The sequence below is a fragment of the Dipodomys spectabilis genome, unplaced genomic scaffold (genome assembly GCF_019054845.1).
Source record: "Dipodomys spectabilis isolate Male_0828 unplaced genomic scaffold, ASM1905484v1 ptg000173l, whole genome shotgun sequence".
Lineage (NCBI taxonomy): Eukaryota > Metazoa > Chordata > Mammalia > Rodentia > Heteromyidae > Dipodomys > Dipodomys spectabilis.
Genome location: NW_024870850.1, coordinates 7,051,396 through 7,123,484, shown reverse-complemented (window position 1 = coordinate 7,123,484; position 72,089 = coordinate 7,051,396). Strand labels below are relative to the sequence as shown.

Sequence of the window (72,089 nt, the reverse complement as noted above, 5' to 3'; positions counted from 1 at the left end):
GGTTTTCAATTCTATTCCATTGGCCCTGAGGTCTGTTCTTGTGCCAGTACCTAGCTGTTTTGATTACTATGGCATTGTAGTAGAGTTTGAGATTTGGTATTTATATTCCACCAGCGCTGTTCTTTCTTGTCTACCTAATCTTCTCAGATGAGCTGAAAAGCTCAAAATCTATGTACATATGAGCATTTAAAGTGATGCTCAACAAAATGAACCCCAAAATGTGGACACATGCGGTTTTTCTTTTCGTTGTTTTTAATGTACTATGTGATTTTTTTCTTATGTATGTTCTTCCTCCTAGGGTCTATCCCTGTTGTCAATGTATTTGATTTGGTACCTTGAATCTTCTATATATATTTATCTACTTTGAGGAGGGGAAGTGGGAATAAGAAAATTCTGAAAGAAGGACACAGGATGACCCATTGCAACAATATTATTCAGAAGACACTATGTTGGAAATGAACTTTACGTATTTGGGGGAGAGAGGAGTGAGGGAGATGGGAGAGGGAAGGGATGGTAGGAGAAAAACAAAGGATTGGTAACAATGTTGGACAAGAAATGTACTCATTACCTTACTAATCTCACTGTAACCCCTCTGTACAGCATCTTTACAATAAAATAAAAAGTTTTAAGAAGAACCTCCACCCAAGAATGGCTTGGATCCCTTTTATACTCAAATTTCTTCAGATCAACTTTTACCTAAATGGAAGTGACCCTGTTCAGTTCTTCTCAGTATTCCCACAGCTGTGAAATTGTCTGTTGTTACCTCTTGGATACACATTTCTAGAATAAAAATTTATATCTTTATCCCCAATCTCAGGTTTCAGATTCATGTCGACACGAGGTCTCACAGGACTTCTCTACCTGTAAACCTCTAAAAGACTTGATATTCCTCTTCAAGATTAATAAAAGGAGAGTTAACCATATTGCCTGAATGGTGTGATCAAGTTTCCAATTTTAAATTTCTGTTACGTCAATTATAAATAGCATTCTTTAGTCTCAGAACAATTGTTGAAGCTCCTTCATTAAGCTTAGGATGTATAAGAAGTCACCTTTTCTAATGACTATTTCCTGGGCTGAATTGGAAAGTAACCCATTTTGACAGTGGGCCCAATTTCATACAAGGGAGGTTATTTCTGGCTAACTTCCACTCTTGGGCAATTGAGCTCAAAGAATTCTCTCTTCTGGACACAGTACTGTCATTGTTATAGTCAATGGGATGGGAAAACATCTCCTGCAGAACAGGAAGACTTTAGCTATCATTCCTGCAGCTCAAGGAGAAACCTGCAGAACTGTAAAGGTTAAATGCTGTTTGTATATTTCAGACAACTCAAATATCTCCCCAGCCCCTTTGGATCTACACACTCTAATTGATACTAAGTCTGACTCTGCTCTTAATTTTAACAAATGCCTTGCTTCATGGTTCTCTGGAACGACTTGATGGGGAAATTTCTTATTTATCTTTATTGCATTAATAGGTGGGGGTGTATTTATCTGTTGCACCTTATATAGCTTCTGAGGATTATTATGCTCCAGAATTTTTTGTTTGACTTCCTTTCCAGTTTTTGCTTAAAGAATACTCCTAATGTTTTCCTAACCTGGCAATCCAACAACAGAACTTTCCATGTCACCCATTGAACTGTCACTGTCCCTGCTCAGCCTAATGCAGTGACAGAAACAGATCTTCACCAATCAATGTCCTTTAAGATGACCAAACTCATTTAAGGGGAAAGTGAGGCAGGATAACCTTGGAAAACTGTGGCAGGGTAAATAATTGACAGTAATTAAAAAAGCTAGTAGCTAATACAGAAGATTTTTATCCATCTACATCTTTTATGATTAAGGGAACAAAGTCATTTCAGAGGAAAATGAAAGATAATCCAGGAAAATGAGGCATGGGAAATGGTTACCAGACATGACCAAAAAACCCTCAAGCTTAAAGTTAATCCATCCACTTCCCTTAATATTAAGGTAAGACAGTCATTTTAGGGGAAAATGAGGCAGGAGAAATTGAGGAAACATGGTACATAGAAATGCAGAAGCAATATCTTTGCTTCAAAGAGAGGCAACAGGATGCATTCCTTCCTGTGAGGTGTATATCTTACCCCAAGAATTAACACTCGACTCGCAGGAAATATATCTTCCTGAGAAAATGCTCCCCCAAAACTTAACCAACATTCTACTCACATTGAAGACCGCATGATTGCTTTCTTTTTTTTTTCATTTTAATGGCTTCCTTTATTTTTTCTTTTCTTTTTTTCTTTTTCTTTTTTGGTGACAATATCATACAGAGGGGTTACAATTACTTGGGCAAGATAATGAGTACATTTCATATCAAGCATTGTAGCATCCTCCTTTGTTCCCCCTTCCCATCCCTTCCCATCTCCCTGCTCCTCCCCGGCCCCCATGTCTCCCCCGTCAAAGTTGTAAAGTTCAATTTTCTTTTTTTTTCATTGTAAAAATATTGAACAGATGTGTTATAATTACATGGGCAAGATAATGAGTACATTTCTTATCAAGCATTGTAGCCTCCTCCTTATTTTCCCCTTCCCATCCCTTCCTACCCTCCTCCCATCCCCCACCCAACCCTCCTCCGCCCCACCAAAGTTGTGAAGTTTGTTTTCCACATAATGACTTGTACATCTCATTGTTGCAATGGGTCCACTTGTATCCCTATTTAAACGATTGTTTTTTCCCCTCCCCTCCACAAATTATACCAACATCAAATACAGTGAAAGCAGGGGTTATACAGTGGGGGAGGGACATACAAAGCAACAAAAAATCATCTTATAAATATGTTAGAGGGGCTGGGAAGGTGGCTCAGTGGTAGAGCACATGCCTTGCATGCCAGAGGCCCTGGGTTCGATTCCTCAGCACCACATAAGCAAAAAGAAAAAAGCCAGAAGTGGCACTGTGGCTCAAGTGGTAGAGCGCTAGCCTTGAGCTGAAGAGCTGAGGGACAGCGCCCAGGCCCAGAGTTCAGGCCCCATGACTGGACCCCCCCAAATAAATAAATAAATATGTTAGAAACAATTGCATGAAAGCAAAAACATTTGAATACTTATCTTGGGGTTCATTTCACCTAACACCAACTTATCTGACCCTTTCTGCTTGACTCAGACATATACTAGTTATTGCACGTAAGGGAAACCATGGGACATACGTTTCTTTGGGCCTGGCTTACTTCACCTAATATAATTTTTCCAAGTCTTTCCATTTCCTAACAAATGGGCAATGTCATTCTTTCTTATGGAGGCATAGAATTCCATTGTGTATATATACCACATTTTCTTGATCCGTTCATCTACTGAGGGACATCTGGGTTGGTTCCATGTCTTAGCTATGGTAAATAATGCTGCAATAAACATAGTTGTGTTGGTAACTTTAGTATGGTCTTATTTGTGATCATTTGGGTAAATGCCCAAAAGTGGGATTGCTGGGTGATAGAGGAGCTCTATGTGGAATATTTTGAGAAGCCTCCATAGTACTTTTCAAAGTGGTTGAACAAGATTCACTCCCACCAACAATGAAGTAAGGTTCCCTTCTGTCCACATCCCCTCCAGCATCTGTTGTTATTAGAATTCTTGATTATAGCCATTCTAACTGGGGTGAGGTGGTATCTCAATGTTGTTTTGATTTGCATTTCTTTTATGGCTAGAGAGGTTGAGCATTTCTTCCTGTGTCTATTGGCCATCCTTCTTTCCTCTTCGGAGAAGTTTCTCTTTAAGTCTTTAGCCCACTTATTTATTTGGGCAGTTGTTTCTTTGAAGATCTGTTGTTGGGGGATTTAATTTTTTGAGTTCCAGGTATATTTTAGATATGAGACCCTTGTCCGTTGTGTGGCTAGTGAAGATCTTCTCCCAATCCATGGGTTTTCTATTTATCTTGCTAGCTATGTTCTTTGCCAGGCAGAAGCTCTGAAATTTCATGCAATCCCATTTGTCCAACCTTTCTTTGATTTGTTGTGTTTCTGGGTATGATTTAAGAAAATTTCGGTCTGTTTCAAGAGACCTAGGGTTTCTCCTGGTCCATCCTGTAATGTTTTCAGAGTGTCTGCTTTGACTCTGAGATCTTTGATCCATTTGGAGTTGATTCTGGTGCAGGGTGATATAGAATGTTTTAGCTTTAGTTTTCTTCAAGCAGTTTACCAATTTTGCCATCACCATTTACTGAAGAGCCTGTCTTTCTTCTGTTCTATTTTTTTTAACTCCCTTATTGAAGATTAGATGGCTATATGTCTTTAAGGGCTTGTCTGGGGTTTCAATTCTATTCCATTGGTCCTGAGGTCTGTTCTTGTGGCAGTACCAAGCTGTTTTGATTACTATGGCTTTGTAGTAGAGTTTGAAATTTGGTATTGATATTCCTCCAGCACTGTTTTTCTTTAAGGATCATTTTTGCTATTTGGGATCTTTTATTGTTTCATGTGAATTTTTGGACTGCCTCTTCTATTTCCTTGAACAATGAGGTTGGAAGATTTATAGGTATCACATTGAATTTGTAGATAGCCTTGGGAAGTATTGCCGAGTTTTTTTTTTTTTGGGGGGGAGGGAGGTCCGGTTTGGGGCCGGGCGCTGTTACTCAGCTCTTCAGCTCAAGGCTAGCACTCTACCACTTGAGTCACAGAGCCACTTCCAGCTTTTTTCTTTTTGCTTATGTGGTGCTGAGGAACAGAAACCAGGGCCTAATGCATGCAAGGCAAGCGCTCTACCACTGAGCCACCTTCCCAGCCCCAGTATTGCCGTTTTTATGATGTTGATCCTTCCAATCCAGGATCACGGGAGGTGTTTCCACTTTCTAAATTTTGTTTTGATTTCCTTTTTCAGGTTGTTAATGTTTCATCAAAGAGGTCCTTCACTTCTTTGGTGAATTGCTATTTATTTTATTTTTTGTGGGTCTATTACAAATGGAGTTGCTTTCCTAACTTTAGCTATGCTTTTCTGATTGTTAGTATACAGAAAAGCCATTGATTTTTGAGGGTTAATTTTATACCCTGCTACTTTGCCAATGTTCTAAGTCAGCTTGAGTAAATTGGTATTTGAGTCGTGGGATTCTTTTTTCATATTGTTAAAATACTGTACAGAAGGGTTACAATTACATGGGCAAGATAATGAGTACATTTCTTATCAAGCATTGTAGTCCCCTCCTTTGTTTCCACTTCCCATCCCCTTCTGTACCTAATTTCTTCCCCCATTGTGGGATTCTTTAAATACAAAGTAATGTCATCTCCAAAGAGGGAGAGTTTTACTTCATCTTTCCCTATTTGGATCCCTTGTATATTTGCATCTTTTCTTATTGCTGTAGCTAAGCATTCTAATGTTAAGAGCAGTGGAGAGTGGACACCCTTGTTTCATTTCTGAATTAAGAGGAAATGGCTTCAGTTTTTCACCATTAAGTATAATGCTGACTCTAGGTTTGTCATATATAGCCTTTATTGTAATGAGGAATGTTCCCTGGATTCCTAGTTTTTTCAGAGCTACATGGGTACTGGATCTTGTCAAATGCTTTTTCTGCTTCTATTGAAGAAACCATGTGGATCTTATCCGTGCTCTTGTTGAGATTCCCAATGTTTTTCCTCTATTTTTTCCCTATAGTATAGACTTTTGCTGTTTTTTGTTTTTGAGCTGGTTCTGGGGCTTGAACTGGGAGCTTGGGCTCTGTCCCTGAGCTATTCCACTCAATGCATTCTAACACTTGAGCCACAGCTCTATTTTCTTTCCTGTGTATATTGATTCTTCATATTCATTGGGACAAAGTGTTGGTGCAGCTGGGCACCGGTGGCTCACACCTCTAAATCTAGCTACTCAGGAGCCTGAGCTCTGAGGCTCACAGTTCAAAGTCAGCCAGGGAAGGAAAGTTTGTGAGACTTTTATCTCCAATAAACCACTAGAAAACCACATTTGGCTCTGTGGTTCAAGAGGTAGAGCACTCGCCTTGAGCTGAAGAGCACAATGACTGCGCCAAAGCCCAGAGTTTAAGGCTCACAACTGATTCCCCCTCCCCAACAAAAAATTGTTGGTGCTTCTAATCTTCCATCTTCTCCTGACTCCACCTTTAAAAGACAATATGTTGCGAATTCAGAGGAAGATGGCAGAGGGGAAGATAGAGGCTAAACAAGCTCTCACATAGAAAGCACTTTTAGTGTTCCAGTGAACAGTCCTAGGCTAGAGAATCACACCAAGTGTGCCATCAGAGTACAGAGTTTGGCCAGAGTGGGAAAATCCAGGCCAGGAGAGAGATCTGAGCACTTGCTTGTAGCTGCGGCTGCGGCTGCAGAGGTGGCAGTGGCAGCAGCAGCAGTAGCTACCATACTAACAGAGAGATTTTGGGACAAAGGCTCCAGATGCGGTGGGTGAGCGGATTCTACTCACCACCAGTAAGAAATGACAAGGAACAGATGTCTTCATCCTGCAGATCACAGACCAGAGACTGCCCAGAAATCAAAACTCTGGCATGAGTATAACCCTGATATCCTTACTCCTTCTCAGGGAACAGAGAAGGGAAGGCCACCCTTCCCCCACCACCAGAGATCTCCATCTTTGATACTGACAAAGGCCTGGCTGAAGCTAGCTAAAACATAGGCCTTGGAAGGAAACAATTAGAGCCATTACCAGGTCCCGGGACACTGACCTGACCTGCCAGACTCAGCTCCACTCAAGGGAAAGTCATGCTGCCCAAGCAGAGAGAGCTCTGCCCACGTAAGAGTGACTTTCTTCATGGGTAAACAGAGCAAGAGGCTGTCCCTCCCTACAGCAGCCTAGACAAACAATTGAAATTCAGTAAACATAAACCCTGAGAATGGCTCCAGGCTGGGCTCTGTGAGTGTCTCAGGAGCTAGCCCCTCAGGGAAAAGTGACTGTTTGCTGAAAGGCCTCAACCTTACCCAGAACCTAGCCTCATCACAGCATCTCCAAACTAGAGGAAACCACCATCTCCCTCTTTTGTGATACTCAAAGTATATCTCCATACCTCTGCACTAGACTGGGAGGAGGATCACAAAATCCTGGGTAAAGCAGAGCATATTTCTGCCTGCTCAAGCAAACTGAGTTAAGAAACCAATCAAGCCACAGAAAAACTAAACACCACAAACAGACCAGAGACTCCACCAAGATACTGGATATGGACTCAGGGGTGATACAGGATCCTCCCATTCCCCCCCCCCCCCAAAAAAAAATCAAAGAACTCTTTTTTCTACCTATTTTTAAAATTTTTAGTTTTATAAATTTTTTCTATTAATCTTTTTTCTCTCATAATTTTTATTGTAGGGGTGTGTGTGAGTGTGTGTGTGTGTGTGTGTGTGTGTGTGTGTGTGTGTGTGCTTTCTTAAAATATCTTTGGATCTTTTGGTCCTTTTTAAAATTCTTTTCATTTTTTAACTCTTTCTTGTATTTTTGTGTAACTTAATTGCTGTTCTGCTCATCCCCAGATATATACCTGTCGTCAATTATTAGAACTTATTCCCCATTGTATACATACTTAATCCAGAAATTTTTTACTCATTTCCCAACCTCTTAGGCTTAACTACTTCAATAGCACTATAATCTTTTTAACCTATATAATTTTCAAGTAACCAATTTTAAGAATTTTTATTTTTTATTTTTTCATGTATCCTTTCTATCCCTCCTTTCCTTTCATCCTAGCCTTTTCTTCTCAAATATCATTTCTTTAAACTTAAATAATTTTTAAGTGTTTCACTTTTTAAATTTAAATTTTTGTTTTTCTATTTTTTCTTTCTTTTTTTTTAATCTCTCTCCTATGATCTGTCCAATTCATTTCCCTCTCTGAGTTTAGGATTTGGTTAAATTCCCTCTCCTTTTACCTCTCTACATCTCTCTAATCCTATTTACCCCCACATTTCTCCCTAAACCTAATAATTTCTGGTTTGCTAAATACTTCTGTGCTGTTCTTAGCCCATTAACCTATAATTGTTTGATGCTGAATAGATTGTATCTCTTGTACTAGATTGTATCTGCAGCTTTTTGACTGTTCAACTACAGAACTCTGGTTGATGCTTGCCTTAAAATAGTGTTCTAGCACAAAATTGGTGTTAATTTCATACCAAATAGGCAGAACAAGCCAGAGAAACACAAGAAGAATGGCACATCTGGGTTTCTCAACTCCCACTCATGATAATCAGGTGACAGAATACTTAATAAATAATCCAGAAGAGATTTTCCAAAAAGCTCTACAAACACTACTGGTAAACATAGTGAATGAAAAGATTGAAAACCTGCAAAGGACTCAGTGTGAGCATGATTGGGAGCAAGAGGAGGCAAATCAAAGATTAACAGGAATCTCCTGAGCATGAGGAAGCTACTCAAAGATTAGTACAGGAATTGCATGAACAGGTTGAGAACAGGAATTGCATGAACAGGTAAAAGAGAAATACAGCAATTGTCTGAGCAAGTTGAGAACAGTCAAAGAGAAAAACAGGAATTGCATGAGCAGGCTAACAGTCAATGAGAAACACAGGAATTGTGTGAGCAAGCTGAGAATAGTCAGAAAATTAGAGGAATTGTGTGAACATGAGGAAGCTATTCAAAGAGTAACACAGAAAGATCTTCACTAGCCATACAATGAACAAGGGTCTCATATCTAAAATAAACCTGAACTTAAAACATTAAAGCCCCCAAAAACAAATCCTCAAAGAAACAATGGCCCAATAAATAAGTGGGCTAAAATCTTACAGAGAAACTTCTCTGAAGAGGAAAGAAGGATGGACAATAGACACAAGAAGAAACGCTCAACCTCCTTTGCCACAAAATGGAACTCAAAACAACATTGAGATTCCACCTCACCCTAGTTAGAATGTCAATAGTCAAGAACTCTAATAACAAGAGATGCTGGAGGGGATATGGACAGAAGGGGAACCTACTGCATTGTTGGTGAGAGTGTAAACTTGTTCAGCCACTATGGAAAGTAGTATGGAGGTTCCTCAAAAGACTCCACATAGAGCTCCCCTATGATCCAGCGATCCCACATTTGGGCATTTACCTGAATGATCACAAACAAGACCATACTAAAGCTACTAGCACAACAATGTTTATTGCAGCATTACTTACCATAGCTAAGATATGGAACCAACCCAGATGCTCCTCAGTAGATGAATGGATCAAGAATATATATATATATATATATATACACACATATACATATATATATATATATATATATATATATATATATATATATACACACACACACACACAATGGAATTCTATGCCTCCATCAGAAATAATGGCATTGCCCCATTTGTTAGGGAATGAAAATACTTGGAAAAATGATATTAATTGAAATAAGCCAGGCCCGAAGAAACATAGGTACATAGCTTCCCTTATTTGCAATAACTGAGAAAAGCAGAAACGGTCAGATAAGTTGATGTTAGGCGAAATGAACCCAATCCTCTGCTCCCCTAAGTCCCCTTCTAGACGTAAATCCCCTTAGTTTGGGACATTTCAAGAACCTCCCCCTATTCATCCCACAATGAACAAGTTCTTATTTACCTTAAAACTTCTCACATCCCTTTTTTAACCCCAAATGAATATCTCCTCTTTCCTGCTACCTGCTGAGGGCTGAAGCCCATTATCCTTCAGCTTCTTTTTGCCTCTCTCCAGATTCCCATTAACTCTCCCACAAACCACCATTTTAGGAATAAAAAATCCCCTAATGGCTCCTACAGCTTGTTTCAGGACTCTGAGAAATTAATCAGAGTCATCTCATCTGTTCTCTTTTATCCAACACTTGTGTCCCACATCTTCTCCAACTCCCCAGTACTTTCAGTTTTTGATTTAAATGACGCCTTCTTTATTATCCTCTTACACATCACCTCAAGGCCCATCTTTGCCTTCACCTAGGAAAGACTCAGATACTCTTCAGGCTCAGCAAATAAATCTGACAGTATTGCCTCAAGGTTTTAGAGACCGCCCCCATTATTTTGACCAAACCCTACAAAAGAATTTGACCAATCTCAGCCTATCCCCTAGTTTTCTTCTTCAATATTACCTCCTTCTTCTCTTCAGCTTTTCAGCTGAGCCAAATATCAAACAGCCTGCTTATTAGTTGTTCAAAGGGTCTATATCCTCGGAATCCTCCCCTAAGTGTATCATTTTTAGTCAATTATTTATATGTTTATAGTTTAGACTTAACTTCCCAAAACTAGCAAAATCTGCCATACTGTTACATATATAACACATATTCTTTGTAATAAATATGTAAAGATACAAAATATCTACTTCAATTTAATTATTCTTCAGTTTGTTTTCATTTCATTCTCCCCTCCAGCATTATAGTGTTAAATTAATCTTTCTAAAGCATTGCTTTGATTTTTGTTATTGCCTGATTTTAAAAAGGTAATGGTTTTCTACTACCTGAACTTTTCTTTCTTCAAATCTACAGCTTTTCCTTCAGCTTTGTCCTTGCTATGGTTTGAATGTCTCTTCTCCAATATGACAGTATTAAGAGGTGAGGCCATTCCAATTTGATTTGGAAATAGAAGGACAAATAGTGAACAAATGAAGCACTTGTGGAAAAAAAACTATACAACATGTGTGTGTGGGAAAAGAGGGACAAACTGGGAAAGAGCGAGGAAAGAGGTGACATTGTCCAAAAAGAAATGTATTATTTACCTGACTTATGTAACTGTAACCCCCCTGAATATCTCCTTTATAATAACAATAAACATTTTTAAGTTGACAAAAAGTAATAAATATCTTTTAAGAATTAGTAATAAAGTAAAAACAAAGCATTCCACTCACCTTCTTAACCCTCTTGCTTCTTGGGGCTACAGAGCCTTGAAAGACTCGGCTCAGTTGTGCCAGATATTAGTTACACCTAGGAGTCATTATTTCTCATCAGGGATGAGCTATACCTCCCTGCAAAATTCAGGGACTCCTCAATTAGCTCCTGTCTCTGTCCAACTAAGAGCATCTGGCCCTTCTTGGCCTTCTTTAACTTCTTTCACCTCTGGATTCCCATTTTTTCCCCTTATAGACTTTCCCTTGCACTCTGTCACTAAACGGGCCCTTTCCATTCAGCATGATTGCCAGTAGTGTTTCTAGAGCATTTTGAGAATTATCCTCTAGGTTTTTCATTGACTGCTCTGTTGCCAATTCCAAGTGGGATAGAACAAGCCATAAAAACACAAGATAAATGGCAAGTGAAGGAGCCTCAACTCCAAATAAGCAGGCAACAGATTCTGATTTCTTCAAGGAGCCTTCTGAATGGTTGAATTGTTCCTTCTCTTTTACTATTTAAAGAACATGGCCATATATTGAGTCTGACCATGATCTAATGTATTTTTCCCCTCTTTTGGGATCCTTTTCTCTTTATCTATTAATATTAAGATCCTTAGAGACTGAGGTGACTAGGCTCAGCTCAGACCATCATGCACTCTGTACCTTCAACTTCCAGTGAGGAATAATGACCAATAATCAAACTATTCATCCAGTGGTTCATCTTAAGTCACCTTGATGCCCTGGCCCTTTTTGCCAGAAAAAAGTGCTCATAGAGATTCCATGGGAAACTGGTGCTGCTGAATACCATGATCTAAAATTCTGAAGGGGGAGGAGGAGGAGAGAGAGATTGAGAGACAGAAAGCGAGCGAGAGAGAGAGAGAGAGAGAGAGAGAGAGAGAGAGAGAGAGAGAGAGAGAGAGAGAGAGAAGGGAGGGTACAGAGGGGGAGAGGGAGAGATATTTCCTAGGAAAATACACTCAGTAATATTGCAGAACAGCAAATATTTGAACAGAAATACACAACTAGCTCAGAAAATATACTCAAGTAACTGTAATCAAAGCATGGAAACTTTCACCAAAATGAATGTTCATATATCAGTGAACTAACTGAGCAATATAGTGATACTCAAGCAGTGTTATAGCCTGCATAAAGGGAAAGGAAGAATCACAGTAGATTTGTAATCAAAAGGATGATTGATAGCATAAAAGGCAGATTACATTTGAGGAAGCAAAAGATATCCAGGAGGAAATATAAATTTAGACAGTCTAGTTGGAATCTTGCTCTAACTCTAAAATAACCACCAAAATGAATGTGTTAAAATGGTTTTTGACTGCCCAAATTGTATAGATTTGTCTCAGAACCTTCAAGCATTCTATAGAAAATTTATGTTCATTCTAAGATTTATTTCTTTCAGGTGGTCTCTTCCTAAACCTGTGCAGGGAATTTCTCTCAGGTCTTATCAAGAGGATGTAACAGTTGGGGGCAAAGATGCAGCTCAGGAGGCCTCCACTGGAGGCCAAGATGGAGAAGACCTCCACAGCCACCATGATCTTCCCCTTGGTACTGTGGTAGACAAGCAGGAAGGTGAGCCACACACTGCAGAACACCAGCATGCTGAAGGTCAGGAACTTGGCCTCATTGAAGGTGTTAGGCAGGTTTCTGACCAGAAAAGCCACCATGAAGCTGGCCAGGGCCAGGGCAACCAGGTATCCCCGGACACAGTAGAAAGGAGTGAGGGAGCCCATGTTGCACAGAATGATGACATGGCCATGTTCAGAGTTTGCATCTGTGTCCACAAAGGGAGGAGAGATTCCAATCCAGAGGCCACAGAGGGTCACTTGGATAAGGGAGCAGATGGGGATGATGAGGTTAGGAGCCCCGGACACCAGCCACGGTCTCACACTTCTCCCTGGAGCAGTAAGTGTGAAGCCCAGAACCACAGTGATGGTCTTGGCCAGGACTGTGGAGACAGCCACAGTGAAGACCACTGCGAATGTGGTGTGCTGCAGGATGCAGGTGGCTGTGTAGGGACGGCCAAGGAAGAGCAAGGAGCAGAGGAAGCAGCAGGTGAGGGAGATGAGCAGGATGTAGCTGAGGGCTCGCTTATTGGCCTTGACAATAGGGGTGTCTTGGTGCTTGATAAACACCCCAAGAACAGCGGCTGTTAGTACAGAGCAGCAGAGAGCCGTGCAGACCAGAGCCATGCCCAAAGGGTCTTCATAAGCAAGGAAGCTCTCAGTTTTCATGAGGCAGCGGTTTCTCTGGGTGTTGGCAAACTGATGATCTGCACACCTGACACACTGCTTCATGTCTGGTGAGGAGTGAGAATCACTATTATTCTGGGTTCCGTATTTCTCTTTCCTCACATCCCCCTCTACTCAAGCAGCTCCTTTTCCCTGATTCACCTGTTAATCTGTATTGCTTTCAATACCAACTAATATAACCCTCTCTATCAAAATATGTTCAGGTGAATTCTCTTTCTTTCACACATTTCTTCTTCTTCCCTTCCTCCCTTTCTCTTTTTTCTGTTTATCTCCCTTCCTTCCTTCCTTCCTTCATTCATTCCCTCCCTTCCTCCCCCTCTCTTTCTCTTCCTTCTTTCCTTCCTTCCTTTCTTTTTCTTTCTTTCTTTCTTTCTTTCTTTCTTTCTTTCTTTCTTTCTTTCTTTCTTTCTTTCTTTCTTTCTTTCTTTCTTTCTTTCTTTCTTTCTTTCTTTCTTTCTTTCTTTCTTTCTTTCTTTCTTTCTTTCTTTCTTTCTTTTTCTGTGTGTCTGTCTCCCTCCTGCCTGCCTGTCCTTCTGTCTGTCTGTTGGCCTGCCTGCCTGCCTGTCTGTCTGTCTGTCTTTCCTCCAGTGCTTGAACTCGGGCCCTTGGAATTTTTCCAGAGTATTCATGCTCAAAACTACCACTCTACCACTTGAATCACCGCTTAAATTCCAGCTCTTTCGTTGCTTAACTGTAGAAAAGATTTTTATTGAGTTTCCTGCCCATCATTGCATCAAAGCTCCATCCTCAAATCTCAACTGCCTGTGTTGCTTGGATTTCAGGTGTAATATATAATTACCAAGCCCTCATGCTGCATTCTTGACAGGTCATACCACTCTGGCTCTCTGCTACTCATTTAAGAAATAATGGAAAACATAGAATCAGCCCAAGCGCTTCAATTTAAATAGGTTTAATCCAAAACTCAACCCTCTACTTACCCCAAACACAAACTTCCTGAGCATTTGATCTATGGGAGGAGGAGTTGGGGGTGATTGGAAGGAAGGGATGGTAGGGGAAAAGCAAAGGAGGAGGCAAAAATACTTAATAAGAAATGTACTCATTTCCTTACTGATGTAAATGTAATCCCTCTGTGCAGGATTTTAACAATAAAAAATGTATTAAAAAAGAACAGTGCTCCTCCATTGATATGAGAGGGTCTCAGAAAGATCAGCTTGAGGAGGGAGAATAGACACAAAATGGAGATGGTGAACTACTTCTGAATCAATAATATTTGAGTAATTGCTAATCAACCTAGTGCCAGTATCAGATATGGAGTTATCATAAAAAAAATAACCCAAAGCCCCTTGTATTATTAGGTATGCTAAATAGGAAATAACTTTTCTTCTTTTTTATTGTGAAAATACTGTACAGAGGGGTTACTATTACATGGGCAAGATAATGAGTACATTTCTTATCAAGCATTGTAGCCTCCTCCTTTGTTTCCCCTTCCGATCACATCCTCCCCCCCCACCAACCGTCCTCCCCCCCTCCAAAGTTGTAAAGATCGTTTTCGATATAATGACTTTTATGTCTCATTGTTGCTATGGGTCCACCTGTATTGCTATTTAAATGATTTGTTTTTTCCCTTCCCGTCCACAAATTATATAAACATCAAATACAGTGAAAGCAGGGGTTATACCGTGGGGGAGGGACCCACAAAACAACAAAGAAATAATCTTATAAATGTGTTAGAAACAATCACATGAAAGAAAAAAAAAACATTTGAGTACATATCTTAGGGTTAATTTCCCTAACATCAACTTATCTGACCTTTTTTGCTTGACTCAGACATATACTAGTTATTGCAAATAAGGGAAACCATGGGACCTATGTTTTGTTGGGCCTGGCTTACTTCATTTAATATAATTTTTCCAAGTCTTTTCATTTCCTAATAAATGGGGCAATGTCATTCTTTCTGATCGAGGCAGAGAATAATAGGAAATAACATCTAATTAGGCAAGAGTAGCAATGAGCATTCACAAATGAAAGTCTGATTTGCATGTCATTTCAAACATCAACAACTAATCCTTGATATTTTCTGTTTATATACTTTCTTTAAATTCAAAAACGTGTGACTGAGGAGAGGGGAACAGGGTATTGTAATGGAGAGGCAGTCGTTTGTTTCTTCTAAGGAGAAGTATGGTTAACGGTAGTCATAGAACTTTGGGTGAAGGTGCATGTGTGTTCCTGCCGTTTTACTATATATCACTCCACTGGTTTGGATGGACTGAAGATTAAGAAGGAGAGATGGGCAATTTCTCTATAAGTCACAGACTCACTTGTTGCATTAGAAATCTCATTCTCTGAGCAAAGAATGCAGTCAAAGCAACAGGTAGCATTTCCCTCCAGAGAGGCCTTCCTGAATCCAAGACCACAGCTCTCAGTGCAGACAGACTGAGGAGTCTGGGAACATTCAGATGAAGGGTAGTGACTATTGATCCTTTTACATGACATCCCAGACACTCCAGTACTTTAGGGGAAAAGATCATCAAAACACATCATCTTTATATACATACAGCCAATGAATTGATTGAGCCTTCTTACAGTTTCATGTAACATGACCTGAAGAATATATGGGGCCTCGACACCCAGCCACTCATGCTATCAGGAATTCATGGAGCCTTGAAGAAGTGGATGTTAATTCTAGGAAATTAGGAAATGGGAGTTAACGCTGCATCCCATTATTGTATTCAGGTGATGATGTGTTTTTTCTCATGAGAAGAAAATCACTCAGGGAAACTTCAAATCCACACTCTAAAGCATGGCTAAGTGCTTTGAAGGTGCTGCTCTATACAAGGTTATTCACATTTCTCTCTCTTGACTTCCCCACTCCCATTAGGTGGGTGAACTTCACTGGCAGATGCTCCTTTCATTACAACCTGTCTCAACACAGATCCAAAAGCAACAATCTACCCAACCATGGTCTGAAATATCCAGGCAGAAGCAAAGCAAGCCCTTCTGCCTTCTCATTTGATTCTCTCAGGTATTTGGTCACAGTTTTGGAAAGATGATTCACAGGTGGCATTTAGCCTTTATGATATTCAATATGCAAACATAGGACAACATATTGATAATGAAATGTTCCCCTATTCCCTCCATGAATCTGTTAATAAGAAACTTCCAGAAACAGGAAGTGGTGAAATGTACACAGCTGAGCCATAGTTTTATTGAACAAGCTTTAAAAAATTGTAAGCTTATTGCTTATTTATACATAGATCATGACATTATGCTTAGAAACAACCAACTCTGAGGGAGAAATAAGGATATGGTGACATTGTCTATAAGCATTGTACTCATAACCTGGTTTAGGGAATTGTAAGCTCTTTCTACAAGTACTTCCTAATAACAATACTTTAAAAAAAAAAAAAAAGGAGAGAGTAAAAAGTGTAGAAATGACCCAACTTGGTAATTCCTATGGGCCACTCTATCAGATTTTCAAACAAAATCAGTTGTTGACCATGTGGCCTAGATGGAGAAATCTTGCCAACTTTCATCCTTTGTCCCAGACCTTCTGGAAAATTCCAAAAGCTCTTAATGTCATACTGTGCTTCCAATTTCCTTTCCTCATTCAAAACCACTTGTTCTCCAACAGGATTGGTAAATTGGATCTTCTTCAAAAAGGGATGCAGTTAAAAGGGACACATTACAGTATGGTGAAGTGCTTCCAAGAGTTCTCCCAGAACCCAAGAACAATTGATACACACAGATTAGCCTTTATTTCCACCACATGATTCACACATAACACAGGATTCCAATCAACGGTATCAAATGCAGATTCACAGTAGACTAAAGAGTTACTAAGTTCTAATATCTGGGTATCCAGTATGGGATGCAAAAACTCAATTTCAGGGGAATGTAACTTCAGCCACATCCATCCAAATAATGAATTATAATATGACAGCCACAACCGTTTTTCTAAAGTGCATTCTAATCACTTATTTTATGATTGTGATCAGAGAGTCAGTCTGAAATAAGGTGAATAATAAACTAAGTAGAATAATAAAATATTTATGACAACTATGAAAGACTACTTTAAGCAAGACTTAGTTCATTGTGATGTGTGTATGTGTGTGTGTGTGTGTGTGTGTGTGTGTGTGTGTGTGTGTATCCCGTGACTCAAACTCAGGGCTTAGGTACTCAAATTGAGGTGGTTTTATTTTCTTTTCAAAGTAGGCATTCTATCCATTAAGCCACAGTGCCTCTTCTGGCTTTTTGGTAGTTAACTGTAGTAACGAGTGAGCCACAGGTGTGAGCCACATTTGTCCAGACAATATTAGGTTTTCAAGAATTAGTCACCTTGATCTGTTATTTTTAAAATATTACAAAAACAATTTGGATATATTGAAAAGGGGACCACTCTTTCCACACATAGTGAGGATGGGGACAGAAGACAAAGCACTTCCTTTTCGTGGATGCAGCATTCTTCAAGAACATTGTCTTCACAGCTCTACATTCAATCATGTAGAGCATGACAGGCCCAATGTTTCTTTTATTTTTCAAAATGGAGCCAGATGGCCTAGTTCCATCTGCTATGAAAGCTTCTATAGAAAGTCTGTATGCCTAGAGTAGGTCACCCAAAACCAAAGCCATTACCTGTGAAGAGAGAAATGCCCTTGGTTGACCATTGTGCACTGGTGGCTCTTCCATGTGATGAAGAAACATCTGGTGGAGGGCATGGGCCAAGGCATACACAGTGTTATAGATGTTGTAACTCTCTTCTGACATGGTCATGTCAAAAATGTGCCTCAGCAACCAATGGAGTGTGGCATTGTATGAACAGTTCCCCAAGTTTCTGCAGTAAGACTAAATCAGTAGGCTATAAACAGACTGAATCCATGACCTAGGAAAGGAATTATTTCCTAGGTTATTTGACAAGCTACCTTTCAGATTAAAATTGGTGAAGAGAGAAGTGTTTCTATGATGATGAGAGAAGGTGAGAGATGTATGGAAAGAGTGGATCAGAAAATATCTTTTACCAATCGTGACATCATCATAGGGTGGGTTCATGACCCAGACTTTCCTTGTAATTAAAATGTGCCCAAATTTAACAATGAAGCTTAATAGATATTTACTGTCCTCATAAATGATAATCACATTGGTTGATGAGTCCATTAGCTGGCGATACTTCCATAGATCATCTGAGTAATCTGTAAAGGCATTGTAAGTGATCATATTCTCAAAGGCAAAACAGACTCTACTCTTGCCCATCTCTTCTCTCAATTCTGAGAGGAACCACACACCATAGTTGTCTTCAGTGATGAACAGTCTCACCCAGGTCCAGCCGAAATGAAGCATCAAAGAGACCATGGCCAGGGCTAGATCTGAGTCTTTGGCTGCCATCTGATAGACAGTCCCAAACTTTCCATGGTCACTCAGGAGAGGATCAAACGTCCCAAAAGTGAACTACAGGGAAAAAATGAACACAACACCAGAAAGAGGATGGTAATAGGCAAGTCTCAGTCTTGATGTAAGCTAAACAACAACTGGCAAGGGTGGGAGCAAAAGTTTGCTTTTCCCATTTGCAAAGTCATCTCCCATGTTCCAAGCACTTTGCATACATGTATGGATAAGGCTCAGAGCTTTGGGTCATCCTTTCCTCTCTTAAAACCTCTCCTTTTATTTAGAGCAAAGAAAATGTGTATGTTCCATCCACTTATGGAGTCTTTTCCCTGTGAGATTATGCATTTGGAAGGGTTTGTGATAATACCTCTTCAGCCTGTCCAGGACAGAGTCCATGTGGACATAGCTTCACATCTGCCCACCTCTCCCAGCCTCACCTGTGGTAGTTTGTAGAGGTCCAGCAATGTCCCGATTAGAACAGATATGCTTGAGGTTCCTGTGAGTACTGCGAAAGCTTTGCTGTCTCTTCTGCAGGTGTAATTGGGGCTGTTTTTATTTTTCCCAGGCAGCCAGATGAGAGTATCCTCTAACAGATCAGTACCTGAGTAATGTGCACTATAGGTCTCAAACCCCAGAATCATGTTGGGTAGCAGATGGGGATTTTGTTGATCTCCTCCACAGCCAGCAGCAGGGTGAGAAGCAATTGGTATTTTTTTAAGTTGATCCTGCACAAAGGTCACAAATTTTGGGTAGGTATATGCTTATCACAAATGTTTAACTGCAAATCTCATGACTTTTTTGAATCAAATGTTTATCTCTACCCACAGTGGTATGTGTTGATCCTATCTTCCAACAGGATGGCATTCCAATTTGGTGTCTTAGAATTGAGATTGCTCCTAAACAGGACTTTATCAGCATACATGAGGTGACTGTTTTTCTGAGATTGTAGGGAGGAGGGGGGGATGAGCAAGGTGGCTTTTCCTCTCTTGTACATAGGGCTATGTGAATAACGCTGCTGTCTGTTGGAACACAGGGGCATGCCCAGCTCACATCCCAAGTCATTAAATACCTTGAATTAGCTGTACACATATGAAAAAACTCGTAAGAAATACAATTCAAATTGGGAGCTGATTGTCCACCTGAGTTCGACCAATATGAGCAGAGAGGCAGTGCCTGCTGTCTCAAGAGTAAATAGCCTTGTCTCTGTGCTCTCTTGCCAGACTTTGCCGATGGTGCACCCTTCTGCAAAGAAGTGAATCTTACCTTGTAATGAAATTAAAGAAAACAAAGAAGTACAATTCATGTCATGTAGTACAGGCACACTAAGCTGACTTAGAGAATGCCATCATTCAAGGGGATTCCCCATAAGCAGTGAAAGATGGCAACTGAGGAAGAAAACCTGAAGATTGCCTCACCCAACAAAGAAAAGATGAGAGTCATGGGGTGTGGACCGGAGGGTTCTTCTCTAGTGGAACAAAACAACAGAAAAAGATGTGTGAGAAAAGGAGGAAAAAAGCCTCCTCCATGTTCCTCCCAGTCAACAGCATTAGTAGCTCATTATGGACAGAATCTCTCTAACAGTGCCGGGAGGGAGAGAATTAAAATTAAATCTCAGCACCATCCCCGTATCCTGGGACCTCTTGTGTCCAGACATTTAGGTTGTGCCTCTGGAACTGGTTTATGACAGAGAAGGAAGACACTGCCACAACCTCCCTCCTCCAATCTTGTGAACGACAGAAGGTGTGGGGCATGACCTCCTAGTGAGCAGGGCATAAGAATGGGTCAGAATTTTTTCTTAGAACCCTGTGTGAAGGATGTCATGATTGGACTAATAATCCAGAATAAACTAGAGGCACTGTTTGATGCTAGCACCAAAGCATCCACTAGAATCTTTCAGGAGGTGTTGGAAGGTCCCTGAGGCAGAACCAAATGTCATTCCATCAGTTTCCACCATGGTTGAAATAGGCTGATGCCTGTCTTCCTGCATAGCCTTGTGAAGCAACTGTTGCTATATGACTCTGTTGATATCTGGCTCAGTCCCAGTCTTGTTGCACAGTGAAGAATCTCAAGGACCATTGCCCTAGAAGGACAATGCTCAAGATGGAATCAGGCAGAAACTTGGGTTGCTCTAGGAAACTAATGTGCACTGGTCTATAGCAGCACAAACTGGAGTGTGGGCCACTTGACCATTTGGGCTTTCTGCATGGGAGATTGAATCTGAGTGCATGGCAGTGTTCACCAAGATGGCCCTGTGGCTTCCATTGGTTTTTTGTTTTTTATTGTCAGTTTTAGCGCTTGAACTCTAGGCTAGGGATCTGTCCCTGAATTCTTCAGTTCAAGGCTAGTGCTCTACCACTTGAGCCACAGTACCACTTCTGGTTTTCTGATGTTTATTTGGAGATAAAAGTCTCACAGATTTTCCTTCATGGGCTGGCTTTGATTCCTGGTACTCAGATCTCAGCTTCCTATGTAGCTAGTATTACAGGCATCAGCAACCCGTGCCCAGCTTGTGTCTTCCTGTACAAAACTTAGCAAGCTGCTGTGACAGAGCATGGTTCTTCATCCCACTTCCCATGGGTTGGACAGAAAGTAAGATGGTGATAGTGTCCCATAGCTTAGTGTGGGTCATGTGATAGCACTTGAACTTTGCCATGACCCCATAGCCAGGGCAGCCTCTGGCAGAGCTGTATAATCATCTCAGTACCTGAGAAAGTCATCTACTACCAGAAAGTCTGAATTCTATTCTAGCTATTACTAATTGTGTATGTTTGTGGGCATCTTGGCACATGAAAGCACCTCTCCCACATTCAACCTGAATCGATCTTAGTGTCACCTAGCACTGTATTGGTCTTGATTGCAATGGAGTGAAGATGCTGTACTCAGGCAGGATAGACTAAGGAAAATGAGGCCTGTTTAATGCATGCCAGGAACTCAAAAACTCAAGCTTGTCCATTTACTTCCCTTAATATTAAGGGAACGAAGTCATTTAGGGGAAAATGGAGTAGAATAAATTAGTAAAAAATGAGGTATGGAAAGCTCACAGCAAATAGAGAGCCATTCATCCATATACATATCTTAAGATTAAGGGGCCAAAGTCATTGAGCACAAAAAGAAACTGGATAAATTATAGAAAAAATAAGAGTCCTAGAGAAGGCAACTCAGAAACATGTGATTTAGAAACACAGGTCTACTATTTTTACTTCAAAAAGAGGCAACAGGTTGCATTGCTTCCTGAGAGATGCATTTCTCATCATTTGAATTAGCAGTTGTCTTGTAGGGTATATGCCTTCCCTCCAAGATGCTCCCCCCAAACTTAAGCAACGTCCTACCCCAAATATAGACAACAGCACACCTTCCTTCCATCAAGGATAATCATCTGTAAAGAATGGCCCAAACATACAGAAACTCAGAAAGTGTGACAGCAGGAGTGATTAGAGCAAAGGTGAGACACCTGTGTTTGTGTAACTTTGAAGTCAGAATCCTGCCTTTACCATCTGAATACCCCCTGGCAGCTCAAGAGCTGTGTGTCTCTCCTCAGTTAGAGTGTATCTTTGCTTTTCTGGTTCCTGTTTGTTTACCTGATTGTTTGCTTCCTTACTCAGGCAAGCTCTGCCACATTTTCTTACTGTTCTGACTTGTCTAGAATTTCTTCTTCTGCGGTCAAAGTCAAGGATTACAAGTGAAGAGTCCCTACTTTTAGAGGAAAACGTCATTTACCTTCATCTGTTTTGGTGACCCTGCTGGTTGGTATTCTAGGTGCAATGAAGTTCTGATGGCCACAGCTGTGTCTAAGGCCTGTTCCAGCACACACATCTTGCCACTGCTAGGCAGAATCCACTCACAAGGCCATTCCCTGTGGATGAGGCACATGGGTCCCCTGTGCACCCAGGAGGAAGCATATTTGGATCCACAACTCACTAGGGTTCTCTTGAGGTTTTTAGAAACACAGAGTATTTGTCACGAAAATTGTGTTTGGTTTTCTCTGGTACTGAAGTGGTTTATCACCTTATAGCTGACTTCTCAGAAGGCCTGGCTCCCTCTAGTGGTGCCATTGCGGAAGTCACTACAGGCTCAGGAACACTGAAGCCTGCCTGGAAATTCTGGAAAGACAGGCACAAAGCCAGACCAGGCAGATTAGTATAATTCGGAGCCATTTCAAAGGACAGATGTTATAACATGTCAATATGAATCAAAACTGTTCCAGAACAATTAGTTCTCCTAGCATTCATTGTAATCATTTTGGGAAAATTCTTATAGAATCTCAACTCTCATGGATGTATGCTGATGTCCTTGTGTACAATATAACTCTGAGGCTTGACAACTAGAATGTCAGTAATATTAAATATGAATTGGGAACTGGTGGATAAGGCCTGTAATTATAACTACTAAGGAGGCTGAGATCGAAGAAGTATGTTTTGTAGTCACTTTGCCAGGAATGTCTGTGACAGTCTTATGTGGAAGCAACCCCACAGAAACTGGTAGCAGAGCTGTGGGTCAAGTGGTAGAGTGCCAGCCATGAGAGAAAAAGTGCTAAGGGAGACCCATCAGGACTTGAGATGATGCCTGAGTACCAGAGTATTGTGAACACACACACACACACACACACACACACACACACAAACCCACAGCTCAATTAGAGAATGGACAGAGAAGAGGAGAGCTCTGACATCTCTCACGTCCCATGGGGTACGTTTCTAATGCTGGGTTTACACATGAGCCCCTTCTTTCTCACTCACTTCCTCACCACATTAATTTGGCTTCACTATCTCTCACAAATTTCTCATGGAATAAAGTATTCCTCTCCTGAACAAACCCCATAAAGGGCGTTTCCACACAACTTGTCTGAGAAGATTCATCCATGACTTCCCTAATTTACAGAGAATTTTGAAGATCTGAAAGTAGTGAGCTCACCTGGGTTAAGTGCGTGAATGAAAGTGTGTATAAAATATATGAAAAAACCAGGCACCTTTGCTCACTCCTGTCATTCTAGTTACTCAGGAGGCTGAGATCTGAGGATCAGGGTTCAGAGCCAGCCAGGGCAGAAGAGTTCATGAGACTCTTATCTCCAATAAACCACCAGAAAATTGGAATTGACACTGTGGCACAAGCAGTAGAGCCTTGTCTTAAGCTGAATAGCACAGGGACAACATCCACACCCAGAGTTGAAGCCCCATTACTGACAATATATATGAAAAAACATTCAAATCTACTTTAGGCAGTTAAGCGCAGTGAAAAATAAATAAGCCTGGAAAGATGTTGGAGAACAAGGAATGGAAGCAGAGCTTCTGGGAATGACATAGGAAACAGGCCAAGACATGGACATCAGGGCAGACGTTTACATACATTAGTTAAGGGGAAAAAATGAAATGTGTCTAGGATATCTTATTACTGATCTGACCAGCAGCTCCCCATTCCCAGAGATTTGCTGACATGAAATAGCTCCAGAAGCAGAAACTGTATGTCTATCCTAAGAAATGTTACCATGAAGGAGGTCCAAACATTGGTCCTGTTTTGAAAAGTATAAAGAACAAAATGGATTGAAGATTCCCTGGCCTTTGCACTATGGATGGGGACATTGCTCTTTAGTGTCTTTGTATGGACTCTTGATCACCCCATTGACCCTGAATAACAGTGATGAGTGGAGGAGTCACAGTGATGGTGGGGTGGTCGGGACATCTCTAGAAGGGAGTGGAATGGAAGACTGGCAGAAAACTCTGTACCCTTGGATAAAAGAAAAATATTCATCAGGAAAATCTGAAATGAAGTAGAGCTGTTGTAGTGAGAGCAGTGTAGTAGATGCAGAGCACATCAGTGATTGTGTCCAAACTTCCCCCACCTCTGACTGTAACCAAAAGTGAAAATTCAAATTTAAGGAAACCCAGGAAATCACTTACTGAGTGTTCTGTTGCTGCAGGGCAAGGTCATTCAAGCTTTGAACAAACAATTCCCAAGAATAGAGGGGGTAAAATCCAGCAATGACCACATCTCCCCTGCTGTGTACCACAGATTTCTCTGTGCAAATGCGTCTGGCATGTTCAGAGGAACTGACCAGGTGTGGATGCTGGAGGAGAAGCAGTGTCAGAGCCACAGGGAACATTGCTGCTGCTTTGACCTGGAGCTGCGTTTCTGGATGCAGACTGTGATTTCTGTGTCAGGCAGGTGTCTAAATGGATCTTCAGTTTTTGTGGCTTCTTGTTACCTGGATATCCTCCACTTTCCTAGAGGAATACAGAGCCCATTCTTCCCTCTGGCTCTGCATCTGAGATCCAGCTTCAAGGTCAAAACAGAAGTTAGGAAACATGTGTATAGTCTTCCTCTCCACTGCCTCAGGACCGTGATTCCATCCAAGTGGTAGATAATGAAAATCCAGGGATGGATTCCTTTCTTGTTTAGTTGTTCACAAATTTGTGTGAAAGCAAAAAGTTGAACAGAAAAAAGCACAGAAAATCAAGGGTCACTATGGAGGATGGGAATGGATGACACCAAAAGATGCCATGTGAAGGTCAAATGGTCATAGAGAGCCATGGCCAGAAAAGGCCCAAACAGAGTTATTGGAGCGTAATCAAAGTTAAGGATGAGCAGCCTCACAATCCAGGGCCAAGTGGGCCACAGAAGTTTGCTTAAATGAACCATTCAGGTTTCCATACCAACTGCACATGCATAGGTATCCACAAGTGGTCAATGCATTTATTTACTGCTGCAGGTGTTACCAACAGTCACCCTGAATTCAATCATTACAGATCAATACTTCAAGGTCAATGCACATATTCAATTGGACATTTGCACTCTGAACCTTGAACTTCTTCAGTGCTTGCATGTAGTTGACCATCAGACTGCACCTATCAATATATTGTGGCAGTCCACTATTAGACAGAGATATTCTATGATCTATGACTTTCCCACGGAGTATGCTGGTAGCTGTTTGTGTATGGATGGGTCTTGCTCTGCTGTGTTCCCATCATGTCCTGAGTGCTCTGGGAATTCTTGTTTCCACTTGGACAGCCACATGGTGCCAGCTCTGTCCATGTTTCCCTACCTGTCTTCTCTATTAGTTCCTCATAATAGAAGTGAAACCATGGTCACAGCATAGGGTCCTGCTCTGCACAGAGTTCACTATGGTAGCTGCTTCTGTGATCTGGCTGCATATATTTATGAGGAAGGGCTTAGCAAATGTAAGTTGGAAAAGTAAGGATGCAAATGCTATTTGGTGTTGGTAGCCAGCAAGACCTTGCAAGAGTATCAGTGCTGGGGCCTAGCCTGACTTGGGTTCTGAGGTAGAAATCTTTGTTGCTTCTATACCCAGGATTATAGGTAAGAGCCACCTGTTCCTGGGTAAGTGGACAAACATTTATCCTGTTCTCCTCATCTATTATTCTATTTCTGTTAAGTCTGTCCAAGAGAACAGCCCCTCCTCCCCTCCTCTTCAGCTCCTGAAACCAGTAGTCACCTGTCAATCACCTGACTGTGAGTCAGCAAAGGACCACACACTCTGAGGTCACTTCCTCATCCACGGAGATCACTTCCTGAACCACCCTGTTCACACCTCCCTAGGACAGTGAGAAGTTCCCCAGACTCTGAGGTCATTTCCACATCCACTGTGGTCCTAACTCAGTACAAGTCCCCTTATTTCTCTTTCTCTTTTCTCTTTTTCCTTTTCCTCTGTCTTCTCCATGTGCTTCCATCTACTGCGGGAAGGCAGTGTGCCTTTTCTGCTTGAACCATGTGTCAGGTTTCCTTGCTGGTGAAGCTAACATTTTCTACCTCATTGTCATTGATATCTACTGTAGTACTCTCAGCCTTCTCCCTACATTTCAAAAATGAGATAAAACTTGGGAATCTATGTTGGGTGTTAATGTATCTCTCTATCTGTCTGTCTGTCTGTCTGTATTGTAAATGTGTTGTGCAGAGGAGTTACCATTATGTAAGTCAGGTAATGAGTACATTTCTGTTTTTAGGTTGTTACCCAGATTTTCCCTCCCTTCCCCAACCACATGTTGTATGCTTCATTTTTCACATGGTGTCCAGTATATCCCACTGCTGCATTTGTCAGGGTGATTTACTGAGCATGATGCTCTCCACTTCCTTCTGTATTCCTGACTCAAACATATAATTGCATGCTCAAGATTCCATTGTGTCTGTATGGCTCAATTCACTTTTTCCATTCACGTGTTGTTTGGAATGAAGCCTGGTTCTGCAATTCAGCTTCTAAGTAGTGTCATGATAAATACTCATCATATGTAAACATACACATAAAAACAACAATTTTAGTGTGTGTGTAATGTGCATGTAATATTATATCTTTTGTCATATTAGGTTACCAATGGTGCTATAACATTCCTTTTGGCCATATCCCCACTAGCATCTGTTATTATTATTTTTGTTTGTTTATATTTTATCTCATTATTAATTTTTTTATTTTAATACTTTTTATTTACTGTCAAAATGCCATAGAGAGGGGTTACAATTACATGGGCAAGATAGTGAGAACATTCCTTCCTTCCTTCCTTCTTTCCTTCCTTCCTTCTTTCCTTCCTTCCTTCCTTCCTTCCTTCCTTCCTTCCTTCCTTCCTTCCTTCCTTCCTTCCTTCCTTTCTTTCTTTCTTCCTTTCTTTCTTTCTTTTTATATTTATTATTGTGAAAATATCATACAGTAGGGTTACAGTTACATGGGCAAGATAGTTAGTCCATTTCTTATCAAGCATTGTTGCCTCCTCCTGTTTCCCCTTCCCATCCCTTCCCCTGTCCACCACCCCCCCTGCCAAAATTTTAAAGTTCATTTTTCAAAATAATGTCTTGTACATCTCATTGTTGCAATGGGTACACCTGTAACCCTATTTAAGCATTTTTTTCCCTTCCCCTCCACAAATTATAATACCAACAACAAATACAGTGAAAGCAAGTGTTATACCATGGGGGAGGTACATACAAAGCAACAAAGAAATCATCTCATTATTATGTTAGAAACAATCACATGAAAGAAAAAAAAAACATTTGAATACTTATCTTGGGCTTCACTTCCCTAGCATTAATTTATATGATCTTTTCTGCTTGACTCAATCATATACTAGTTATTGCAAATAAGGGAAACCATGGAACCTTGTTTCTTTGGGCCTGGCTTACTTCACTTACTATAATTTTTTCCAAGTCTTTCCATTTCCTAACAAATAGGGCATTGCCATTCTCTGATGGAGGCATAGAATTCCATTGTGTATATATACCACATTTTCTTGATCCAGTCATTTACTGAGGAGCATCTGGGTTGGTTTCATATCTTAGCTATGGTAAATAATTCTGCAATAAACATAGCTGTGCTGGTAGTTTCAGTATGGTCTTGTTTGTGATCATTTGATTAAATGCCCAAAAGTGGGATTGCTGGATCATAGGGGTGCTCTTTGTGGAGTCTTTTGAGGAACTTCCATACTGCTTTCCAAAGTGGTTGAACAAGTTTACACTCCCACCAACAATGCAGTAAGGTTCCCTTCTGTCCACAACCCCTCCAGAATCTGTTGTTATTAGAGTTCTTGATGATAGCCATTCTAACTGAGGTGAGGTGGTATCTCAATGTGGTTTTGATTTGCATTTGTTTTATGGCTAGAGAGGTTGTGCATTTCTTCATGTGTCTATTGGCTATCCTTCTTTCCTCTCCAGAGTAGTTTCTCTGTAAGTGTTTAGCCCACTTATTTATTGGGCAGTTGTTTCTTTGAAGATTTCTTGTTGGGGATTTACTTTTTTCAGTTCCAGGTATATTTTAGATATGAGAACCTTGTCATTTGTATAGCTAGTGAAGATCTTCTCTCAATCCATGGGCTTTCTATTGATCATGCTAGCTAGGTGATTTTTCCATGCAGAAGCTCTGCAAATTCATGCAATCCCATTTGTCCATCCTTTCTTTGATTGTTGTGTTTCTGGGTCTCTATTAAGAATATTTCAGCCTGTGCTATGTAGACCTACGGTTTCTCTTATTCCATCCTGTAATGGTTTTTTTTTGTTGTTTTTTTTTAAATTTAATTTAATTTTATTTGAGAACATACTGTACAGAGGGGTTACAATTACATGGGCAGGATAATTTATACATTTCTTACCAAGCATTGCAGCCTCCTCCTTTGTTTACCCTTGACCTCCCTTCCAAGCCTTCCCCCCTCCCCCCCACCCAATCATACCCCTCCTCACCCCCACACACCGACATTGTAAAACTGATTTTGACATATTTTGTACTTCTCATTGTTGCAACATGTCCACCTGAATCCTTAAACAACTTGTTTGTCCCCATCTCCTCCACATGTTATACTGACATCAAATATAGTGAAAGCGGGGGTTACACTGTGGGGGAGGGACATACTAAGCCACAAAGAAATAATCTTATAAATGCGTTAGAAACACGTGCATGAAAGAAACAAAAACATTAAAATACATATTTGAGGGTTCGTTTTCCTAACATCACATTATCTGACTTTTTCTGCTTGACTCATACCTATAATAGATATTGCAAATAAGGGAAACCATGGGACCTATGTTTCTTTGGGCCTGGCTTACTTCACTTAATATAATTTTTTCCAAGCCTTTCCATTTCCTAACAAATGGGGAAATGTCATTCTTTCTGATGGAGGCATAGAATTCCATTGTGTATATATACCACATTTTCTTGATCCATTCATCTACTGAGGGGCATCTGGGTTGGTTCCATATCTTAGCTATGGTAAATAATGCTACAATAAACATAGTTGTGCTGGTAGCTTTAGTGTGGTCTTTTTTGTAAACATTAGGGTAAATGCCCAAAAGTGGGATTGCTGGGTCATAGGGGAGCTCTATGTGAAGTCTTTTGAGGAACCTCCATACTGCTTTCCAAAGTGGTTGAACAAGTTTACATTCCCACCAACAATGAAGTAAGGTTCCTTTCTGTCCACATCCCCTCCAGCATCTGTTGTTGTTAGAGTTCTTGATTTTTGCTGTTCTAACTGGAGTGAGGTGATATCTCAATGTTGTTTTGATTTGCATTTCTTTTATGGCTAGGGATGTTGAACATTTCTTCATGTGTCTATTGGCCATCCTTCTTTCTTCTTCAGAGAAGCTTCTCTTTAAGTCTTTCACCCACTTACTTATTGGGCAGTTGTTTCTTTGAGGATTTGTTGTTGGGTGGTTTAATTTTTTGAGTTCCAAGTATATTTTAGATATGAGACCCTTGTCCATTGTATGGCTAGTAAAGATCTTCTCCCAATCCGTGGGCTTTCTATTGATCTTGCTAGCTATGTCATTTGCCCTGCAGAAGCTCTGCAACTTTATGCAATCCCATTTGTCCAACCTTTCTTTGATTTGTTGTGTTTCCAGGTCTCTATTCAGAAAATTTCGGAATGAGCCAAGGAGACCTAGGGTTTCTCCTATTCCATCCTGTAATGTTTTCAGAGTGTCTGCTTTGAGTTTAAGGTCTTTGATAAATTTGGAGTTGATTCTGGTGCAGGGTGATATATAAGGATCTAGCTTTAGTTTTCTACCTGTAGTTAACCAATTTTGCCAGCAGCATTTACTGAAGAGGCTGTCTGTCTTCCATTCTATTGTTTTAGCTCCCTTATCGAAGATTAGATGGCTATAAGTCTGTAGATTCATTTCTGGGTTTTCAATTCTATTCCATTGGTCCTGAGGTCTGTTCTTATGCCAATACCAAGCTGTTTTGATTACTATGGCTTTATAGTAGAGTTTGAAATTTGGTATTGATATTCCTCCAACAGTGTTCTTTCCGTTGAGGAGCGTTTTTGCTATTCGGGGTCTTTTATTGTTCCATATGAATTTTTGGATTGCCTCTTCTATTTCCTTGAAGAATGAGGGTGGAATTTTGATAGGTATTGCGTTGAATTTGTAGATAGCCTTGGGAAGTATTGCCATTTTCACGATGTTAATCTTTCCAATCCAGGAGCATGGGAGGTTTTGCCATTTTTTAAGTTCTGTGTTGATTTCCTTTTTCAAGATTTTAAAGTTTTCATCATAGAGGTCCTTCGCTTCTTTAGTTAAGTTAATTCCTAGGTATTTTATTTTTTGTGGGGCTATTACAAATGGAGTTGCTTTCCTAATTTCAGCCACACTTTTCTCATTGTTAGCATACAGAAAAGCCAATGATTTTGGGGGGTTAATTTTATAACCTGCTACTTTGCCAAAGTTTTGAATCAGCTTGAGTAATTTGGGAGTGGAGTCTATGGGATTCTTTAAATAGAAGATCATGTTATCTGCAAAGAGGGAGATTTTTATTTCTTCTTTCCCTATTTGGATCCCCTTTATGTCTGCATCTTGTCTTATTGCTGTAGCTAGGCATTCTAATACTAGATTGAAGAGAAGTGGAGAGAGTGGGCATCCTTGTCTTGTTCCTGAGTTAAGAGGAAATGGCTTTAGTTTTTCACCATTGAGTATAATGCTGGCTGTAGGTTTGTCATATACAGCCTTTATTGTATTGAGGAATGTTCCATGGATTCCTAATTTTTCCAAAATCTTCATCATAAAGGAGTGTTGGATCTTGTCGAATGCTTTTTCTGCGTTTATTGAGATAACCATGTGGTTCTTATTCTTGCTCCTGTTGATGTGATGAATAATATTAATTGATTTGCGTATATTGAACCAGCTTTGCATCCCTGAAATGAATCCTGTTTGATCGTGGTGTATGATTTTTTGGATGAATTGTTGAAGTCGGTTGGCCAAAATTTTGTTGAGAAGTTTTGCATCAATGTTCATCAAAGAAATGGGTCTATAGTTCTCTTTCTTTGATGAGTCCCTGCCTGGTTTGGGGATGAGGGTTATGATGGCTTCATAGAATGTGTTCGGTAGTGAGCTTTCTCTTTCAATTTCATTGAAGAGTTGGAGGAGAATTGGTGTGAGCTCTGCTTTGAAGGCCTTGTAAAATTCCGCTGTAAAACCATCTGGTACTGGACTTTTCTTAACTGGGAGGTCTCTTATTGCTGTTTCTATTTCAATGCTTGATATGGGCCTGTTAAGATAGTTTAACTCATCTTGGTTTAGTTTTGGCATGTCAATATTTGCTAGAGGTCCATTTCTGTCAAGTTCTCAAACTTATTAGCATAAAGTTTTGAGAAGTATTCCCTTATAAAGTTCTGAATCTTGGTTGTTTCCGTGGTGATGTTTCCATTCTCATCTCTGAGTTTATTAATTTGGGTGTGTTCTCTTCTTTTTCTGATAAGATTTGCTAAGGGTCTGTCAATTTTGTTAAGTTTTTCAAAGAACCAACTCTTTGTTTTGTTGATTCTTTCTATAGTTTTTTTGGATTCTAATTCATTTAATTCTGATTTAATTTTGATTATTTCTTTCCATCTACTGGATTGGGGTTTATCTTGCTGCTCTTTTTCAAGGAGGTTTAGATGTGTCATTAAATTGTTAGTTTCAGATCTCTCCAATTTGTTGATGTAGGAGCTCAGAGCTATAAACTTGCCTCTGTGTACTGCCTTTGCTGTGTCCCAGAGGAGCTGGTAATTTGTGTGTTCATTTTTGTTGAATAGCATGAACATTTGAATTTCCTTTCTAATCTCTTCCATGACCCACTCTTGATTCAGCAGTGTGTTGTTCAGCCTCCATGTGATACCGGAATTTCTTTGGTGGCTTTTGTTGTTGAGTTCTAATTTTATTCCCTTGTGGTCAGAGAGAATGCAAGGTATAACTTCAATGTTTCTGAATTTAGACAAGTTTGCTTTGTGGCCTAAAATGTGGTCTATTTTAGAAAACGTTCCATGTGCTGCTGAGAGAAACGTGTATTCTGATGCTGCTGGGTGAAATGTTCGGTAGTTGTCTGTTAAGTCTAGTTGATCTATGCAGCTGTTTAGATCTGCGGTTTCTCTGTTGAGTTTTTGCCGAGTTGATCTATCTAGTGGGAAGAGTGGTGTGTTAAAATCCCCAACAATTAATGTCTTTGGATCTATATGGGATTTGAGGGAAAGTAGTGTTTCTTGGATAAATTTGGTTGCTCCATTGTTTGGCGAATAGATATTTAGAATTGTCTGGTTGGAGTCTCTGGTCAGCTTGAGGTCCTGTGGCTTGATTGGTTTCTTAAGTCAGTTTGTTGGAACAGGCAGAAAAATGCTCTGCTTTACCCAAGATTTTGAGATCCCCCTCCCAGGTTAGTTTACTGGGAGGGTGATCTGCTTTGAGAATCACAAAAGAGGGGGATGCAGTGATGAGGCTAGGTTCTGGGTAGAGTTGAGGCCTTTCAACAAACAGTAGCTTTTCCCTGGGGCTATTTTGTGAAAAAAACTCAGAGCACCCAGCCTGGAGCCATTCTCAGGTTTCTGTTTTTCAATTGATTGTGGTGGCTGCTAGAGGGAGGGGCAGCCTCTGGCTCTGGTTACCTGGTGAGGAGAGCCACTCCAATGGCTGGCGCCTGAGCTGGGTGACTTTTCCCTGGATGGAACTGAGTCTGTGAGGTCACTTCGCCGTTAAGTTCTTGTGACCTGCTAAATGACTCATTTTATTCCAAGGCCTGAGCTGGAGCTAGCAGCTCCTCCGAGCTTTTTCGGTATCCAAGATGGAGATCACAGGTGCTGGGGGGGAGGGGTGGCCTTCCCTCCTCTGCTCCCTGAGAAGGAGTGAGGATGTGGGGCTTCTTCTCACGCCGAGTCTTGGATCCTGGGTCGTCTCTGGTCTGCATAGTGTAGGATGAGATGTCCGCTCCTTGTCGGTTCTTGCTGGTGTTGAGTAGAATCCGCTCGTCTGCTGCTTCTGGCTCCTTTGTCCCGGACTGTGTCTCAGGTATGACCCCGCGGCGGTGGTCGCCGCCGCAACCCTGCCGCCATAGCGGCAGCTGCTGGCAAGCGCTCAGATGTGTCTGCTTGGCTTCCCCTCTCTTGACTAACTCTCTGTCCTGTGATGGCACACTTGGTGTGATTCTCTGGCTTGGGACTGTTCACTGGAACTCTGAAACTGCTTTCTATGCAAGAGCTTGTTCAGATTCCAGCTTCTCCTCCGCCATCTTCCCTGTAATGTTTTCAGAGTGTCTGCTTTGACTCTGAGGTCTTTGGTCCATTTGGAGTTGATTCTGGTGCAGGGTGATATATAAGGATCTAGCTTTAGTTTTCTACAAGTGATTAACCAATTTTGCTAGCACCATATACTGAAGAAGCTCTTTCTTCCCTTCTATTTTTAGCTCTCTTATCAAAGATTAGATGGCTATATATCTGTAGGTTCATGTCTGGGCTTTCAATTCTATTCCATTGGTCCTGAGGTCTGTTCTTGTGCCGGTCCCAAACTTTTAATCACTGTGGCTTTGTAGTAGAGTTTGAAATTTGGTATTGATATTCCTATAGCACTGTTCTTTCTGTTAAGGATCGTTTTTGCTATTTGGGGTCTTTTATTGTTCCATATGAATTTTTGGATTGCCTCTTCTATTTCCTTGAAGAATGAGGTTGGAATTTTCATAGGTATCCCATTGAATTTGTAGATAGCCTTGGGAAGTATTGCCATTTTCACGATGTTGATCCTTCCAATCCAGGAACACGAGAGGTCTGCCACTTTCTTTTTATTTTTATTTTTTGAGTCCGGTCGTGGGGCCTGAACTCTGGGCCTGAGCACTGTCCCTCAGCTCTTCAGCTCTAGGCTAGTGCTCTACCGCTTGAGCCACAGTGCTGCTTCCGGCTTTTTTCTTTTTGCTTATGTGGTGCTGAAGAATCAAACCCAGGGCCTCAGGCATGCAAGGCCAGCACTCTTCCACTGAGCTACCTTCCCAGCCCAGGTCTACCACTTTCTAAGTACTGTTTTGATTTCTTTTTTCAGGTTTTTAAGTTTTCATCACAGTGGTCCTTCACTTCTTTGGTTAAGTTAATTCCTAGGTATTTTATTTTTTGTTGGGCTCTTACGAATGTAGTTGCTTTCCTGATTTCAGACACACTTTTCTCATTGTTTTCATACAGAACAACCATCGATTTTTTGAGGGCTAATTTTATACCCTTCTATTTTTCCAAAGTTATGAATCAGCTTGAGTAATTTGGGATTGTAGTCCGTGAGAATCTTCAAATACAAAATCATGTCATCTGCAAAGAGGGAGAGTTTTACTTCATCTTTCCCTATTTGGATCCCTTTTATGTTTGCATCTTGTCTTATTGCTGTAGCTAGGCATTCTAATACTAAATTGAAGATACGTGGAGACAGTGGACATCCTTGTCTTGTTCCTGAGTTAAGAGTGAATGGCTTTAGTTTTTCACCATTAAGTATGATACTGGCTGTAGGTTTGTCATTTACAGCTTTTATTGTTTTGAGGAATGTTCCCCTGTTTCCTAAAGAACCTTCATAATAAAGGGGTGTTGGAACTTATCAAACTCTTTTTTTGCATCTATTGAGATAATCATGTGGTTCTTATCCTTGCTCTTGTTGATTTGATGAATTATACTAATTGATTTGCATATGTTGACCCAACTTTGCATCCCTGAAATGAATGATGTTTAATTATGGAATATAATTATTTTGGATGAATTGTTGACGTCGATTAACCACAATTTTGTTGAGAAGTTTTGCATCAATGTTCTTCAAAGAAATGGGTCTATAGTTCTCTTTCTTTGATGAGTCCCTGCCTGATTTTTGGGTTAGCCTTATGAAGGTTTTATAGAATGAGTTCGGTAGTGAACTTTCCTTTTCAATTTCATTGAAGAGTTGAAGGAGTATTGGTGTCAGCTCTGCTTTGAAGGCCTTGTAGAATTCTGCTGTAAATCCATCTGGTCCTGGTTTTTTCTTAGATGGGAAGTTTCTTATTGCTGTTTCTATTTCAATGCTTGATATGGACGTGTTAAGATGGTTTAATTCATCTTGGTTTACTTTTGGCATGTCTATATTGACTAGGAAAAGGTCCATTTCTGCCAAGTTCTCACACATATTAGCATAAAGGTTTGAGAAGTATTGCCTGATAATGTTCTGAATCTTGGTTGTTTCCATGGTGATGTTTCCATTCTCGTCCTTGAGTTTATTTATTTGGGTGTATTCTCTTCTTTTTCTGATAAGATTTGCTTAGGGTCTGTCAATTTTTTTAATTTTTTCGAAGAACCAACTCTTTGTTTTGTTGATTCGTTCTATGGTTTTTTTGGATTCTAATTCGTTTATTAGGATTTAATTTTAGTTATTTCTCTCTGTCTACTGGATTGGGATTTATCTTGGTGCTCTTTTTCAGATGGTTCATTAGATTGTTGGTTTCAGATGTCTCCAATTTATTGATGTAGGAACTCAGAGCTATAAACTTGCCTCGGAATACAGCCTTTGCTGTGTCCCAGAGGAGCTGGTAATTTGTGTGTTCATTTTTGTTGAATATCATGAACATTTGAATTTCCTTTTTAATCTCTTCCATGACCCCCTGGTGATTCAACAGTGGGTTTTTCAGCCTCTATGTGTTACAGGACTTTCTTTGGTGTCTTTTGGTGTTGAGTTCTAATTTTATTCCCTTGTGGTCTGAGAGAATGCAAGGTATAACCTCAATGTTTCTGAATTTGGACAAGTTTGCTTTGGACCTAAAATGTGGTCTATGTTGGAAAATGTTCCATGTGCTGCTGAGAAAACGTGTATTCTGATGCTGCTGGGTGAAATATCCGGTAGATGTCTGTTAAATCTAGTTGATCAATGAAGTTGTTTATATCTGCGATTTCTCTGTTGAGTTTTTGCCAGGTTGATCTATCTAGTGGGGATAGTGGTGTGCTAAATTCCCTAACAATTAATGCCTTTGGATCTATGTGATATTTGAGAGAAAGTAGTGTTTCTTGGATAAATTTGGGTGCTCTGTTGTTTGGTGATAGATATTTAGAATTGTAATATCCTCCTGAATGGAGATGCCTTAATTAGTATGTAATGACCTTCTTTACCTCCTCTCACCAATTTTAATTTGATGTCTATTTTGCCTGATATTAGGATTACAACCTACGCCTGTTTATGGGGACCATTTGCTTGGGAGATTTTGTTCCTGCCTTTCACATTGAAAATGTGTGTGTGTGTGTTTGTGTGTTTGTGTGTGTATGTGCGTTTTGTGGGCAAGATGTGACTCCTGAAGGCAGCAGATAGGAGGATCTTGCTTTTTAATCCAACTAGACTGTCTATGTCACTTAATTGGAGAGTTAAGTTCGGTAATGTTGAGAAATTGGACTGAGAGGTATATGGGAGTTCCTGCCATTTTATCCACCTTCTTGGAAGCGGCGACAACTGGGTTCTTCTGATGGTTCTTGGATTCTCAGTTTGGGTGTGGTCTCTTGGCCTTCATTGTGGTCTTGTTGGTTTTCTATGTGTAGGACATCTTTAAGTATCTTTTGTAGGGCTGGTTTGGTAGAGATATATTGTTTCAATTTTTCCTTGCTATGGAAGGTTTTTATTTGACCTTCAGTTATGAAGGAGAGTTTAGCTGGGTACAGTATTCTTGGTTGATAGTTGTTTGTCTTTAGGGCACGGCATACTTCATTCCAGGCTCTTCTTGCTTTGATTGTCTCTTCTGAGAAATCTGAGGTGATTCTAATTGGTTTCCCTTTATAGGTGATTACCCTTTTCTCCTTGACAGCTTTAAGCATCTTTTCGTTGGTCTGAATTATCCTGTATGGATTATAATGTGACTGTAGAATATCCTGTTCTTGTATGGTCTATTTGGGGTTCTAAAAGCTTCTGTATCTGAATAAGCCTTTTTTGCATGTTTGGGAAGTTCTCTGGTAGGATCCTGTTAAACATTCCTTACACCATTAACTTCTTTTTTTTTTTAATTTAATTTTATTTTATTTGAAAACATACTGTACAGAGGGGTTACAATTACATGGGCAGGATAATGCATACATTTCTTACCAAGCATTGCAGCCTCCTCCTTTGTTTACCCTTCACCTCCCTTCCCAGCCTCCCACCATTAACTTCTTTGTCTACGTGTTACTCTACATCCATTATCCTCAGATTAGGCCTTCTGAAGGTGATTTCCAAATGTTTAATAGATTTGTCATATTTCTTGCATTTGTCTTGGATAGTTGTATGTGCTTTCTCTCTAATATCTAGGCTGTTTTCAATCCCAGAGATTCGATCTTCTGCATGGTCTAACCTACTATCCAGACTTTCTACTTTGTTTTTTATTTCTTTTCCTTCTAATTGGTCGGCTTTGATGGCTTTAAATTCTTTGTTGGAACTTTGTTTTAGATCTTGTATGAACTTCTTCCTTAACTTGGTGTCCAGTGTTTATTCTCAAATCACTTAGTTGATTGGTTATGGTTTCCTTGGATCCCCATTCCTTCTGTCGGGCTCCATTCAGCATTCCCTTTGTGGTCTCCCTGAATTCTTTCAGCTGGATTCCATGAATTTCTCTATTGCTTTGCCTATTCTCATCCCAATCTCTCAATTCCTGTATTACACTTTGATTAGTTTCCTCACGTTCAAACATTTCCTGCAGTTCTCTTTGACTATACTGAGCCTGCTCAAGCAATTCCTGTGTCTCTCTTTTTTCTCAACATGCTCATGCAATTCCTATATTTCTCTTTGACTGTTCTCAACCTGCTCACGCAATTCCTGTATCAATCTTTGAGTAGCTTTCTCACGCTCATGATTTCCTGTATTGATATTTGATTTTCCTCCTCTCTCTCCCTATCACACTCACACTGAGTCCTTTGCAGGTTTCAAATCTTTTCATTCACCATGGTTACCAGTAATATTTGTAGAGCTTTTGGGGAACTCTCCTCTATATTATTCATTAACTGTTCTGTCACCTGATTATCATGAGTGGGAGTTGAGATACCCAGACTTGTCATTTTTCTTGTGTTTTTCCAGCTTGTTCTACCCATTTGGTATGAAAGTGACACCAGTTTTGTGCTAGAACACTATTTTAAGGCAAACATCAACCAAAGTCCTGTAGTTGCACAGTCCAAAGGCTGCAGATACAATCTAGTTCAACAGATACAATCTACTCAACATCAAACAACTATGGATTCATGGGCTAAGAACAGCAAGGAAGAATTTGGCAAACCAGAAATTATTAGGTTTAGGGAGAAATGTGGGGAAAAGTAGGATTAGAGGGATGTGGAGAGGTAAAAGGAGAGTGAATTTAACCAAGTCCTAATCTCAGAAAGGGAAATAGATTGGACAGTATGGTAGGAGAGACATTACAAAAAAGTAAAATGGAAAAACAAAATTTATATTTAAAAAGTGAAACAAAAATTATCTACACTTAAAGATAATATTGAGAGAAGAAAAGGATAGGATTAGAGGAGGGAAGGGATAGAAGAGACATGAAAAACTAAAAAAATAAAAATTATTAAAAATTATATAAGTATAAAGAGATAATACTTCTATTAAAGAAGTTAAGCATAAGAGGTTGTGAACTGAGTAATAAATTTCTGGATTCAATGTGTCCACAATGGAGGATAAAGTCTAATAATCGACGATGGGTATATATCTGAGGATGAGCAGAACAGCAATTAAGTCACTAAAAAACGAAGAGACAAAAAGAAAAGAATGACGAAAGAAGAAAAAAGTGCTAAAAGGTCAATAGAGATAAAAAAGGAAACACACACATATACACCTAAAATAAAATTTATAAGAGGAAAAAAAGATAAATAGAAAACAATTTTTTTATTTTACTTTATTTTATTTTTTGTGAACACACTATAGAGAGGGGTTACAATTGCATGGGCAGGATAATGCGTACATTTTTTTATCAAGCATTGCAGCTTCTTCCTTTGTTTACCCTTCACATCCCTTCCCAGCCTCCCCCATCCAACCCCCACCCAATCCTCCCCGCCTCCCCCCCTTCAACAACACTGTAAAGCTCATAGAAAACAATTTTTTTAAAGTTAAAAATTAAAAAAGGTACAAAAACGAGTTCTTTGATTTTTTTGGGGGGGAGAGGGAGGATGGGAGGATCCTGTATCTCCCTTGTGTCTGTAATCAGTCTCTTGGTAGAGTATCTGGTTTGCTTGTGGTGTTTGGTTTTCCTGTGGCTTGATTGGTTTTTAAGTCAGTTTGTTTAAGCTTGCAGAAAAATGCTCTGCTTTACTCAGAATTTTATGATCCTTCTCTCAGTCTAGTTCAGTGGGAGGAAGATCTGCTTTGAGTATCACAAAAGAGGGAGATTGCTGTTTCTTCTAGTTTGGAGATGCTGTGATGAGGCTAGGTTCTGGGTAGAGTTGAGGCCTTTAGCAAACAGGAGATTTTCCCTGAAGGGCTAGCTCCAGAGATACTCACAGAGCCCAGCCTGAAGCCATTCTCAGGGTTTACGTTTATTGAATTTCAATTGATTGTCTAGGCTGCTGTAGGGAGGGGAAGCCTCTGGCTCTGTTTACCCAGTGAAGAAAGCCCCTCATTCAGGGGCAGGGCTTGCCCTGCCTGGGCTGGGTGAATTTCCTCTGAGTGGAGGTGAGTCTGGCAGGTCAGGTCATGTTCCTGTAACCTGCTAAATGAGTCTTTTGTTTTCTTCCAAGGTCTCAGTTGGAGCTAGCTTCTCAGCCTGGCCTTTGTCAGTATCAAAACAAAGATCTCTGTTGGGGATGAGGGGTAGCCTTCCCTCCTCTGCTCCCTGAGAAGGAGTGAGGATGTCAAGGTTCTACTCATGCTGGAATGTTGGATCCTGGGTCATCTCTGGTCTGCAATCTGCAGGATGAAGATATCTGCTCCTTGTCAGATCTTGCTGGTGTTGAGTAGAATCCACCCCTGCTGCATCTGACACCTTTGTCCTGGACTCTCTGTGTTGTAGGTATTGTGGCTACTGCTACCGCACCAGCCACCAAGGATGCTGCCACCACTGATACTGACAAGTGCTCAGATCTGTCTCCTTGCCTGGATTTTCCCTCTCGGGCCAAACTCTCTGTACTGTAATGGCACACTTGGTGTGATTTTTCTGACCTAGGACTGTTCACTGGAAGACAAAAACTGCTTTCTATGCAAGACCTTGTTTAGCCTCCTGCTTCTCTTCTGCCATCTTCTGTTATTATTAATTGTCTTGCTAATCAATCAACTTACTTATTGCCAATAATTTTATAAGAAGCTCTATTTTATGAAATCCAAGATGTACTCATATCATCTACTACTTACTTTAACATGTTGTGGGTATAATAATTGAAGACAATTTTTGCTTCTTAAATCATTTTTATCCAAATAAAACTAATCTGTTTCATCAATTACCTTTCTCAAGGCTTTCACTTACTAACTTCCCTTGGTCATGGGACTTGAACTCGGGCTTGGTTGCTGTCCCTCAGTCTTCAGCTCAAGGACAGTGCTCTACCACTTGAGTCACAGCACCACTTTCAGTTTTCTGGTGGTTAATTGGAGATAAGAGTCCTATGGAGTTTCCTGAATGGGCTGGCTTTAAACCCTGATCCTCAGATCTCAGCCTCCTGAGTAGCTAGGATTACAGGTGTGAATCACTGGCACCTGGATTCCTTAATGAGTTTTTAAAAATATTACATATTTAGCTAACTCTTTGAAAACATTTGATCTCAAAATGACATTTTTAAAGATGTAAAGTAGTTATCCTTAGACAAACTGGTTGTAAATGGATATTTCCCTTTGGTTTTAAAGCAGGGAGAACAGGAGAATCACATGTAGACTGACATTGCATGAAGAGTCCAAACTTAACAAACTTGAGGGATCTCAGACCATTTCTTTTGGTGTTTTCAAAATGCAGCTAATTTTATCACTTTACATATCACTCTTGTAACTTTCTTCAGGTAATATTTGAAGGAAAGCAACTTCTAGTTAGAAACACTCATACATTGGCCTTTTAGTGGCTTCCAGACATTTCTGTCTCTGTACAGATGCTTTTCTGTTTTCCAGCCATGGCCCAGCAGAATTAGAGACAGCACTGTGTGTATCTCTACATGCATGTGTGGGTGACATCACTCCACTGACCCCCAGCTACAGCATTGAATGACATCAGGATCTCTGGACTCAGAGACATGTGCTTGTTTGTCCATTGGACTCCTCCTGGCTGTACAATGCGGTGGTGGCCTGACAATATACCTACTTCAAGCTCCTCAACATTTCTGATTTCTTAGGGACCCTTCTGAATCATTCTTGTTCTCATAGAATTGTAAAGATCATTGAGAGTTTTGAAGTCTGAGCCTATCTGATGTTTTTGTCCTCTTTTGGGGAGCTTTTTCTCTTATAAATTATTCCGTTTCTCCATCCATTAATATTGAAGATTGTTAGGGACTGGGATGACAAGGCTCTGCTTGGCCAATTATGTACTCTGTATCTTTGGATTTCAATGAGAAATAATGACCAATAAGCAAACTATTGCTGCAGCTGCTCATTTGGACAACTGTAGTTATGTTGGTGCACTCACATTTCTTCCTTAAAAAAATACATTCATAGATTCCTGTAGGAAACTGCAACAGATTAACATCTTGCTCTAAAATTCTTAAAGAAAGAAGAGAGAGAATCAGAAAATTTCCAGTAAAATACACTCAGTAATATAGCAAAATAGAAAAGATGTGAACAGAAATATACAGCTAAGTCAGAGAATGGACTTGAGTTACCATAATGAGGCATGGAAATGTTCAACAGCATAACTTTCTATACCAGTAGCTTAGCAGTATAGTGATATTCAAGCAGTGATATAGCATAGGTAGGAAGAATAATTGAGGCAGGAAAGAGAAAGGAAAAAGCACAGTAGATAATGTACTCGTTAGGAAGTATGATAACATAAAGGACAGATTACACTGGAGGAAGCATAAAATATCCAAGTTAGAATGAAAATGTAGGAGGTATTGTTGGGAATGTGCTATGACTCTAACATAACCAGAAAAATAAATAAGAGTAACTGCTTTGTTCAAAGAATTCCTCACATTAAACTAAGATGTGACTGAAATTGGTATAGATTGTTCTCAGAGCCTCTGACCATTCTAGGCAACAGTTATGTTTATCTTAATGTTTATTTCTTCTAGAAAGTGATCTCTCCCTGAACCTGGAGAAAGAATTTCTCTCAGGTTTTATCAGGATGATGTAGCACTTGGGGGCAAAGATGCAGCCTAGGAGGCCTGCACTGGAGGCCAAAATGGAGAAGACCTCCACGGCCACCATGACCTTCCCCTTGGTGCTTTGGTAGACAGACAGGAAGGCGAGCCACACACTGCAGAACACCAGCATACTGAAGGTCAGGAATTTGGCTTCATTGAAGGTGTCAGGCAGGTTTCTGGCCAGAAAAGCCACAGTGAAGCTGGCCAGGGCCAGAGAGCCAAGATATCCCAGGACACAATAGAAGGCAGTGAGAGAGCCCATGTTGCACAGGATGATGATGTAACCATGTTCAGATTGTGCATCTGTGTCCACAAAGGGAGGAGAGAATCGCAGCCAGAGGCCACAGAGGGTCACCTGGATGAGAGTGCAGATGGCGATGAGGAAGTTAGGAACCCAGAACAGCAGCCACTGTCTCGTGTGTCTCCCTGGAGCAGTGAGAGTGAAGGCCAGAACCACAGTGATGGTCTTGGCCAAGACCGTGGAGACAGCCACGGTGAAGACCACTGCAAATATGGTATGCTGGAGGATGCAGGCAGCTGTGTGGGGACGGCCAAGGAAGAGCAAGGAGCAGAAGAAGCAGCAGATGAGGGAGATGAGCAGGATGTAGCTGAGGGTCCAGTTATTGGCCTTGACAATGGGGGTGTCTTGGTGCTTGATAAATACCCAAAGAACAGCAGCTGTGAGTGCAGTGCAGCAGAAAGCTGTGCAGGCTAGAGCCAGGCCCAAGGGGTCTTCATAAGCAAGGAAGTTCTCAGTTTTCATCAGGCAGAGGTTTCTCTGGGTGTTGGCAAACTGATGATCTGCACACCTGACACACTGCTCCATGTCTGCTGAGGAGTGAGAATCACTATTTGTGTGTGTTCAGTATTTGTGTTTCCTCTCAGGCCCTTCAATCAAGTAGCTTGCCCATTTTCCCTGATTCACCAATGACCTGTACTGAGTTCAATACCAATAGAGTAACTCTCTATATCAAAATGCTTTCACATGAAAACTTTCTCACATTTCTTCTTCCTCTCCTCCCTTTCTCTTTTTTATGTTCATCTCTCTCTTTCCTTCCTTCCTTCCTTCCTTCCTTCCTTCCTTCCTTCCTTCCTTCCTTCCTTCCTTCCTTCCTTCTCTCCCTCACTCCCTTCCTCCCTCTTTCTCTCCCTCCCTCCCTCCCTAGCTGTTCCTTCCTTCCTTCCATCTGTCTGTCTTTCCTCCAGTGCTTGAACTCTGGTCATGGGACGTATTCATTCTCAAAACTACCACTTTACCACTTGAGCCACAGCTCAAATTCCAGCTCTTTTGGTGCTTAATGTTGGGAAATATTCTTACTGAGTTTCCTGCCCACCATTATATCAAAGCTCCATCCTCAAATCTCAACTGCCTGAGTCGCTTGGATTACAGGTGTAATATATAATTACCAGTATTATGTGCGGCATTCTTGACAGGTCATACAACTCTGGTACTCTGCTACTCATTCAAGAAATAATGGGGAACAGAGAATCAGCCCAACCACTTCACTTTGTATAAGAGGGTCTAATCCAAACCTCAACCTACTCCTTACACCAAACACAGACTTCCTGATCATTTGATCTGTGCCAAGAACAATGTTCCTCCACTGATATGATAGAGTCTGGGAAAGATCAGCTGGAGGAGGAAGAAGAGAAATAAAATGGATATGGTAAACTACTTCTGAATCTTTTAAATTTGAAGAATTGCTAGTCAGGCTAGTGCCAGTGTCAGATATGGAGTAATCATAACAAAGCCCCTTGTATCATTAGTGTATGCATTACTCTCCCTCATTTGTTTTTTATGTTTTTTTATTGTAAAAATACTGTACAGAGTAGTTACAGTTACATGAGTAAGGTAATGAGTACATTTCCTATCCAGCATTGTTGCCTCCTCCTTTGTTTTTCCCCTACCATCACTTTTTTCTCCACCTCCCCAAGTACTCCCCCCCCCCCCCCCCGTGAAAGCTGTAAAGATATTTTTTAATATAGTGTCTTGTACATCTCATGGTTACAATGGGTCAACCTCAATTCCTATTTAAGCAGTTTGTTTTTACCTTCTCCTCCCCAAATTAGATAAATATATATACAAGATGCAGGGTACTGGAATCCAATACAGTGAAAACAGGTGTTATACCATAGGGAAGGAACATACCAAAGAAACAAAAAAATCTCATTGTACATTATAAATACATTAAAAAAAGGAAAAAACCACTTGTGTCCCTATCTTAGTGTTCATTTCCCTTAACATCAACTTATATGATCATTTATACATAGCTTTTGACCTTTTCTGCTTGTCCTAGATATATACTAGTTATTGCAATAAGGGAAACCATGGGTGTTTTATTCTTTAAATAAAAAAATGTGACTGAGGAGAGGGGAGCAGGTTTATTCTCAAGATGAAGCCTGTAATAGATTAGAAAATACAATCAGATATGTAATAGAGGGACAGTGGGTTGTTTCTTCTAAGGAGAAGTATGGTTAATGGTAACCGTGGAACTCTGCGTGAAGGTGCATGCGTGTTCCTTACATGTTACTGCAGATCACTCCACTGGCTTGCATGGACTGAAGTTTAGGAAAGAGAGATGGGGAATTTGTCTGTACAGACTCACCTGTCATATTAGAAATCTCATTCTTTGGGCAAGGAGTGCAATCAAAGCAACAGGTAGCATTTCCCTCCAGAGAGGCCTTCCTGAATCCAGGACCACAGCTATCAGTGCAGACAGACTGAGGAGTCTGAGAATATTCAGATGAAGGTTAGTGCCCATTTATCCTTTTACCTAACATCTGAGACACTCCAGTGATTTAGGGGAAAAGATAATCAAAACACATAATCTTTCTATACACAGCTAATAAATTGAGACTGAACCTTCCTACAGTTTCATCTGAAATGAGCTGAAGAACATGTGGGGCCTCGACACCCAGCCCCTCATGCTATCGGGAAGTCATGGAGCCTTGAATTGGTGGATGTTAATTCTAGGAAATTAGGAAATGGGAGTTAGTCCTGCATCTCATTCTTGAATTCAGGTGATGTGAACAGAGGAATAAGAGCATGAGAGGAAATCATTCAGGGAAACTTCAAACCCACACTCTAAAGCATAGCTAATTGCTTTGGAAGTGCTGCTGTACCCAGGGCCATTCACATCTCTCTTGGCTTTCTAGCTGTCAGGAAGTGGGTGGATTTTACTGGCAGATGCTCTTTTCATTACATCCTGTCTCACCACAGACTCAGAAGCAATAATCTTCTCAACCATGGTCTGACATCTACAGGCAGAAGCAAAGCAACCCTTTCTGCCTTCTAAATTGATTCCCTCAGATATTTGGTCACAATGCTGGAATGATGATTCCCAGGTGTCATTCACCTTTATGATATTCAATATGCAAACATAGCACAACATATTGGTAACGAAATTGTTCCCCTGCGTCCTCCATGAATCTGTTAGCAAGAATATTCGAGAAACAGAACATTTAAAATGTATACTAAGACAAAGTTTTATTGAACAAGCTTTAAAACAGGATAAGCTTATTGCTCATTTATACATAGATCATGGCATTATGGTTAGAAAAGACCAACCCTGGGGGAGAAATAAGGATGTGGTGACATTGTCTACAAGCATTATAATCGTAACCTGACTTAGGGAACTGTAAGCTCTTTCTACAACTACTTCCTACTAACAATATATTTTTTTTAAAAAAAGGAGAGAATGAAAAATGTAGAAATGACCCACCTTGGTAATTCCTATGGGCCACTCTATCAGATTTTCAAACAAAATCAGTTGTTGACCATGTGGCCTAGATGGAGAAAACTCGCCAACTTTCACCTTTTGTCCCAGACCTTCTGGAAAATTCCAAAAGCTCTTAATGTCATACTCTGCCTCCAATTTCCTTTCCTCATTCAAAACCACTTGGTCTCCAACAGGATTGGTAAATTGGATCTTCTTCAAAAAGGGATGCAGCTAAAAGGGACACATTATAGTATGGTGAAGCGCTACCCAGAGTTATCACAGAACCCCAGAACAATGGATTACTCTTCATTCCCATCCCCTGATTCACACACACCACAGGAATCCAACCAACTGTATCAAATGCAGGCCCACAGCAGACTAAAGTGTTACCAAGTTCTAAAACCTGGGTATCCAGGATGGGATGCAGGAACTCAATTTCAAGCGAATGTAACTCCAGCCACATCTGACCAAATAATGAATTATTATATAACAGACCTCAAAGAACTCTCTAAAGTGCATTCCAATCACTTATTTTGTGATTGAGATCAGAGAATCAATCTGAAATATAGGTAAATAACAAACTAAGTGGAATCATAGAATATTTTTGACAACCATGAAAGATTACCTTATGCAAGACTTAGTTCACTGTGTGTATGTGTGTGTGTGTGTGTGTGTGTGTGTGTGTGTGTGTGTGTGTGTGTGTGTGTTTATGCTTCCTTGTGGTTTGACCTCAGAGCCTAGGTACTAAACTTGAGGTGTTTTTTTTTTTTTGGTTCTTTTCAAAGTAATCATTCCATCCATTGAGTCACAGCTCCCCCTCTGGCTATTTGGTGGTTAATTGTAGTCAGTAGTGAGCCACAGGTGTGAGCCACTTGTGTCCAGACAATATTAGGTTTTCAGGAATTATTCACCCTTGATCTGTTATTTTAAAAAGGTACAGGGAGAATTTGAATATATCCTATTGAAAAGGGATGGCTTTTTCCACACATAGTGAGGATGGGGAAAGTAGACCCAGCACTTCCTTGTCATGGATGAAGGGTTCTTCAAGAACATTGTCTTCAGATATCGATAGTCACATCACGGAGAGCACAACAGGCCCAGAGTCTCTTGTGTTTTCCAAAATGGAGCCAGACGACCTGGTTCCATCTGCTATGAAAGCTTCTATAGAAAGTCTGCATGCCTAGAGTAGGTCACCCAAAAGCAAAGTCATTACCTGTGAAGAGAGAAATGCCCTGGGTTGCCCATTGTGAACTTGTGGCTCTTCCATGTAATGAAGAAACACCTGTTGGAGGGCATGGGCCACAGCATACACGGCGTTGTAGATATTGTAACTCTCTTCGGACATGGTCATGTCAAAAATGTGCCTCAGCAACCATTGCAGTGTGGCATTGTATGAACAGTTCTCCATGTCTCTGCAGTCAGACTTAATCAGGACACAATAAACAGACTGAATCCATGACATGGGAAGGGAGTTATTTCTTGAGTTCTTGGAGAAGGTCTCTTTGAGAATAAAATTGGTGAACCCAGAAGTGCTTCTATGATGGTGAGAGAAGATAAGAGGTGCATGGAAAGGGTCAATGAGAAAATGTTTCTTAGAAATAGTCACATCATCATAGGGTGAGTTCAGGACCCAGACTTTGCCTGTAATTAGAATGTGCCTAAATTTAAGAATAAAGCTTAGTAGAAATTTACTGTCCCCATATATGATAATCACCTTGGCTGATGAGTCCATTAGCTGGTGCTGCATCGATAGATCATTTGAGAAATCTGAAAGGACACTGTAAGTGATTATGTTCTCAAATGCAAAACAGACTCTACTCTTGTCCATCTCTTCTCTCAATTCTGAGAGGAACCACATACCATAGTTGTCTTCAGTGATGAACAGTCCCACCCAGGTCCAGCTGAAATGAACCATCAAAGAGACCATAGCCAAGGCTAGACCTGAGTGCTTGGCAGCCATCTGATAGACAGTACCAAACGTTCCATGGTCACTCAGAAGAGGATTAAAAGACCCAAAGGTGAACTACAGGAAACAAATGAGCACAACATCAGGAAGAAGGTAACCATAGGCAAATCTCAGTCCTGATGTGAATGACACAACAATTGGTAGTAGAGTGGTGGGAACAAAAGTTTGCTTATCCCATTTGCAAAGTCATCTCCCATGTTCTGAGCTCTTTGTAGATGTGTACAGATAAGGCTCAGAGCTTTGGGTCATCCTTTCCTCCCAACACCCCTCCTTTTATTTGCAGCAATGAAAATGTGTATGTCCCACCCACTTTTGGAGGCTTCTCCCTGTGAGAGTATGCATTTGGAAGGATTTGTGATACCACCTCCTGTTCAGCCTGTTGAGGATAGAGTCCATGTGGACATGGCTTCACATCTGCCCACGCCTCCCAGCCTCACCTGTGGAAGTTTGTAGAGGTCCAGCAGTGTCCCTATTGGGACAAATGTGCTTGGGGTTCCTGTGAGTGCTGCTATAGCTTTGCTGTCTCTTCTGCAGGTGTAATTAGGGCTGTTTTTATTCTTCCCAGACAACCAGGTGAAAGGATCCTCTAACATATCAGTCCCTGAGTAATGTGCACTATAGATCTCAAACCCCAGAGTCATGTTGGATAGCAGATGGGGATTCTTGTTGATGTCCTCCACAGCCAGCAGCAGGGTGAGAAGCAATTGGTATTTCTTTAAGTTGATCCTGCACAGAAATCACAAAATTTGGGTAGGTATATGAGTATTACAAATGATTAACTGTGAATCTCAGGACTTTGTTGAATCAAATGCTGATTTCTACACACAGTAGTATGTGTAGATCCTACGGGATGGCATTCTAACTTGGAGTCTAAGAAAAGTTCTTAGGAGTTCCTGAACAGGCCTTGATCAGGATACACGAGATGACTAGTCTTCTGAGATTTCAGAGAGAGAGAGAGAGTGGGGGGAATGAGCAAGGTGGCTTTTCCTCGCTGTCCTGTATGGATTTGTGAAAAACATTGCTGACTGTTGGGACATAGGAGCAGGCCCAGCTCACATCCCAAATCATTAAGTACTTTGAATTAGCTGTGCATATGAAAAAAACTCTTAAGAAATAGATTCCAATTGGCAACAGATTGTCCACCTGAGTTCACCCAGTATGAGCAGAGAGGCAGTGCCTGCTGTGTTAGGAGTAAATAAGCACACACTGCTGCCCTGTGTCTGTTCTTGCTCGCCAATGGTATGTCCTTCTGAAAAGAAGTGAATCTTGCCTTGTGATGAAATTAAAGAAAACACAGATGTACAAAATTCATTTGATGTGGTAAAGGCACACTACGCTGACTCGGAGAATGTCATCATTCAAGGGGATTCCCCAGAAGCAGAGAAAAATGGCAGCCCAGGAAGCTAGAACATGAAGATTGCCTCACCCAACAAAGAACAGAAGAGAGTCAGGGAGTATGGACTGGAGGATACTTCACTAGTAGAACAAACAACAGAAAAAGATGTGTGAGAAAAGGGGGAAGAAGCCATCTCCATGTTCCTCCCCATCACCAGCATTATAGCTCATTATGTACAGAAACCCTCTGACATTGCAGGAAGTGAGAGAATTAAAGTTAAATCTCAGCACTATCCCCATACACTGAGACCAGTGCTGGGGAAGTGCTTATAGTCTCTAATCTTGGGTTCAGACATTTAGATTTTGCCTCTGGAACTGGTTCAGGACAGAGAAGGAAGACACTGCCACAACCTCCCTCTTCCAATCTTGTGAACGACAGTAGGTATGGGAAACAGTCTCCTAGTGAGCATGGCATAAGAGTGGGTCAGGGTTTTTCTTCGAACCCTTTGTCAGGCATGTCATGGTTGGGCCAAAAATCCAGAATAAACTAGAGGCACTGTTAGGTGCTGGCACCCCAGCTTCCATTAGAATCTTTCAGAAGGTGTTGGAAGGTCCCTGAGGCAGAACCAAATGCCATTTCCATTAGTTTCCACCATGAGTAGAGTAGGATGAAACCTGTCTTCCTGCTTAACCTTGTGAAGGCACTGTTCCTGTGTGACTCTGTTGTCATCTGGTCAGTCCCAGTCTTGTTGCTCAGTGAATCATCTGAGGGACCATTGCCCTAGAAGGACAGTGCTCAAGATGGCATCAGGCAGAAACATAAGTTGCTCTAGGAATGCAGTGTTCATTGGTCTATAGCAGCATAAGCTAGAGTGTGGCTTCAGTGTATCCACATGTCAGTTTGGGCTTTCTGGATGCTAGATAGCCTGAGTGGATGGTAGTATTCACCAAGTTGTCCCTGTGGCTTCCTTTTTTTTTGCCAGTGTGGGTCTTGAACTCTGGGCCTGGGTTATGACCCTAAAGTCTTCAGCTCAAAACTAGCTCTCTAACTCTTGAGGCACAGTGCCACTTCAGGCTTTCTTATGTTTTATTGGAGATAAAAGTGTCATAGACTTTCCTGCCTGGGCTGGCTTTTGGATTTGAACCCTGTTCCTCAGATCTCAGCCTCCTAAGTAGCTAGGATTATAGGCGTCAGCCACCTGTGCCAGATTGTGGCTTCCTTTACACACCTTACCGAGGTGCTATGGCACAGCATGTTTCTCCATCCCACTTGTCATGGGTAGGACAGGGAAGTAAGATGGTGATATTGGCCCACAGGTAGTGTGTGCCAGGTGTTAGTACTAGAACTTTGCCATGACTCCATAACTAGGACAAACTATGGCAGAGCTCTATAATCACCTTAGAACCTGGGAAACTCATCTACTACCAGACAGTCTGAATTCTATTCTAGCTATCACTAATTGTGTATGGTGTGGCCATCTTGGCCCACGAGCCCACTTCTACCACGTACTACCTGGGTGGATGTTAGTGCTCACTTAGCACTAATTTGGTCTTGATTGCAATGGAGTGAGGATGCTGTACTCAGGCAGGACAGACTAAGGAAAATGAGGCCTGGTTAATGCATGCCAGGAATTCAAAAACTCAAGCTTAAAGCTTGTCCATCTACTTCCCTTAATATTAAGGGAATGAAGTTATTTAGGGGAAAATGGAGTAGAAAAGGTTAGTAAAAATGAGGTATGGGAAGCTTACAGCAAATAGAGAGCTACTCATCCATCTACATATCTTAATAGTAAGGGACCAAAGCCATTGAGCACAAAAAGATGCTGGATAAATGAAGGAAAAAACAATGAGTCCTAGAGAAAGCAAGACGGAACCATGTGATTTAGAAACACAGGGCTACTATCTTTACTTCAAAGAGAGACGACAGGTTGCATTGCTTCCTGAGAGATGCATTTCTCATATGAATTAGCAGTTGTCTTGTAGGGTATATGCCTTCCTTCCAAGATGCTCCCCCATACTTAAGCAATGTTCTACCCCAAATATTGACAACAGCACACCTTCCTTCCCTCAAGGATAAACATCTGTAAAGAATGGCCAAAGCATACAGAAACTCAGAAAGTGTAACACTAGGAGTGATTAGAGCAAAGGTGAGACACCTATGTTTGTGTAACTTTGAAATCAAACCTCCTGCCTTTACCATATGAATACCCCTGACAACCCAAGAGCTGTGTGTCTCTCTTCAGTTAGAGTGTGTCTTTGCCTTTCTGTTTCCTGTTTGTCTACTTGCTTTCTTGTTTGCTTCCTTACTCTGTAAAGCTCTGCTACATTTTCTTACTGTTGAGATTTGTCTAGAATTTCTTCTTCTGTGATCAAAGTCAAGGATTCCAAGTGAAGAGTCCCTACTTTTAGAGGAAAACTTCATTAACCTTCATCTGTTTTGGTTACCCTTTGGTTGGTATTCCAGGTGTAATAGAGTTCTGGTGGCCAGAGCTGTGACCAAGGCCTGTTCCAGCACACAGATCTTGCCACTGCTAGGCATATTTGGATCCACAACTCATTAGGGTTCTCTTGAGGGTTTTAGAACCACAGAGTACTTGTCATCAAAATTGCCTTTGGTTTTCTCTGGTACTGAAGTGGTTTATCACCTCACAGCTCACTTCCCTCAAGGCCTGCACTCCCTCTAGTGCCGCCATTGTGGAAGTCACTACAGACTCAGGAACACTGAAGCCTGCCTGGAATTTCTGGAAAGACAGGCACAAAGCCAGACCAGGCAGACTGGGCTAATTCTGAGACATTTCGAAGGCCAGATGGTATCATGTGCCACTATGAATCAAGAATGTTGCAGAAAGATGAGTTCTCCTAGCATTCAATAGAATCATTTTGGGGAAATTCTCATAGAGACAATCTCAACTCTCATGGATGTTTGCTGATTTCCTTGTGTACAATGTAACTGAGGCTTGACAGCTTGCATGTCAGTAATACTAAATATGAATTAGTAACTGGTGGCTCAGGTCTGTAATTATAACTACTAAGCAGGCTGAGATTGGAGAATTATGTTTTTTGCTCACTTTGGGCAGGAATGTCTGTGACACACTTATGTGCAAGCAATCCCACAGAAACTGGTAGTAGAAAATCCTTGTATATCATCCTACACCAGAATCAATTCCAAATGGATCAAAGATCTCGGAGTCAAAGCAGACACTCTGAAAACATTACAGGACAGAATAGGAGAAACCCTAGGTCTTGTTGAGACCCAGAAACACAACAAATCATAGAAAGGTTGGACAAATTGGATTGCATGAAATTGCAGAGCTTCTGAATGGCAAAGGACATAGCTAGCAAGATCAATAGAAAGCCCACAGATTGGGAGTAGATCTTCACTAGTCATACAACAGACAAGGGTCTCACATCTAAATTATACTTGGAACTCAAAAATTAAATCCCGCAATAACAAATTCTCAAACAAACAACTTCCCAATAAATAAGTGGGCTAAAGACTTAAAGAGAAACTTCTCTGAAGAGGAAAGAAGGATGGCAAAAAAGACACATGAGGAAATGCTCAACCTCCCTAGCCATAAAAGAAATTCAAATCAAAACAACATTGAGATACCACCTCACACCAGTTAGAATGGCTATAATCAAGACCTCTAATAACAACAGATGCTGGAGGGGATGTGTACAGAAGGTGGGAGTGTAAACTTGTTCAATCACTTTGGAAAGTAGTAAGGAGGTTCCTCAAAATACTCCACATAAAGCTCCCCTATGTCCCAGCAATCCCACTTTTGGGCATTTACCTGAATGATCACAAACAAGACCATATTAAGCACAACTATGCACAATAAGTAAAACTATGTTTATTGCAGCATTATTTACCATAGCTAAGATATGGAACCATCCCAGATGCCCCTCAGTAGATGAATGGATCAAGAAAATGTGGTATAGATACGCAATGGAATTCTATGGCTCCATCAAAAAGAATGGCATTGCCCTATTTGTTAGGAAATGGAAAGACTTAGAAAAAATTATATTAAGTGAAGTAAGCCAGGCCCAAAGAAACACAGGTCCCATGGTTTCCCTTATTTGCAAAAACTAGTAAAGGTCTGAGAGAAGCAGAAAAGATCAGATAAATTGATGTTAGGTGAAATGAACCCCAAGATACATATTCAAATGTTTTTTCTTTGATTCGATTGTTTCAAACATATTTATAAGATGATTTCTTTGTTGCTTTATATGTCCCTCCCCCACGGTATAACCCCTGCTTTCACTGTATTTTTTGTTGGTATTATTTGTGGAGGGGAAGGGAAAAAAATGTTTAAATAGGGATACAGGTGGACCCATTGCAACAATGAGATGCACAAGTCATTATGTCAAAAAACTAACTTTATATCTTTGTTTGGGTGGGGGTAGGGTGGGGCGGTTGGCAGGGTGGGAGATGGGTAGGGATGGGAAGGGATAACAAAGGAGGAGGCAACAATGCTTGATAAGAAATGTACTCATTATCTTGCCCATGTAATTGTAACCCTTCTATACAGTATTTTCACAATAAGAAAAGAAACTGGTAGCAGAGCTTTGGGTCAAGTGCCAGCCATGAGAGAAAAAATGCTAGGGGACACCCATCAGGAGTTAAGATGACACTTCAGTACCAGAGTGTGTGTGAACATGCACACACAGGCACACACACACACACACACACACACACACACACACACACCCTCAATTAGAGAATGGACAGAGAAGAGAAGAAGATAGCTCTGGCATCTCCCAACTCCCATAGGGGTATGTTTCTAATCCTGGGTTTGTACATGAGCCCCATCTTTCTCACTCACTTCCTCACCATGTTCAGTTGCTTCAATAACCCTCACAAATCTCTCATGGCACAAACCCCTCTCCTGAACAAACCCCATACAGGGTGTTTTCACACAACTTGTCTGAGAAGATTTATTCATGACTTCCATAGTTTACAGAGAATTCTGTAGATCTGAAAATATTGAGCTCACCTGGGTCAAAAGCATGAATGAAAGTGTGTATAAAACATATGAAAAAAACAGGCACCTTTGCTCATGCCTGTTATCCTAGCTACTGAGGATCAGGGATCAAAGCCAGCCAGGGCAGAAGAGTCCACGAGACTTATCTACAATAAACCAGTAGAAAATTGAAAGCGGCACTGCGGCCCAAGCAGTAGAGCACTTGACTTAAGCTGAATAGCACAGGGACAGCATCCAAGCCCAGAGTTCAAGCCCCATTATTGACTACATATATATATATATATATATATATATATATATATATATATATATATAAAGAAATCATTCAAATCTAGTTTAGGAAGTTATGAGCATGGAAAAATAAATAAGCCTAGAAAGATGTTGGAGAACAAGGAATGGAAGCAGAGCTTCAGGGAATGACATAGGAGACAGGCCAAGACATGGACATCAGGGCAGATGCTTACTTGCATTAGTTAAGGGCAAAAAATCAAACGTTTCTTGGATCTCTTATCCTTGATCTGTCCAGCAGCTTCCCATTCCCAGAGCTTTGCTGACATGCAATAACCCCAGAAGCAGAAACTGCATGTCTACCCTAAGAAATATTGCCCTGAAGGAGGTCCAAACATTGGTCCTGTTTTGAAAAGTATAAAGAAGAGAATAGATTGAAGATTACCTGACCTTTGCCCTATGAATGGGGACATTGTGCTTTAGTGTCTTCGTATGGACTCTTGGTCACCCCATTGACCCTGAGTAACAGTGATGGTGGGGTGGTCAGGACAGCAACCTGGGACAGGGGAGTGGAATGGAAGACAGACAGAAAACTCTGTACCCTTGGATGAAAGAAAAATATTCATCAGGAAAATCTGAAATGAAGTAGAACTGTTGTAGTGAGGGCAGTGTAGAAGATGCAGAGCACATCAGTGATTGTGTCCAAACTTCCCCCACCTCTGACTGTAACCCAAAGAGAAAATTCAAAATTTAAAAAAACCCAAGAAATCACTTACTGAATGTTCTGTTGCTGCAGGGTAGGGTCATTCAAGTTTTGAATGAACAATTCCCAAGAATAGAGGTGGTAAAATCCAGCAATGACCATATCTCCCCTGCTGTGTGTCACAGATTTCTCTGTGCAAATCCGTCTGCCATCTTCAGAGGAACTGACCAGGTGTGGATGCTGGAGGAGAAGCAGTGTCAGAGCCACAGGGAACATTGTTGCTGCTTTGACCTGGAGCTGTGATTCTGGATGCAGACTCTGATTTCTGTGTCAGGCAGGTGTCTAAATGGATCTTCAGTTTTTGTGGCTTCTTGTTACGTGGAAGGCCTCCACTGTCCTAGAGGAACACAGAGCCCGTTCTGCCCTCTGGCTCTGCATCTGGGGTCTGGCTTAAAGGTCAAAACTCAAGTGAGAAAACATGTGTACCATCTTCCTCTTCACACCCTCAGGAGCATGATTTCATCAAAGACTGTAGATAATGAAACTCCAGGGATGGATTCCTTTCTTGCTGAGTTGTTCACAAACTTTTGTGAAAGCAAACAGTTGAAAAGAAAAAAAGCACACAAAATCAAGGATCACTAGGGATGATGGGAATGGATGACACCAGAAGATGCCATGTGAAGGTCAAATTGTCATAGAGTGCCATGGCCAACAAATGCCCAGTCAGAGTTATCGGAGCACCATCAAAGATGAGGATAGGCAGGCTCACAACCTAGGGCCAAGGGAGACACAGAAGTTTGGTGAAATGACCCATTCAGGTTTTCATACCAACTGCACATGCACAAGCATCCAGAAGAGATCAATGCATTTATTTACTGCTGCAGGTGTTGCCAACAGTCTCCCTGAATTCAATCATTACAGATCAATAATTCAAGGTCAATGCACATATCCAATTGAACATTTTCACTCTGAACCTTGAACATCTTCAGTGCTTGCATATCGTTGACCATCAGACTGCACCTATCAACATATTGTGATGGTCCACTGTTAGACAGAGATGTTCTATGATGGATGACTTTCTGGGAACACAGCAGGCCTGCACACTGAGGATCCTGGTCACTGTGGATGTATGGATGAGTCTTGCTCTGCTGTGTCCCTATCATGTCCTAAGTGCTCCAGGAATTTTTGTTCCTACTTGGACAACTGTGTGGTTCCAGCTCTGTCCATTTCTCCCTACCTGTCTTCTCTATAAGTTCCTCATAATAGAAGTGAAACCAAGGTCACAGCATAGGGTCCTGCTCTGCACAGAGTTCATCATGGTGGCTGGTTCTGTGATCTGGCTGTATATATTTATGAGGAAGGGCTTAGCAAATGTAAGTTGGAAAAGTAAGGATGCAAATGCTACTTGGTGTTGGTAGCCAGCAGGACCTTGCAAAAGGGTCAGTGCTGGGACCAAGCCTGACTTAGGTACTGAGATAGAAATCTTTGTTGTTTCTAATTTTTTTGTCTGTCATGGGGCTTGAACTCTGGGTCTGGGCGCTGTCCCTCAGCTCTTCAGTTCAAGGCCAGTGCTCTACCGCTTGAGCCACAGTGAAACTTCCATTTTTCTAATAGTTTATTGGAGATAAGAGTCTCACAGACTTTTCTGCCTGGGCTGGCTTTGAACCGAGATCCTCAGATCTCAGCCTTCTGAGTAGCTAGGATTACAGGCATGAGCCACCGGCGCCCAGCTCTTTGTTGCTTCTATACTCAGGATTACTGGTATTAGCCACCTGTGGCTGGCTCACAGGACAAACTTTTTTTCTGTTCTCCTCATTTATTACTCTATTTCTGTTTAGTCTGCCCAAGGGAACAGTCCCTCCCCACTTCCTCTTCACCTGCCTGAATCCAGTTGTCACCCTTCAATCACCTGACTGTGAGTCAGCAAAGGTCCCCACACTCTGAGGTCACTTCCTCATCCGAGGAGGTTACTCCCTGAACCACCTTGGTCACACCTACCTAGGTCAGTGAGAAGTTCCCCAAACTCTGTGGTCATTTCCACATCCACTCTGGTCCTGGCTCAGTACAAGTCCCCTTCTCTCTCTTTCTCTTTTCCTCTTTTTCCTTTTCCTCTGTCTTCTCCATGCGCTTCCATGTACTGTGGGAAGGCAGTTTACCTTTTCTGCCTGAACCATGTATCAGCTTTCCTTGCTAGTGAAGCTAACAATTTCTACTTCATTGTCATTGATATCTACTCTAGTACTCTAAGTCTTCTTCTGCCTACATTTCAAAAATGAAAGAAAACTTGGGGATCTGTGTTGGGTGTTAATGCATCCGTCTGTCTGTCTGTCTGTCTGTGTGTATTGTAAATGTGTTGTACAGAGGAGTTACCATTATGTAAGTCAGGTAATAAGTACATTTCTGTTTTGACCATGTTACCCAGTTTTTCCCTCCCTTCCCTGCCCACAGATTGTATGCTTGATTTTTCACATGGTGTCCAGTATCTACCACTACTGCATTTGTCAGGGTGATTTACTGAATACGATGATCTCCACTTCCTCCTATATTCCTGACTCAAACATATAATTGCATACTCAAGACTCCATTGTGTCTGTGTGACTCCATTTACTTTTTCCATTCATGTGTTGATTAGAATGGAGCATGGCTCTGAAACTCAGCTTCTAAGTAGTGTCATGATAAACACTCATCATATGTAAACATAGACATAACCAACACCCATACTAGTGTGTGTGTAATGTGCATGTAATATTATATCTTTTGTCATATTTTGTTACCAATGGTGTTATAACATTACTTTTGGCCATATCCCCATTAGTGTCTGTTATTATTAATTTTCTTGGTAATCAATCAACTTATTCATTGCCAATTATTTTATAATAAGCTCTATTTTATGAAACTCAAGATGTACTCATACCACTTGCTACTTACTTGTACATTTTGTGTGTATAAAAATTGAAGACAGGAAGTGTTGCTGTGACTCAAGTGGTAGAGAGCTAGCTTGAGCTGAAGAGCTGAGGGACAGTGCCCAAGCCCAGAGTTCAAGTCCCACAAAGAACCAAAAGAAAAAAATTGAAGACCATTTTTGCTTCTTAAATCATTTTTTATACAAATGAAACCAGTTTGTTTTATCAATTCCCTTTCTCAAGGCTTTCACTTACTAACTTCCCTCGGTCATGGGACTTGAACTCTGGGTCTGGGTGCTGTCCCTCAATCTTCAGCTCAAGGAGAGTGCTCTACCACTTGAGCCACAGAGCCACTTTTGGTTTTCTGGTGGTTAATTGGAAATAAAAGACCTATGGAGTTTTGTGCCTAGGCTGGGTTAGAACCGTTATCCTCAGATTTCAGCCTCCTGAGTAGCTAGGATTACAGATTTTTAAAAGATGTAAAGTAGTAATCCTTAGACAAACCGGTTGTAAACTGATATTTCCCATTTGGTTTTATAGAAGGTGAACAGAAGAATCACATGTAGACTGACATTGCAAGAAGAGTCCAAACTTGACAAACTTGAGGTATCTTAGACCATTTCTCTTGGGTATTTTCAAAATGCAGCTAATTGCATCACTTTACATATCACTCTTGTAACTTTCATCGGGTAATATTGAAGGAAAGCAACTTTTAGTTAGAAACACTCATACATTGGCCTTTTAGTGTGCAAGGAATTGAGCAACTATAATAAAAAAAAGAATTGAGCAATAGCTGGGAGCCGGTGGCTCAAACCCATAATCCTAGTTACAAGGCTGAGATTTGAGGATCATGGTTCAATGCCAGCCCAGGGAAAAAACTCCGTGAGACTCTTATCTCCAATAAACCACTAAGAAAACTGGAAATGGTGCTGTGGCTCAAGAAGTAGAGTGCTTGCCTTGAGCTGAAGAACTGAGGGACAGAGCATAAGCTCAAAGATCAAGCCCTATGATCGACAAAAAAAATTGAATAAGATAAATTAGGTTTTACATTGAGGTAAATAGCTAACCAAAGCCAGAAAAATTTAAACATAAGTACTACTCTTTTTCTTTGTCCTAAAGGAAACCACAATGGGAAAAATAGAGCAAAAAAAGTTGAACAAATTGCATATTGTCTATCTGAACCATATCTATAAGAAAGTAGAAAATCTTTACACTCACTCCACGATTGTTTTATCAAAGGAATCCGGGGGCAGGTATGAGTTTGGATGGGTTAGTATTGGCAAGAAGTGGCATAATAAGAGAAGAAAAATAAGAAAACCATGAAACTCAAGGCAATATTCTTAGTTTTGGATGTTCTCAAATCCAGTTAGAGAATTTCTACCTCCTATCCCTTTGGCTGGTGGAAACTACCAGTATATTGCCAGATCCTCCTGGGAACGTACACAGAGACTTCCGGATCATAGTACCCTGTCTCATTGGTCCATGAGCCGTTCACCACCTGTTAGTGCAGGCATGCAGCTTCTGGCTCTTGGAGCTTCCAGATCGACCGCTCCCAGGCCAACCAACCTAGATGGTAGGCCTCACCACGTGCATCAACCCATCCCCAGATAGGACAAGCAGGGTGTCCAAGCTGCCGAGCTCCTGAGCATGGTTTGGCGCCTCTGGGGAAAGATGGGGCTCAGGGTCTTGCTCTGGAAGGGGAAGGATACTCCCAGCATGCCCTGGGGCATGGGGCAGTGAGCATCATAGGAAGCAGACCTGGGCCTTGAGCATGAGGGACTGCATGTGGTTCTGGAATACCGCAGGGCCTTGCCCGTATCTGGGCGCAGGTTCAGCAACACCAACACTGGGCAGATCCTGAGCAGCAGGCCCAGGGAGCACGGGTGGGATCCATAGCCTATTCCTGCTATTCTGGTCCTTCTTCTGTTGAGGTGTCTCACCTGCCACAGTGGACATCTCTTTACTTTTTTTTTTTTTTGTCCTGCTCAGGTAGATTTGGTTGGTTTTCTTTTTTTTAATTAATAAGCTTTTCATCGTGAAATTACCATACAGAGCAGTTACAATTACATGAGAAAGGTAATGAGTACATTTCTTATCAAGTTTTTTGCCTTCTTCTTTGTTTCCCCTCACTATCCCTGCCCTCCCATCTTCCCACCCTCCACCTCCCCCCTTTGTAAGTCTTCCTTTAATATATTGGATATTTTTTTCTCTCCCCATTTTTTATTTCCTGGTATCTGCTGAGCCTTTGGCATCATTGGTACTGCCCATAGTTTCATCCACAGATGATCATTAGAAAAGACATCACTTGCTTAAAAAAAAAATAAAGACAGGATTGATGGTTTTCAGAGTTGTGTGGTGGGAAGAAAAGGAAATAAGAGTTAATTTATGGAAAAAAGTGTGTGTGTGTGTGTGTGTGTGTGTGTGTGTGTGTGTGTGCCAGCCCTGGAAGTCAGGACCCAAATTCCCTTTCTTGGCTTTGTAATTCACAAGTAGCATTTTACCATTTGAGAAATACCTCCGGTCCCATATTTTTACTTGTAATTTAAAAATGGAGTCCCATAGAGTTTTCTGTCCAGGCTAATTTTGAACTGTGATCCTCAGATCCAAGCCTTCTAAAGTAGCCATTGGTATCTGACTTGAAAAAAATTACGTGTATAATATTGAAATTAATAATGAATTTAATAGTAGACATCCAAAAGACTGTGAAAAGTTAATACATATGATGCAAGGTTTTATTCAGTATTCTAAAACAGTAACACTTTTTCTTTATTGAGAGTAATTACATAAATTTCACAGTATTGTGGCATAGTGACACTTAGCTAAAGTCACTAACACAATTTAACCTTCACAATGCATCTTGTCATTGTCTTCATCTACAAAGCTTATGAACTCTGCAGACTTTAACAATAAAACTGTTTCTCCCAAATCGGATGATATGCACATTTCTTTCCTTTTGCTCAGTGTCTGCGGTTTTCTCTTTCTTTCTCTTTACTTCCCTCCCATCACCAGCCTTGAGTTGCTCAGTTCACTTTCATCAATGACCAGTGCAGCTGATGGGCCCCGCTGTTGTATTTTTTCACCCATTTTCCTATAGTTCTTTGCCCTCTTCTTAGCTGCCCTTAGATGTGCACGCTTATACACCATATATGCGGTCCAGTATATAGAGTCATCTAGAAACTATATAACAAATTAAGAAGCCAATCTTTGTTTCTTGTGTCTTGCTTACTTTGTCATATCTCATTGTAAAACAGTAACACTTTTATGATGTGTTAGTCCAATCAAGAGGCGACCGAACACCACTGGATCTGAAAAATGTAAGCAGAAAATAAAGCAGTGGAAGAAAGGACACACTATCTTTTGCCAGGATGTCTGAAAAGATCCCCCCAAAATCTAGGGTGTCTGTTTTTCTCTTTTCTGTTCTTCTTCCATTTCTATTTGGGTGTCTTTAGAGATTTGGTCCGATATGATGCACAAACTGACTAATTGTGAGCTCTGGGCATTGATTTTCCCAAGGGCATAGGAAGTTAATGATGATCCCATCCTTTCCTTCCTTAACTTGAGTGGCTCCTGGACAGGTGTAGGTTCCAACCTTGTATCCTCAGGGACAGAGGCTTGCACTGGTCAGCTCCTGGTTTGTCAGTCCTGAGAATGGAGCCTGAGCTTTCCTTAGACTCCAAGATTGAAAAGATCTTCGGTTCTTTACCCCTTGGTTGTGTCTAAAGGCAGAAGCAGCTCTACCCAGTAAGTAATGATGTATTTGATACAAGAAGAGTCTTGAAAATATCACTTATTAATCATAAATAAAAACATAATTGCTTTGGGAAGCCAGGAAAAATTATTTCACCACTTGTGTTCACAGTTCACCAAGTTTTATACATCCTTAGTTGTGTTTGGTTAGCAGAATGGGTAACCAATTTTTTTTCTTTCTACCTTCACAGTACTGGCTCTGTTTCCTGTTGAAGTCTTCCCCAAACTACAATACATGTATTATTCTAAACTCTTTCTGAGTACTGCAAAGGAACTATTGCAATGATATTAAAGGTCTGGACCTCAGTTATCAAAACAGCATCAATGGTGGGGTGCTGGAGGCTTACGCCTGTAATCCTAGCTACTCACAGGCTGAGATCTGAGGACTGTGGTTCAGTGCAAGCCCAGGCAGGAAAGCCCCTGAAACTCTTATCTCCAATTAACCACCAGAAAACCAGAAGTGGTGCTATGGCTTAAGTAGTAGAGCACTCTTCTTGAGCTGAAGAGCTCAGGGACAGCACCCAGGCCGAGTTCAAGTCCCAAGACCAACAATAAATTAACAGTATCAATGATATTATTCAGAACTTCCTATTTTTGCCAAGCTATGATCTCTGTTTTATGTGTTATTCTTTTTATTTCATATGCTTCATCTTTCTGTACTTCACAGTGAATTTCCATGTTGGTCACCTAAAGAAATGAAAGTGAGCTGATGTTCTTATGGGTTTTATTTTGTTTGGGTGCTGGTTCTGATAGTTGAAGCCAGGGTCTGGGTGTTGTTTCTGGGCATTGTTTTTGTGTAAAGCGAGTGCTCTATCACTTGAACCATGTATGTATTCTGGGTTTTGTTGGTTTACTGGAGGTAAAAGACTCATGAACTTTCCTTCCCAGGATGGCTTGGAACCATGATCCTCACATATCAGCTCTCTGAGGAGCTAAGCTTACAGGCCTAAGGCACTGGTGCTCAACTAAGTGTGAGCAATTTTACGTAACTTGTAACTGTTTAAACACAAACTTTTACAACTGTGTTTGCATGGAGTTCGCTGCTTATGGACAAAAGACATGAGATCAGAATCATTCTGGTAAGTTGTCCTCTTTGATAAGGTAAACATTCATTTTATTTTGCTGAGAACCCAATAACAGGTCCCTTGTACCTTAGCCTCTTTGCTTAGAAATGACTTAATGCTTACTTCCTTTACTATTGGAGTATGATGAATGTATAAAGGCAACTACCTATTAATTATTAGCACAAAATGATAAGTTTATACTTAATAAAGGGAAAAAAATTATTGGATTTGAAGTTTCCTTGTTCCATTTCTCTAGTAGGCAACTGATCAGAGGCTTCATAAAGTTTGATGTAGACATTTGACGTGGCAGTCTAACACCAATTCGCTTTATTTATTTAGGCTGTTTTGGTTCTCTTTGAAGCTTTATTGTAGTAAAATTCATCAATACCCCTGTGTTAAATACATAGTTGTCTAACAATAGCAGCATTACATAAGCACCTATACGAACAGTGAGCACTCTCTTCTTTGAATCATTGTAACTGGAATAATCTGTTGGGCTTCCAAACATTTCTGTCTTTGTGCAGATACTTTTCTGTTTTCCAGCAATGGGCCAGCAGAATTAGAGACAGCACTGTGGCACTGTGTGTGTCTCTGTCATGCATTTGTGGGTGATGTTACTCCACTGAGCCACAGCTACAGTATTGAATGATGTCAAGATCTCTGGACTCAGAGATATGAGCCTGCTTGTCCTTTGGACTCCTGACTATATAATGCAGCAATTGCTTAACAATATTCCCACTTCAAGATCCTCAACACTTTTGATTTCTTAAGAGAGTTTTCTGAATCATTCTTGTTCTCATAGAATTGTAAAGAAGATTGAAAGATATGGAGTTTGAGCATATCTAATGTTTCTGTCCTCTCTTTGGGGATCTTTTACTCTTCTTATAACTGATTCCATTTCTCAAGACTTGCAAAAATTATATTAAGTGAAGTAAGTCGGGCCCAAAGAAACATAGGTCCCATGGTTTCCCTTATTTGCATTAACTAGTATATGTCTGAGTCTATAAGGTGATGTTAGGGAAATGAACCCTAAGATATGTATTCAAATGTTTATTTTTCTTTCATGCGATTGTTTCTAACACATTTATAAGATTATTTCTTTGTTGCTTTGTATGTCCGTCCCCCACAGTATAACCACTGCTTTCACTGTATTTGATGTCGGTATAATTTGTAGAGGGGAAGGGGAAAAACAAATCGTTTAAATAGGGATACAGGTTGACCCTTGCAACAATGAGATGTACAAGTCATTATGTGGAAAACGAACTTTACAACTTTGGTGTGGTTGGGGGCCGGGGGAGCTGGGAGGATTGGGTGGGGGGGCAGGGGGAGGATGGGAAGGGATGGGAAGGGGAAACAAAGGAGGAGGCTACAATGCTTGATAAGAAATTTACTCATTATCTTGCCCATGTAATTGTAACCCCTCTGTACAGTATTTTCACAATAAAAAAATAAAAATAAAAATAAATAAATGATTCCATTTCTCCATCCTGAATATTGAGGATTCTTAGGGACTGAGATAACAAGGTTCTGCTTGGCCAATTGTGCACTCTGTATCTTTGGCTTTCAATAAGAAATAATGATTAATAAAGAAACTATTGCTCCAACTGCTCATTTGGACAGCTCTATTTATGTTGGTGCACTCACATTTCTTCCCTAAGAAATCCATTTATAGATTCCTGTGGGAGACTGGAGCAGATTAACATTCTGATCTCAAATTCTTAAGGAAGGAAGAGAGAGAATGAGAGATTTTCTAAAAAATACACCCAGTAATATAGGAAAATAGAAAATACGTGAATAGATATACACAGTAAGCCAGAGAATGGACTCTAGTTACCATAACGAAAGCATGGAAATGTTTCACAACATAACGTTCCTATACAAGTAGCTTTGCAATATAGTGATATGCAAGCAGCAATATAGCATAGGTAGGAAGAATAATTGAGACAGGAAAGAGAAAAGAAAAAGCACAGTAGATAATGTACTCATTAGGACTATGATAGCATAAAGGACAGAATACACTGGAGGAAGCATAAAATATTCAAATTAGAATGCAAATTTAAGAGGTCTTGTTGGGAATTTGCTATGATTCTAACATAACCAGAGGAATGAATAAAAGTAACTGTTTTGTTCAAAGAATTCCTCACATTAAGCTAAGATGTGATGGGTACAGATTGCTCTCAGAGCCTCTAAACATTCAAGGCAACATTTGTGTTCATCTTAATGTTTGTTTCTTCCAGAACATGATCTCTCCCTGAACCTGGACAGAGAATTTCAGGTCTTATCAGGATGATGTTGCACTTGGGGGCACACCTCACACACTGCTCCATGTCTGGTGAGGAGTGAGAATCACTGTGTTCAGTATTTCTCTTTCCTTCATCCCCCTTCATTCAAGTAGCTCATTTTTCCTGATTCACCAGTTGACCTGTGCTGCATTCAATACCAGTAGAATAACTCTCTATATCAAAATATATTCAGGTGAATTCTCTTGTTTTCTCACATTTCTTCTTCTTTCCTTCCTCCCTTTCTCTTTTTTCTGTTTATCTCATTTCATCATTCTTTCCTTTCTTTCTTCCCTCCCTTTCTCCCTACTTCCCTCCCTCCCTCTTTCCTTCCTTCCTTTCTTCCTTCTTTCATACCCTCTTTCTTTCTTTCGTCCTTTCATCCTCTCTTCTTTCTTTCTTTTTCTCCCTCCCTCCCTCCTCCTCTCTCTCTCTCTCTCTTTCTTTCTTTCTCTCTCTCTCTCTGTCTTTCTTCCTTCCTTCCTTTCTTCCTTCCTTCCTTTCTTTCTTTGCTTGAACTCTGGCCCTGGGAATTTTTCCATGATATTCATGCTCAACTCTGCCACCATACAACTTGTGCCACAGCTTGAATTCCACCCTTTTTGATGCTTAATTGTGGAAAAGAATCTTATTGAGATTCCTGCCCATCATTGCATTGAATCTCCATCCTCAAATCTCAACTGCCTGAGTAGCTTGGATTGCAGGTATAATAAGTAATTACCTAAACTTACATGCTGCATTCTATTTTTTTTGGTCATGGGGCCTGAACTCTGGGCCTGGGAGCTGTCCCTCAGCTCTTCCACTTGAGCCACAGTACCACTTCCAGCCTTTCTGTTTATTTGGTGCTGAGGAATAGAACCCAGGGCCTCATGCATGCAAGGCAAGCACTCTGCCTTTGAGCCACCTTCCCAGCCCATGTGCTGCATTCTTGAAAGTTCATATCACTCTGACTATCTGGCACTCATTCAAGAAATAATGGAGAATAGAGAATCATCCCAATCTCTTCAACTTTAACAAGTGGTTCTAAAGCAAATCTCAACCTACTCCTTAAACCAGACACAGACTTCCTGAGCATTTGATCTTTGCAAAGAACAATGCTTCTCAACCAATATGACAGAGTGTGGTCAAACCAGCAGGAAGAGGGAGAAGAGAAATGAAATGGAGAGGGCAAACTACTTCTGAATCAATAATTTTTTAATAATTGCTAGTCAACCCAGTTATAGTGTCAGATATGGAGTGATCATAACAAAGTCCCTTGTATTATTAGTGTATTCAAAATAGAACATAAAATTTAATTAGAAAAGAGCAGCAATGGGCACTCAGAAATTAAAGGCTGGGTTGCATCCACAATCCCATGATGATTTTCACATCATTTCAAAGATCAACAACTGGTCTTTGATATTTTCTTTTTCTTTTTTTTTTACATTTTAAAAATATTTTCTTTAAATTCACAAAAAATGTGACTGAGGAGAGGAGAACAGGGGTATTCTCAAGATAAAGCCTGTAATAGATTAGAAAATACAATCAGTGCAGGGGAAGTGGTTTGTTTCTTCTAAGGAGAAGTATGGTTAACAGTAGGCATGAACCTCCACATGAAGGTGCATGTGTGTTCCTGGCATGCTAGTGTAGATCATTCCACTGGCTTGCATGGACTGAAGATAAGGAAGGAGAGATGGGGAATTTCTCTATAAGTCACACACTTACCTGTCACATTAGAAATCTCATTCTCTGGGCAAGGAATGCAGTCAAAGCAACAGGTAGCATTTCCCTCCAAAGAGGCTTTCTTGAATCCAGGACCACAGCTCTCAGTGCAGACAGCCTGAGGAGTCTGAGAATAGTCAGATGAAGGTTAGTGACTATTCATTCTTTTGCTTTACATCCCAGACACTCCAGTGCTTTTGGGGAAAAGATAATCAAAACATATAATATATATATATACAGCCAATGAATGAATTGATTAAGCCTTCTTACAGCTTCATCTAACATGATCTGAAGAACATGTGGGGCTCTGACATCCTGCCCTTCATGCGATCTGGAAGTCATGGAGCCTTTAAGAGGTAGATGTTAATTCTAGGAAATTAGGAAATGGGAATTAAATCCTGCATCCCATTTTTAAATTCAGGTGATGTGTTTTCTCACAGATGAGTAAGGGCATGAGAAGAAAATCACTCAGGGAAACTTCAAATCCACACTCTAAAGCATGGCTAATTGCTTTGAAAGTGCTGCTGTACCCAGGGCCATTCACCTCTCTCTTGGCTTCCCACCTGCCATGATGTGGGTGAATTTTACTGGCAGATGCTCCTTTCATTACATCCTGTCTCACCACAGACTCAAAAGCAACATCTGCCCAACCATGGTCTGAAATCTCCAGGCAGAAGCAAAGCAAGCCCTGTGGCATTCTTGTTTGATTCCCCCAGATATTTTGTCATAGTGCTGGAAAGATGATTCACAGGTATCATTCACCTTTTATGATATTCAATATGCAAACAGAGAACAACACATTGGTAATGAAATGTTCCCCTTTTCCCTCCATGAATCTGTTAGTAAGAAACTTCCAGAAACAGGAAGTGGTGAAATGTATACCACTGAGCCATAGTTTTGATGAACAAGCATTAAAACAAGATAAACTTACTGCATATTTATACATAGATCATGATATTATAGTTAAAATGACCAACTCTGCGGGAGAAATAAGGATGTGGTGACATGGTCAAAAAGATTGTACTCATAACCTGACTTAGGGAATTGTAAGCTTTTTCTACAACTACCTCATAATAACAATGCACTAAAAAAGGAGATAATGAAAATTTATAAATGACCCACCTTGGTAATTCCTATAGGTTACTCTATCAGATTTTCAAACAAAATCAGGTGTTGACCATGTGACCTAGATGGAGTAAACTTGCCAACTTTCACCCTTTGTCCCAGACCTTCTGGAAAATTCCAAAAGCTCTTAATGTCATATTCTGCCTCCAATTTCCTTTCTTCATTCAAAAACACTTGGTCTCCAACAGGATTGGTAAATTGGAACTGCTTCAAAAGGGAATGCAGCTAAAAGGGACACATTACAGTATGGTGAACTGCTTCCCAGAGTTATCACAGAACCCCAGTACAATCGATGCACACAGATTAGCCTTAATTCCCACCACATGATTCACATACACCACAGGAATCCAATCAACTCTATCAAAGGCAGGCCCACAGTAGATTAACTTGTTAAGAAGTTCCTAAAACATGGTTATACAAGATGGGATGGAGAAATTCAATTTCAAGGGAATGAAACTCCAGCCCCATCCAACCAAATAATGACTTATAATATGGCAGACCTCTATCACCTCTTTAAAATGAATTCCTATCACTTATTTTATGATTGTTATCAGATAGTCAGTCTGAAAAATAGATAAATAATAAACTAAGTAAAATCACAAAATATTCTTGACAACTATGAAAGATTACCTTAATCAAGACTTAGTTCATTGTGTGTGTGTGTGTGTGAGTGTGTGTTTGTGTGTGTGTGTGTGCCTACCCTGTGGCTCAACCTCAGGGCCAAGGCATTCAACTTAAGGTGTGTTTCTTTTTCTTTCAAAATAAGCATTCCATCAATTGAGCCACAATTCCACCTCTATCTATTTGGTGGTTAATTGTAGTCAGGAGTAAACCACAAGTGTGAGCCACTTGTGTCCAGACAATCTTAGGTTTTCAAGAACTGGTCACCCTTGATTTGTTATTTTAAAAAGGTATAAGGACAATGTGGATATATGCTATTGAAAAGGGGATGGTTTTTCCCCACAGAATGAGGATGGGGACAGAAGACACAGAAATTCCTTGTTACGGATGCAGTGATCTTCAAGACCTTCATATTCTATGGTCATTTCATGGTCACACTACAGGCCCAGTGTCTCTTTTATTTTCCAAAATGGAGCCAGATGACCTAGTACTATCTGCTATGAAACCTTCAATAGAAAGGCTGCATGTTTAGAGCAGATCACCCAAAAGCAAGGACATTATCTGTGAAGAGAGAAATGCCCTTGGTTGCCCATTGTGCACTGGTGGCTACAGACCTTTAGATTGTACCTCTGGAACTGTTTTAGGACAGAGAAGGAAGACACTGCCACAACCTCCCTCCTCCAATCTTGTGAACAACAGCAGGTATGGGATACAACCTCCTAATGAAGAGGGCATAAGAGTGGGTCAGAGTTTTTCTTAGAACCCTATGTCAGGCATGTCATGGTTAGACCAATAATCCAGAATAAACTAGAGGCATTGTTTGGTCATGGCACCCCAGCTTCCATTGGAATCTTTCAGGAAGTGTTGGAAGGGCTCTGAGGCAGAGCAAAATGCCATTTCCATCAGTTTCCATCATAGGTGGAGTAGGCTGATACCTGTCTTCCTGCTTAGCCTTGTAAAACCACTGTTGCTGTGTGACTCTGTTAACACCTGGATCAGTCCTTGTCTCGTTGTGCAGTGAATCATCTCAGGGACCATTGTCCTAGAAGGACTGTGCTCAATATGGAATCAGGCCAAAATTTAGGTTGCTCTAGAAATCCAGTGTGCATTGGTATACAGCAGCAAAAGCTGGAGTGTGGCCTCAGTGTATCCACATGACTGTTTGGGCTTTCTGGATGGGATATTAAGCCTGAGTGCATGGCAGTGTTCACTAAAATGGCCCTGTGGCTTTTTTTTTGGATATGGGGCTTGAACTCTAGGCCTGGGATCTGACCCTGAATCCTTCAGGTCAAGGCTAGCTCTTTAACACTTGAGCCACAGTTCCACCACCAGTTTTCTTATGTTTTTGTGGAGATAAAATTCTCACAGGCTTTTCTGCCTGGGCTGGCTTTCAACCCTAATCCTCCGATCTCAGCCTTCTAAGTAGCTAGGATTACAGGTGTCTGCCACCTGTGCAAAGCTTGTGGCTTCCTTGACACATCCTGGTTCTCCATCCCATTAGTCATGGGTAGGACAGGAAGCAAGATGTTGATATTGTCACACAGCTTAGTGTGCCCCAGGCGATAGCACTAGACCTGTGCCATGACCCCATAGCCAGGACAGCCTCTGGCAGAGCTCTGTTATCTCCTCAGTACCTGGGAAAGTCATCTGCCACCAGAGAATCTCATTTCTACTCTAGCCATGACTAATTGCATATTGTTGGGGCAATCTTGGCCCATGAGCCCACCTCTATCACATACAACCTGGGAGGATCTTAGTGCTCACCCAGTGCTGTCTGTTCTTGATTGCAATAGACTAAGGATGCTGTACTGAGGCACAGTAGACTAGGGGGAAATGAGGCCTGGTTAATGCATGCCAGGAATTCAAGAACTCAAGCTTAAAGCTTGTCCATCTGCTTCCCTAATAGTAAGGGAATGAAGTCATATAGGGGAAAATGGAGTAGCATAGATTGGGAGAAAATTAGATATGGTAAGCTACAGCATAGATTCATCTACATCCCTTAAGATTATTATTGTTTTTTTATACAGAGATAATGTCATTCTAGTCAGAAACAAGCAACTCTGGACGAGAAACTAGGATGCTTGACATTGTCAATAATCATTGTACTCACAGTATGATTTAGGGAATTGTAAGCTTTTTCTCCAGCTACTCAACAATAATAAAATCTTCAAAAGGAAGATAGTGAAAAAAATGGAAAAGTCCCACTTTGGTAATTCCCATGGGCCACTCTATCAGAATTTCAAACAAAATCAATCACTGAACATGTGGCTTTGATGGAGAAAACTTGCCAACTTTCAGCCTTTGTCCTAGACCTTCTGGAAAATTCCAAAAGCTCATAATGTCATACTCTGCCCCCAATTTCCTTTCCACATTCAAAATCACTGGTTCTCAGACAAGATTGGTAAATTGGATCTGCTTCAAAAGGGTGCAGCTAAAAGACACACATTACCCTATGTTGAAGAGCTTCCCAGAGTGACCACAGTATCCCAATATCATGGACAGGTGCTGATTAGCTTTCATTCCCACAACACAGTTCACACACATCATGGAATCCAATCAAGTGGAGCAGATGCAAGCTGGTAGAAGACTAAAGTGCTGGGGGGGCAGGGAAGGTGGTTCAGTGGTAGAGTGCTTGTCTTGCATTCATGAGGCCTGGGGTTCGATTCCTCAGCACCAGATAAGCAAAAAGAAAAAAGCCGGAATTTGCGCTGTGGCTCAAGTAGTAGAGCGCTAGCCTTGAGCTGAAGTGCTGAGGGACAGTGCCCAAGCCCAGAGTTCAGGCCCCACGACCGGACGGCAGAAAAAAAAAAAAAACTCCAGCTACATCTGCCTAAATAATGAATTATGATAAGACAGACCTCAACTGCCTCTCTCCAATGAACCATAAGCCATTACTTTATGAATGTGATCAGAGATTCAGTCTGAAAATAGATAAACAATAAACTAAGTAGAATCAGAATATTTAGGAATGATTATCTCAAGCAAGACTAAGTTTATTGTGTGTGCTTGCCATGGGGCTCGAACTGAGGGCCTGGGTATTTGCTTTAATTTTATTCTTTCTCTAGGCTAGCACTTTTACATAGGAGTCACAGCTGCACGTCTGGCTTTTTAGTGCTTAACTGGAGATAAGTGTAACACACTCTTCCATGTCTGGGGTGGCTTTGAACTGAAATCTTCAGATCCCAGTCTCCTAAGTACTTAGCCTGGAATGATCCGCAGGTATGGGACAGTTGTGCCCAGATAATCTTAGGTTTTCAAGCAAGTAGTCCACCTTGACCTATTATTTTAATCAGTTACAAGGACATTTTGGATTTTTTTTAAATACGTTTTTTTATTGTGAAAATACTGTTCAGAGGGGTTACAGTCACATGAGCAAGGTAATGAACATATTTCTTATCAAGAATTTTTGCCTCCTCCTTGGTTTTTTCCCCTATCATCCCTTTCCTCCCATCTCC

At 40.8% G+C, this 72,089-nt stretch overlaps 1 protein-coding gene and 1 non-coding gene across 2 annotated transcripts; both read right to left on the bottom strand.

Annotated features, from left to right (window-relative positions):
- Positions 1-42,166: 42,166 nt before the first annotated feature.
- LOC122119582 (vomeronasal type-2 receptor 116-like) lies at positions 42,167-56,357 on the bottom strand. Its single transcript, XM_042693595.1, has 7 exons — positions 56,169-56,357; positions 55,268-55,434; positions 48,381-48,669; positions 47,191-48,000; positions 45,981-46,208; positions 44,865-44,988; positions 42,167-43,086 (listed from the first exon to the last, which is right to left on the bottom strand). The coding sequence occupies exons 1-7, from the start codon at positions 56,355-56,357 to the stop codon at positions 42,167-42,169; spliced, it is 2,727 nt and encodes a 908-aa protein (XP_042549529.1).
- Positions 56,358-60,321: 3,964 nt separating this feature from the next.
- On the bottom strand, positions 60,322-60,407 carry LOC122120019. The gene has a single exon (XR_006149641.1). It is a non-coding gene; the product is annotated as a small nucleolar RNA SNORD35 (small nucleolar RNA).
- Positions 60,408-72,089: the final 11,682 nt, after the last annotated feature.

Bases quoted from the DNA above. Each gene is read 5' to 3' on its own strand.
- LOC122119582 (XM_042693595.1), bottom strand. From the start codon at position 56,357: ATGATAGGGACACAGCAGAGCAAGACTCATCCATACATCCACAGTGAC. The intron at 55,435-56,168 runs GTTCAGAGTGAA...CTTCTCCTCCAG, and splicing joins AAGCACTGAAGATGTTCAAG to CATCCACACCTGGTCAGTTC. The intron at 44,989-45,980 runs GTGGGTCATTTC...GAATATTCTCAG, and splicing joins GGCCCATAGGAATTACCAAG to ACTCCTCAGTCTGTCTGCAC.